Source organism: Lissotriton helveticus, chromosome 2_1 (genome assembly GCF_964261635.1).
Source record: "Lissotriton helveticus chromosome 2_1, aLisHel1.1, whole genome shotgun sequence".
Classification (NCBI taxonomy): Eukaryota; Metazoa; Chordata; class Amphibia; order Caudata; family Salamandridae; genus Lissotriton; species Lissotriton helveticus.
This window is the reverse complement of record NC_136059.1, coordinates 1,299,909,227-1,299,981,315: the sequence shown is the minus strand read 5'-3', so window position 1 is coordinate 1,299,981,315 and position 72,089 is coordinate 1,299,909,227.

Genomic DNA, 72,089 nt, shown 5'->3' with positions numbered 1-72,089 from the left:
TATTTTTCCCACTGAGAGATACATTATTTTTTCTCGATCCAAAATATTTACCTTTTCTTTTTTGGCACTTGTACTCTGCTGAGAGTTGTAGAGTCAACTAGAGCCAACCGGTGGCTGCTAGGAGTACCGACGGACAGAGCGGTGCCCCATAGTCCTGAGCTGTTTGCCAGGTGAGGTGATGCACGTTCTCCTTGAAATTAAGGAGGACCACCAGAAGTGAACAGGTGATATTTACCAATATTGTTCACAAATGTTCTTATTATATTTTTTTCACTTTTTAGCAGTAGCATTAAAGTTAATGGGTCCTGAAGAAGCGGTAGGCAACATATTGGGCTTGTAAATGTCCGCAGAAACATGTCGACCAGTAAACCCAGTCAGAAGTTATTTGTTTGAACCATCTGACTTTTTTGCACTCTTCGGTTTTTAGTCTTGGAAGTGCATGACTCCAGAATAAAGTTGTCAATGCGTACACTCTCCAATTTTATTAGGAGAACATTATCTTTTCATTTATCACTCATGCACTGCTTTCCAGTTACTAACAGACAAGCATCCACCAATCATCTTGGATAAATCCTAAGAACAAGTCATCTCAGATATCCTATGAGATGCCTTAAACTTGGACTGCTTACTATGTGAAGTAAACCAAATTATGAATTGGGCGGTACAGGAAGAGTAACTGATGGACACTTTTCACATTAGGTAAAATGTCCGGTTTTGGCTTCTAGTGATAAGCACACATATAGCCTTCTGAACACACACATAGCCTTCTCCCTGTTCAAGACCCACAGTTACTTTTTGTTTTTCATAACCTGTTAGGGGGAGTGTAACTGTTGAGGTCGGTAAATATTCCCTCGGACCCTCAATCTATCCTTTCTGTTTGTTGTAACTGCTGGTATCATACCAAAGTATGCAAAAAAGTAATGGATGGAATGCTTGAATTAATCTCAGGCACTGATAATTACTCAGACCACATCCCAGTCTATTGGTATTTTGTACACTATGCTTCAAAAGAAACAGATTATCTCAAACTGCCAGGCCCTCCGAGAACCGGAACACTAGCAGCCCAGGATCAGTTTTGCCCTAATTAGGGCTAAGGCATTGCTTTTTTCCAGTGAAACAGTGTGTACAGGATTGTTGTATTCAAAGATGAGGAACAGTTGCGCTTTTTCCACTCGCAGGGGAGAGGGAGGTCCAGCATAACCAGGAGTCCCTGTTAATGTATCAAAGAAGTAGTGTTATGCTGTTCCTCTAATGATAGAGTTGTAGAGCCAACTAGAGACTGGGTCGAGCTACCCCCACACAGGGTCTACAGTTGGAAATCCATTTGTTGGATTTTAATGCCCTCACACACCCTCTCAGGTGTCATGCTTCATCATATGGGGTGCTCCTTGTTGGGTCGGCGGTGCATTACCCAACGGGCTCACCTAAAAAGGGGCACTTTGTCGAAGATCTTTTATCCAACAGCCTTATGGTGAAGTGTGGGTGTGAGGCCAGAAGTGTGTGGATGTGCAGAAGTGAGCTAAAAATAGGACTGGGAGTACCTGGTGTGGATACTTTATTCGGGGGATCTCCTGCCCTAATTAAAAACAGTGAACATGCCACTCATCCGAGTGTAATGTCTCGTGTTAGAGTGTCCGTTGTTAAGAAATATATGTCAACTTGTTTTTCGCGTATCGTAAATGTACGGGCGATTCTTCAGTACCGGGAAAACAGAAAAGAAAACTATCTACACTTACAATCTTTTGGTAACTCAGTTTAACAAAAGAAGGAGAGGTTTCTACTTGTAAATCTACCTGTGATAACCTGTATATGCCTATAATGGGAAAAAGAAGGCAACATTTCAGACATATAAGGTAACAAACAGTTGTAGACACAGCCTTTGTGATGACTTGAAATTCAGTTCTATATTATTTGTGGTGAACGCCATTGCGCTGGAGGACAATAAAATTCATGAATACAAGTGGTGAACCCCCACAGTGAGCTATGGTGACTTATCGCCCCTGAGGGAATTCAGTGAAACAGTAGAAAAGTGGGACTGGACTCACTTAATTCTGTAAAGTATCCAGGCGTGAACTGATGTATGGCGTTACAACGCATACTTTTACAACACATACCTTTACAACACATTTTTTACAACGCAACATCCATTACAACGCATTCCATTACAACGCATGCCATTACAACGGATTTTTAAAAACTACCTTTACAACTCATTCCAGTACAACTCATACTACCTTTACAACGCATGCCATTACAACGCATAACATTACATTGCATGTATGGTAAGTATTGGATAGTGTAGGGGTAAAAACTACTATTCTAACTCCAGGGGTGTGCAACAGTAGGGTAAGTGTTGGATAGTGTAGGGGTAAAAAATTACTATTCTAACTCCAGGGGGGTGCAACAGTAGGGTAAGTGTTGGATAGTGTAGGGGTAAAAATTAATATTCTAACTCCAGGGGGTGCAACAGTAGGGTAAGTGTTGGATAGTGTAAGGGTAGTATGCGTTGTAATGTTATGCATTGTAATGGTATGCGTTGTAATGACATGCGTTGTAGTGGTAAGTGTTGTAGTGTCATGCGTTGTAATGGTTGCATTGTAATGGCATGCGATGTAATGGATGTTGCGTTGTAAAAGTTTCGTTGTAATGGTAGTGCATTGTAAAAGTTGCGTTGTAAAGGTTGTTTCCCGGCGTCAACAGTACCCGGTGGTCAACACATAAGGCTTTGCTCCTATGTGTGCTGGACTGTACACAGAGGAATGAAACAATCAAAAGAGGGTGGTTCTTTTAAACTGAAGATTTGGTGAGGTAAACTGCAATAAATAACAGTTGGGTGGAAATAAAATGGCGTCAGGTGCAGCTTAGAGCAACACAGCAAACACGAGTTGCATCCTATGCTTGGTGCCAATGCCTTATATTTAGGTAAAGGTCGCATTGTTGAAAGCAGACTTAAACTCAAAAGGTTAGTTGTTATCAAGTCAAGGGGATGGATGGTTGTTAACATCTCTCGTGGCCTCCCCATGTCTATCTTGCTCTCAATTACGTAGTTGCTAGGTAAAGAGCATGCCCCCAGTTCTCTGTAGTGTGTTTGTAATGGCCCTATAAGCGGTGCTCAGTATAATGTGAACAGCCTAGGTAGGAGCTTCCTCAGCTAGCTGCAAAGGGAACCCAGGGCAAGGGGTCGCGGTGGTTACTGAAACACATGTAATGAAGTTCAGGGTGCCGCGGTAGTTACTAGAACAGATGTAATAGAGTTCTGGGTGCCGTGGTAGTCAGTAGACCACTGCCGGCAGAACCGAGGTTGTCCGGTCTTTTTACACAAAAGCCCCTCTTGAGCAAGTGTGCAGAGAGCATGGAAAGGGGCGACCGCTCGGTCCCCCCGAACGTATGGATGGGTGACCCGAACCTCCCGGGAAGCCATTTTGGGCGGGGTGGGCGTAGCCCGGCTGGTATGCCCAAAGCGGCGTAGCCGGGGCGCGCCTTCCCCCGCCCGAAAGGGGTTGTCCTAGACACCTCGACGGAAGACCACGCCTAGTAGGCGTATCGGGGACGGGTACACGCCCTCCCGGAGAAGGATAAAGGAGCGGGAACTCAGAAGATCGTCCTCTTGTTCCTCGGATCGGAAGGCTGCACCCACTCGTTGCTCGTGAGCCCTCGACGGAACAAGCAGCAATTTTGAACGTGGTAATCCTGTTTTTTATCTTTCAGCTTCGACACAGTTTTCAGGACCTCGTGGATCGACCAAAGGCGGAGGACTCGAAACCATGCCTAGCAAGCAAGCAGGAAAGGGTTCCGAGATGGAGAAGGTGTTACGCCTGTTGTCGAACCGGATGGCTTGTATGGACCGAAAGCTCGGTCAAGTCCAATCGCTCGGTAGAGGTTTGGCGGAGGTGAAGAAGCAATTGGCCGCATTGAATGACCCAGGTCAGCCGAAAAAGGTAATAGGCCCGGCCTTGCCGGGAGTTGCCCCCAGGGTTGGCAGGAAGAGGGTCAAAGAGAGGGCGGTTTCGGGGGAGGTCACGGTCCCAGAGGTACCTCCCATCACCCCCCTTATACCGGCTGAGAACCCAGAGTTAGGCCAGCCGATCCCAAGAGTGATCACCCCGGCCGAGGACGATGAGATGCCCCCAGAATTGGCCGCACAGTTGACGGCATGGCTCAAGACAAAGGTGGGGGGCACAGTGACCCTGGGAGATCCGGCCGAAGATGCCAGGGTACTAATAAAGCAGTTACGGCAATCGAGAGATGCCGCAAGGGCGAGTGTTCCTCTTGTTCCCCCACAGGTGGCGCCTGGAGTACCAGCAGCTGGTCAAGAGAAGACGGCGGCAACAACAGCCGATCCGGGTAAGCTTGCATTGCCGATGGTGGGGGAGGGCTCGATACCCTCAAGGCGGGAAAAGGTTGCACAACACATTCCCATGGCCACGAAAGAGTTAATATGGGGAGACAAGTATGTCAACATGTTTTCATTGTTAACGGACCATCGTGAGATGGAGTATGCTAAAACGCAGAAAGATTTGAGGCACCCTGGTGTCTGGCGCGCCAAGATGGCCGAGTTCAGGGTGGACGAGACAGTGACGAACTGGGTTAAGGCCTTCTCTATATTTACCGCAGTTATGGGGGAACGTAAACCTGAGGTTATGACCGAGTTGGTTTGCTATCAGAATCGCATTATGGATTTTTATTCAATGTATGAGGGGGAAGAATGGAAAGGCTATGACATGAAGTTCCATAAAGCAAAGGAATATGATGCTTCTTTGTCTTGGGATTGTTTGGACTCGGTGTCATGGCACAAGCAACTTCTGCCGGGGGCGATAGGTACGTCCTCGCCAGGCGGGAGCGGGTCCGGAGTGGTCCGCCAAAAGCCTGGGGTGCCCTTTCGAGCAGGGACAGGCGGGGGTTATCAGCCTAGAGTTGGCGGGAATGGCGGAAAAGGGGGGGTCTGTTGGGGCTTCAATCGAGGCAACTGTAACAGACCGCAGGGGACATGCAAGTTTAAGCATGTGTGTGCCGGCTGTGGGAATTCCTCACACCCGGAAAGTGCATGTAGATCAAAAAATGGCGGGACGGGAGGAAAAGGTGGGTCTAAGCAGGAGTGAAGTGGACCTTTGTGACCGATTGCCTACACCCGTTGATCTCATGGTTATGATTCCGTGGTTAAACAAATACCCTGATCATGTATCCGCTGGGGTGTTGAGGAAGGGATTCTTACATGGCTTCCACATCCCGGCGGGGGACTTTCGGGGGAACTCCTTTTGTAGAAACCAGTTATCGGTACGACACAACCCAGGCGTGGCAGAAAAGAAAATAGCAAAAGAGGTCAGTGTGGGGCGAGTGGCTGGCCCCTTTTCTTGCCCGCCGGTGGCCGAGTTCATCTGTTCCCCGTTAGGGGTTGTCCCGAAGAAAGATCCGGGGGAGTTTAGGCTCATACATAACCTTTCTGCTCCTAGGGGTTCCTCGGTGAATGATGCCATTGACCCAGAAGTTTGTTCAGTACGATACGCATCGTTCGACGATGCCGTGGCCATGTTGAACCACCTAGGCCCTGGGACGCTGATGGCGAAATGTGATATCGAATCAGCATTCCGGTTGCTGCCGGTGCACCCGCAGGATCAGCGCCTGCTAGGTTTTGCATTTCAGGGAAGTTATTACATGGATAAATGCATGCCCATGGGTTGCTCCATTTCATGTGCATATTTTGAGATGTTTAGCTGTTTTTTGGAATGGGCATTTACCGAGGCTACAGGACATAGACATGTTATGCATTATCTGGATGACTTTCTGTTTTTGGGGGCAGCCGGGGATACGAACTGCGCACAGGCACTGTATGATTTCTGCATCCTCATGAATGAATTTGGTGTCCCATTGGCACCAGGTAAGACGGTTGGACCATCTACTTCACTGGAGTTTCTGGGAATTGAGCTCGATTCTGTGGAGTGGTGTTTCCGATTACCAGTTGAAAAAGTGATCAAGTTCCGGGCTTCCTTGATGCAATGCCTGGGTGGGGAGAAAGTGACCCTGCACCAGTTACAACAAACAGTGGGTCAGCTTAATTTTGCCTTGAGGGTGATTCCTATGGCCCGCCCGTTTTCGCGCTCTATCGCGCAAGCTATGGGAGGTCTCAAAGAGGGTCACCACCGTACGAGACTGTCTGGAGAGGTTCACCAGGATATGCGTATTTGGTTGGCATTTCTGGCGGACTTCAACGGTCGAGTCGTCTGGAACTCCCCGCCAGAGTCTTCTGAGGAATTAGGTCTATGGACCGACTCGGCAGGGAGCGTGGGTTTTGGCGCCATCTTAGGTGATCGATGGTCGGCACAACCATGGCCAACATGGTGGCACTCCAATGGTCTCACAGGTAACATTGGGTTCTTGGAGTTATTCCCCATCTGGGTTGCTCTGATGACATGGGCTGACGACTTTAGGGAACGCTCAGTGGTTTTTTGGTCTGACAATATGACTGTGGTCGAGTGCATTAATCAACAGGCAGCACGCTGCAAAATGATCTTGAGATTGTTGAAAGAGATTGTGCTACTTTGCATGAGACTGAATGTACTGTTCAGGGCGAAACATGTGCCAGGTGTACTGAATCATGCGGCTGATGCACTCTCTCGTTCACAAATACAGGCATTCAGGGGTTATCTGCCCACAGCAGACCCAGAGGCAGCACCATTCCCAGAAGCAATGTGGCTAATCGGTGCCTCGGATTACAAGACCTCGTGGCAGCGAGTCTAGCCCCCAGGACAAGGAAAGCATACGAAGGAGTGTTTCGTTCCTATTGCACATATTTAGGTCCCACAGGGAGTCAGAATTGGGGTCAGGAGGAATCCTTCCTGGGGTACCTGGTAGCACTACACAGGGAGGGCCGATCAGTGGCAACGGCCGGTAGGCATAGGGCGGCCATTTCCTTCATGGCCCAGGTACACGGCATAAAAGACCCTACAGGTTCTTTTTTGGTGAAGAAAGCCCTCCGCGGCTGGCAGCGCCTTGAGGGTTGCAAGAAAGATACGAGGCACCCGATTGGCTTAGACAGACTGTCTCTGCTTTTAGCAAAGCTGGATGAGACGTGTTCCTCCCATTACGAAGCAGTTCTGTTCCGGGCAGCGTTCACATTGGCATTCCATGGGGCCATGAGGGTGAGCAAACTTGTCGCAAAGAACAAGAGAGATATGGAGGGAGGTTTGTGCAGGGATCACATCTAGATAAGGGGTGATTCGATGGTAATCATGATAGCCAGGTCCAAGACTGACCAGGGGGCTATGGGAGATAGTGTTGTCGTGCAGCGCAGCCGTGGGTCCCCCGTCTGCCCATTGAAGTGTGTGGAAGACTATTTGGCGCTAAGAGCGGCCGCTTGGGGGGGGGGCTTGCTCCGACACAAGGATGGCACCCCACTGACGAGATTTCAGTTTCAGAGGGTGCTAGCACTGGTAATCGCTGACGCGGGCATGGACCCGTGCGATTTTGGGACCCACTCCTTTAGGATAGGGGCTGCTACTGAGGCTACAGCCAGGGGTCAGAGTGCTGAGGAAGTGAAACAATTGGGCCGTTGGTCCTCGAATTGCTTCAAGAGGTATGTGCGCTTGCACATGTTGTAAGTGATCAATTGACATGCACTCACGTTTTCTGTCTTTTGTTTACTTTGCAGTTTCGCGAGCCTGCCACGCAGGGCGGAATTGGAGGTCGACCCAGCATCAAGTAACAAACAGTTGTAGACACAGCCTTTGTGATGACTTGAAATTCAGTTCTATATTATTTGTGGTGAACGCCATTGCGCTGGAGGACAATAAAATTCATAAATACAAGTGGTGAACCCCCACAGTGAGCTATGGTGACTTATCGCCCCTGAGGGAATTCAGTGAAACAGTAGAAAAGTGGGACTGGACTCACTTAATTCTGTAAAGTATCCAGGCGTGAACTGATGTATGGCGTTACAACGCATACTTTTACAACGCATACCTTTACAACACATTTTTTACAACGCAACATCCATTACAACGCATTCCATTACAACGCATGCCATTACAACGGATTTTTAAAAACGACCTTTACAACTCATTCCAGTACAACTCATACTACCTTTACAACGCATACCATTACAACGCATAACATTACATTGCATGTATGGTAAGTATTGGATAGTGTAGGGGTAAAAATTACTATTCTGACTCCAGGGGTGTGCAACAGTAGGGTAAGTGTTGGATAGTGTAGGGGTAAAAAACTACTATTCTAACTCCAGGGGGGTGCAACAGTAGGGTAAGTGTTGGATAGTGTAGGGGTAAAAATTAATATTCTAACTCCAGGGGGTGCAACAGTAGGGTAAGTGTTGGATAGTGTAAGGGTAGTATGCGTTGTAATGTTATGCATTGTAATGGTATGCGTTGTAATGACATGCGTTGTAGTGGTAAGTGTTGTAGTGTCATGCGTTGTAATGGTTGCATTGTAATGGCATGCGATGTAATGGATGTTGCGTTGTAAAAGTTTCGTTGTAATGGTAGTGCATTGTAAAAGTTGCGTTGTAAAGGTTGTTTCCCGGCGTCAACAGTACCCGGTGGTCAACACATAAGGCTTTGCTCCTATGTGTGCTGGACTGTACACAGAGGAATGAAACAATCAAAAGAGGGTGGTTCTTTTAAACGGAAGATTTGGTGAGGTAAACTGCAATAAATAACAGTTGGGTGGAAATAAAATGGCGTCAGGTGCAGCTTAGAGCAACACAGCAAACACGAGTTGCATCCTATGCTTGGTGCCAATGCCTTATATTTAGGTAAAGGTCGCATTGTTGAAAGCAGACTTAAACTCAAAAGGTTAGTTGTTATCAAGTCAAGGGGATGGATGGTTGTTAACATCTCTCGTGGCCTCCCCATGTCTATCTTGCTCTCAATTACGTAGTTGCTAGGTAAAGAGCATGCCCCCAGTTCTCTGTAGTGTGTTTGTAATGGCCCTATAAGCGGTGCTCAGTATAATGTGAACAGCCTAGGTAGGAGCTTCCTCAGCTAGCTGCAAAGGGAACCCAGGACAAGGGGTCGCGGTGGTTACTGAAACACATGTAATGAAGTTCAGGGTGCCGCGGTAGTTACTAGAACAGATGTAATAGAGTTCTGGGTGCCGTGGTAGTCAGTAGACCACTGCCGGCAGAACCGAGGTTGTCCGGTCTTTTTACACAAAAGCTCCTCTTGAGCAAGTGTGCAGAGAGCATACATCTCGAGGGAATCAGGGAGCCGCGGTAGTCAGTAGTTCGCTGGCGGTGGGGCCCCGGTAGTCAGTAGACCGCTAGCGGCAAGGACAAGGTTGTACAGTCTAAAACAGGGGCTCTAGAGCGAGTCAGTAGATCTAGCTGATAAGGGGAGATGGCGGTAGACGCCTCAAAAATATGAGCATCTTAGCCTGGTACTCATGTTTAGCTGCCTTGCGCTGCTCCTCATGACCTACCCACTTCACTGGGTTCGGGAGGCAGAGAGTAACAAGGCGGCCATGGACTTAACCACACGGACATGTCAAGTGATAAGGGGAGGAGTCGATAGTAAAGGCCAGCTATCATACCGCAGCTGTCGGCCATCTTGGAACGATGTTTACATGTAATATTTAATGTGGTTTTTCGAATTGTAAGATGTTAACGGTGTGTCCATATCAAGTCTTGGAGCAGCTAATTTGTCATAAGGGGGTTGTCGATTTAATTAATTTAATTTCAACACCACTTGTGTGTTCAGCATGAGGTCAGAACATGGAGTGCTAATAGACTGGGAGCTAAGATAGGGTAATATAGCCACATGTAACCGTGTCTGTGGGAATGTTGTGTCAGAGTAGAACTGCCTGTAATCAGTGCGGGGTCACTGAAAAAGGTATCATGGTTACCCAAATGTAGCAGTACAGTCATGAGGTGGGGACCTAAAGTGAAATCAGAGACACAAGACCTCCCAGACAGTAATGGCTTTAATCACGGTATGAAGGGACTCAGGCGTTCAAACCTCTACCCAAGTGGAGTGCAGGAAAATTTCAATGGTTACGGCTGGTTAATTCTGTCGTCACACTATTATCAAGGGAAGTGGTTCTTATATTATTGTGGCTCCTTCTTGCTAATACATTTAGCTGCAATGTCTGTGTGAGGTGGCTCCTCGCTAACAGTGTATGATAAAAGTGATACCCTCTATTATCCCATTCAGGTTTCCTTGAGAATTTATGGTGTGTTGCCACATGGTTGATAGTTATGGCTTGTATTGACTATCTAAGAAGATATGGTATCCCATGTGGGTGTCGGTTTCAGGTTTTGGTTGAGCTCCATGTTATTTCCTCGTTGAGGTCAGTACTATCTGAGGATAAGCGATGTATCCATCTTTGTGCCTTAGTGAAGAGGTTTTGTTTAGATGTTCTTGGGTTTGCTTCTAGAACTACCCACTTCATGTAATCAGGAGAGTGGTTCTTTTCAAGGTTGTGGGCACACATTTTGGTGTTACTTTTTTGGCAGTGAAAGTTGCTGCGATGCTCCGAGATTCACAGTTTTATTGGGCGGGTTGTCATCCCCACATAGTAGAGATCACAGGGGCATGTCAAGATATAAACAAAATTAGCTGTATTGCAGTTAGTGTGCCCTCTCATCTCCCAGACAAAGGTGTTATTCAATGTTATGGTTTTGTGTACTGAGATAAAGGCGCACGCACTACACATGGGTAGTGCCATTTGACCGTTGGCAGTTGCCACAGTGTAGTCTGTTGATTTGTAGATTTTTTCCTTGGTCTGGTTTGAACAAGCATATCTTTGATGTTTTTCGAGCGTTTAAAAGCAAACTGTGGTTGCTCAAAGCTCATAGTCCCCGTGTTGCGGATGTTCCAATGTTTCTTCAGTACTTTTGTCAATTTGTTGGAGGTTGGTGTGAAGGTGGTTACACAGGTCAATAATTCAGTATGGGTTTGCCCTCCTGCTTTGATTTCCAGGAGGCTTTCTCTATGGTTATTGCGTGCTCATTTTCTAGAGAGTGCGATATTCTTTTGGGGGTAGTCTCTAGTAGTTAGGTTTTGTGCGAGTGTTGCTGACTCAATTTTATACTCCTCAATAGTGCTGCAGTTTCTCCTCACTCTTAAAAACTGTCCAAATGGCAAGTTTTCTTTAAGCGCTTTGGGGTGACTTTACCACTGCATCGGATGCAGCAGATAGTAAAAATGATATGCAAGGTAGGCGTTCCCCCTCAAAAAGTCACGCAAAACTAACACAACCATATTTACAACGAAACAGGAAAATTACGGTACTTTGGCAAAAGAAGAGCTCCAAAAGTGCCAAAAATGTAGTGCTACAGTAAACCAGGCATAAAAATGATGCATTTCCACTGATATAAAAGCAGAATATACACATATCACTCTGGTAAGCTCAACAACAACATGGACCTACTCCTACTGCAGCTCGGATCACGAAGAAGACCACTACCACCACTACCATCATTACCACTAGCGTCACTATGGAGGCAGCGCAGGAGAAGGGAGAGGACATACCTCCAGAGGATTACCCTCATTGACCTCAGGAAGGAGGATGTCATTGCCCATTACAGCCAACATCGCAACGGTGCACAAACATCCCTTCGCAGGCCAAGCTACTGGCTGTAATACAAGTGCTGGCATCTGGAACTTTCCAACCCACCACAGCCAGAGTGGCAGGAGTATCTCAGACATCCTTCTCAGCATTCCTCCCCTCCGCCCTGGATGTCATCATAAGACTCACACCCCAGTACCTCATGTTCCCCAACACAATGCAGAAACAATAGGAAAACAATCACTGCTTTTTATACCATTGCAGGATTTCCACATGTTTGGGGGGCAAAGGACTGCGCACATGTGCAACTTGTGTCTCCAATGGCTACATCACACCTGTACTGCTACAGGAAGCACACTCATTCCATGAACATGCAGGCAATCATGGACCATCTGGGCCTCTGCATCAATGTCCTTGCAAAGTACCTGGGGACTCCCCATGATTCCCTCATCTTCCGTCATTCCACCATCAACTTCCAGAATAGGACATATGGGAATGGCGTACTGGTTGGTAAGTACTTCTGAAGCACATGACAGATCACATGACAGTCAATAATGTTGGATAATGTTGTCATTTTAGTGTTGGGCTGAATGAGACAGAGCATACATAGTAGGTGGGGGCCTACACACGTGTGACATATAACATTGCACATGCACAACACAACCCTACAAGTAACACATGTTGAGGATGCTATGCCACTGTGGGTCCCATGACCAAGTGAACCGCTCTGCTGGAGCATCACTGTTTATGATGTTCTGGTAGAGCATGTCTTCAAGTCTTTGAGACAATGCAACGTCAGCCTGCATGCCCTTGCATGGCCTAATAGATATGAAATAATGCAAATCAGAACAAAGTGCATCACTGCCTGACCCTACGTTAAAGATGTGTTCCATGGGCCCTGCTGGGGCTTTTCCCATGCAGCACAACCTAAGATCTCACACATTTCCAGGATCAGTGACCCTGGGAATATTAAAAAATAGCATGCCTCCCAAAGGGAGGTGAAATGAGGATAAATAATTACAGTTCCCATTGTCAATTCCAATTTGTATGTGTCCTCCATTCTGCAGGAGATACAGAATGAGGAAATGGCATAGATTGCTTGCTTTTGGTGCAAGAATGTGCCCCTGAAAGCATTAAGTTATCTGAGAACACAACACTGACATGTGCACCATGGTGCAAGGAGTGGATGTTGGTGCTGATCACCAATATGAGATGGTAAGTGTGTGGATGAACCATGGATATGCTGTATGTTAGGAATATGGCACATTCCATCCCTTCCCTTTGGATGAAGGTCTGCACAGCTAGGTGACATCCAGTACTGCTCTATGGCATCAACTTCTAAATGAGACCCTATTTGTGCATTCAATTGTTTGAAAGAGCTTCACTTATGCTACACTATTTGAAATGCTGTGTTCAAACACCATGTTGAAGTAAGGGATGCCCTTTCTTTTGTAAGTGTGTCCACAGGTAACTCCCAAGGTCATGAGGCATGTGATGTATCCCAAACCTATGAAACAGAGAAATGTAGTCATATTTTAATCTCACAAGATCATCTACTATGCTAAATTACATTAGTCACCATATACACACATCCCATCCTACGTGCACACTGTTTAGCAGCACACAAACCACTCTGCACTCCAAGGCTCCAGGCTGTGCAGGAAGATACAGCCTCATGTACAAAGTACATCTCACATGATAAACAACACACTCATCTTGGGAACAATGTGCCTGTCTTTGAGTGATGCTCTACATCTTCTGCCAGTGCAGGCAACAAACCCTGGACACAGAATCATGTGGAAAATATGTCCTACATTGTTCCAAACCAGGGTGGCAATGTAGTGTGGTTAGTGTACCAATTACACTGTACAGAGCAATACTACCACATAACTCAAACTCCTTGTGTACTGTCAACATACTGTACACAGTGCACTGTCATGTGTACACTACCATGTGTCACATTGATATTCCCTCACTACCCTCCACATGGCAGTAGAAATTGGACAACATTGACTCCAACTTTCTAAGTGTGAATGATATTAGACCAGATGACGCAGTACATATTAGCAAGGTCGAATTAAAAAGGAGATTTCTAAGCGCGAGGGAAGCCCTAAGAGATGAGGCCACAAGTTCTAAGAAGACTGTTATATCCTAACTTAAGGGCCCCATTGTTAAGGGCTTACAACCATACCTCGTATTTGTAAGGAATGTACAACACAGATTCTACCTAACCGGACTGAGGTTGAGCACACTACACTATCTATTTGCCTTCCCTAAAAGGGGCAAGTGGTGCTCTAAACTTCCGAATTGTCAGTGTGACGGTAGGTCCAAACAAAGTACCCTTCACTTTTTACTTTTTTGCAAATTTTATATGGATATTAGGAAAATGTAGCTCCGTCCAATTTTTAAGGTTAATAGCCTGTTTGCCTATAAAACTGCTTTTAATTATTTAAGGAATTTGGAAAAAATAACAGTCTGTAATGGAGTGATTTGTTATATACAGTTGACAATTAAACAAAGGATTGATTTAGCTTACTTAGAAAAACTGAATTATGAATTAATGTAAGCAAATCTGTATTATGAACCTGTATACTTTTTAGAATCATGTTAAAATTGTGTTTTTAGTACTGTGTTTGGATAAAATTTAGATCTTGATTATAAATGAATTATTCTATTTTATAGTATGCTTTGATGGACATTTTGAATGATGCAAATAAAGCTTGATTTGATTTGACTCCAGCTTTCACTCCCGGATATGTGCAACTGAAGTACGCTACATCACCTGCCCCAGCTATAGGTTGTAGAGTTAGACATGTATCATTTCATAAATGGCAATAGTAGTGACTAATAGCCACAATAGATGTATGTTAGAGATGTGTCTCCTCAATGGCTAATTGACTCGTCTTACTTGTGAAAAACCATGCCCTTTAAGGCATTGGCACTAACAAGTATGAGAAATAAATTATAAGTGAATCACAGAGAACAGTATGTGTTGTACAGTGTCAGTCATATTCAATTTCTACTTGTGTGTATGCCACACAATGTCATAGCACATCTCTTACAGTAGGGAAAGTGTATTCACTCAGGACACATAACAGAATGTACATGAATGTGGGGCCATCCTCTGTCATGACTCTTAACTAATTTCACCCCTCCTATCTTTACAGTTAACCATAGATATGCTCTGCAGCCATGGGGGATGACTCCTCATAAACACCCTCAGATGGAACCCCAGCGGAGGTACAATCAACTCCTAAGGAGGACCCGGTCCATGGTAGAGCAGACCTTTGGTGTACTCCTTTCCCGTCTTCAGGAGTCTGGATATGTCTGGGGTCCAACTACTCTACTCCCCACCAATGGTATGCAAAATTGTACTTGTTGTTAGGACACTATTTGTGTGCTGACAAATGTACTATGGGCTGATGTCAATGAGGCACAGGAACTGCTGGATGATGATGATTAAGAAGATGAGGAGCCACATCAAACTGTTCCATCAGTAGCAGCTACAGGGCTGATGGACCATATAGTTAAATACAATTTCAGAGATGCATGAGTGAATTTTCTGTTGTCACAAAATAATGACTACATGAAACTGAGTTCAAATATATGGAAATAAATATGTGCACACTACCAGTGTGTAAGCATTTTGAATTCACATTAAACTTCAAAACATTCACATCACACCTGCTAGCAATTGCCACACAGAAAATGTATGTAGCTATGTCTAACAAACAGCATTGAACAACATCTGATATATCCAAAATAGTGTGCATGGCAATAACCTGTAGCAAATAGTCTTCCATTGTCAACCACAATGAACATGCAAACACAACAGTGATGGACAGAATGTGGATCAATGTCACACATTCACCCCAGTCCAAAGATCTGGGCCCAAATCCATCATTTTTCCACTCCACACCACCCTGGGTTAGACAATGGCGATATGCAAATCAGCGCTGACCCTGTGCCCCATGGGAACAGTCCAGTCCGAACTACAAAAGCCATGTCCTTCCCAGAACGGAATCAAGCATCCGAGGACCGGCCCGGTTTCGAGGTAACACCTCTCATCAGCCCGGCTAGCTTGACTCCAGTGGTGTGGAGTGCCTGGGACTCACGTCTGAGCATCCCCACTACACTTAGAGCGGTAATTGCAAACACAACAGTGATGGACAGAATGTGGATCAATGTCACACATTCACCCCAGTCCAAAGATCTGGGCCCAAATCCATCGTTTTTCCACTCCACACCACCCTGGGTTAGACAATGGCGATATGCAAATCAGCGCTGACCCTGTGCCCCATGGGAACAGTCCAGTCCGAACTACAAAAGCCATGTCCTTCCCAGAACGGAATCAAGCATCCGAGGACCGGCCCGGTTTCGAGGTAACACCTCTCATCAGCCCGGCTAGCTTGACTCCAGTGGTGTGGAGTGCCTGGGACTCACGTCTGAGCATCCCCAGTACACTTAGAGCGGTAATTGCAAACACAACAGTGATGGACAGAATGTGGATCAATGAACATGGCATGCTTAAGTCTAGTGTGCTATGACTGTGTGTGTGTGTCTCCTACAGCTAGCCATTTGTACAGCCTCAGACTTGTGGATGATAGTAGAGTTAACTTATAGTATGATGACTGTAATGAGATCCAAATAGTATGTGCATGGTCACACTGCCCCCAACCTACAGTCTACATATGATACATCAGAATCTGCTAGTGTATTGCACTCTGACACAATCAATGTATTAACTCCTATCAGTACAATCTCAGTGTGAATGTGACATCACCAAGATTCAGCATATATAACAATTGACCATCGGAAATCACATAAGCAAGGTCAATCTAGCCAAGGTGCCATGTACTGATGCATCTCAAGATATAGTATTCAAATGTGGCTTGAAAATCACAGGTGAACTTCATACCTGAATGCACAGCCATCGCCAAACTTCAAGTGACCACACAACCTAGGATCATATTGTGATTGGGACCAATGACAAACATATTTATGATTGTACTACACCTGACTATTTGTGGCTAGACAAGCTGGCCTCATGATCCACAAATCATGGGCTGTGCTTGCTGGTTAAGGCAATGTACATTTGCAATGGCAATGGGCCACACATATCCTTCCAGACACAAGGCCATACAGAGGCTGTTTGATTAAAACAACATGATATGGTGGGTTCTCTTAACACTTCTGTCATGTATTCCTATAGGTTCTGAATCGATCCCCCTATTCCTGACCCTATTCTGGTTAAACTAACTATCAAGTTAACTAACAGTCAGCCCATGAGGCAAGAAAAGCCCCCATGATGCAGATACCGTTATCTGACGCAGTCACACTACGGCACAGGAACGTGTTATCTGATTAGGTCATAACGCTTGAGATCTAATTAGACAAGCGACATTCCTCCAGCCCCTGATAAGGCATACGACGTTCTCATAACAAATCAAACCTATGACAACCTGGAAAATCCGTGCGGCCATTGTTTTGATTTCACAGAGAACTTCAGTAAAAGAATGTGCTAACGAGCAAGTCGTATGACATCTTTATTGACGTATCTATGTCCATCCTTACGTCAATCTCGGCACCTTTAAGGTATAAATATTGCCGATCTTGCCCTATGCAAACACACGCGTGGTGACGAGACGGAGCAGCCATACTTGCCGAAGCCGAGAGCAGAAGCAGACCCCGCTGGCAGCAGCCCCGCCTTCCTGACGCGCTGAGAGACGCGCTGCTATCTCAAGCCGAGAGACCCAGCACCGGCGCTTCTGGGCAGCCCTCGCAGGCAGCCTGGAATATCGAGAGCAGAGAAAGAGATACCATTCCTCATTCATCCTAAATTCCAGGTACAGAACTGAATAACCCCTCACAGAGAATTCTTTAGTTATTCACTTGGCAAAAACAAACTTAACTTAAACTGTAACTTTCTATTCCCGCCCACGCATTAGACTTAGGTCAGGTACACGGGGTAGGCGTATTTAGAAACACCAGTTGAGTACGTTTAGTCAAATGTATATGTGTATGTAAATATATTTTAATCATTTTAAACATCATGTGGCTCAGAAACCATATCAATGTTTTTACAGTATTATTTTATACTATTGCTTTTAATGTATGCACTTTACTTAACTATAAGTATTGCAATAATATCGATCCATTTCTCTTGTACGAGAAAAGAGACTGATCAATAAATAACACCTTTTTATTGAACACGCCCGTCTCTTCCTTTTCTCTACAATCTGATGAGACTAAGAATGCACGTACTGACTGAGTAAAATAATTGCCTTGTGCTCACACGACTCTTGAGATTGACTCTTGATTAGGGGAGAGCAAAGTTGTCATGTTCTATGGTTGTCAGAAACTAAATCCCTTCTTGTCTAATCAGGGGAGTTAATTCTTTCCTGAACATTCGAGAAAGTTTCTAGCGAACTCTGAGCTACGCTGGCAAACCCAAAACTTAAGTCTAGTATCGACAGTAGTAGACCTAGTTAACGTCTGGCCTAGGCCTTTACTGCTGTAGGTACTATTCCAATGCGCAGAGCCTATTGGGAAAATAGGAGCTACACTACATGGCGCCCAACGCGTTTGGAAAGGGCGATAAAACTAACGTAAGACATTTAGAGTAACTCAGTCGTGCTTTCTCACTCAGACCCCTTTTCCCAAATTCTCCAAAGACGTCTGGAGTGGGTGAAAGGTAATATCCTCCAAAACCTCGCAGGAGGGAACTCCTATGTATGGTTCTTGGTACAGTCAACGTTGAAGGATACACTGTTCCAAAATATTGTGCATCTAATCTCTGTTCCATAAGAAACCTGATCTGCAAACAAACAAAATAACCATCCTGACAGTAAAATGTCAGAAAGTGATGAAGAAAGAGAGGCAGTTAGATTAGCAGCTGAAATAGCAGCAGCAGATACTGCACTAAAGGATGCAGATGCGGATATAATACTCATTCCGGTCAGCAAAAGGAAATCTATAACCTTAAAACTTATAGAAAATGGACTGACACCTAGAGGTGGCACAGTCATATTCGTAATTGAGGCACACGAATATCGGCAGACAGAGGTATACTATTCATGGATACACTTTCCAGCAGCAAATGCTGTAACAAAGTACTTCCACTATTACAAAATAGAGGTTCCACCCGACATTTACACTCCTTTCGAGGAGGTGGAAGTACCACTCAAATTCCAAGAGCATTTGCTCTTATTTGATGGCGCCCTAATACATAATAATCACATCACCAGGCTCGGTCCTTTAGGTAGACCAGGAGCAACGTGGCCGGTCTTAGCCGGATACACACCACACCCAGACATCGAAGGAATGTCTACACGTGAGCTGTTAATACAGCTAAAACAATTACTAAAAATTCATAGACAATTAGTTCAGTATGTAATGCGGACTTCAACAATTCAGCCAGCGATTAAACTACCACAGCTGACCCCTCACCAGGGGAACACAAATAAAATCACACCACAGAACATCCAATCCTGCCTAGGTAAAGTTCCGGCTAAACGGGAACAAATACCATTCTGGTTGGCACAGAAAATCACCCAAATAGAGGCGGTGTTTCCTGACACCACCCCGATAGAAAAACACAGGATTCTGACTATATGTCTCCCAATGGGAATCGCACCACACATAGAGGACTGTGACACTTGGGGTACAGTCTTTGCTTCAATCTACACAAAAACGCACGGTGTTCCATCCATTTCGGTAATACCAGATGTGCTAAAACAAATTCAAGATGAATACGGTCCAGAACCTGCTTTAACTCTTGGTATGAAATTACTGAAAGACTTCAAGCAGGTCTCGGCTATATTACTAGCCAATATAAAAGGTGAAGCAGCAAACGTGGCGATCCGCCAGAGGTTAAAAGAGACAGATATAGCAGACCAACCAGCTGAAATTGCCAGAATCATAGAAAAATCCTATGAAGAACTAGGTAGAGACAGTTTAGGTGGAATACCAGTAAAACCGCAACTGACTGAAAGTCCAGAAAAAATATTTTTTAATAATAATTCACCAAAAAAGAACTGGGATGGAAACAAACAATCCAATCCAAAAGAAAAGAAATTCCAGTCCCGAGGAAGGTCTCCTAGGCGAAGGGAGAAATCTCCGAACCAGAGACACAGGTCACCCCAGAGTGACCCCTCTGGGAAAAGATATAACCTTAGAAATAGGGATAATATTAAAAAACCTGATAGATATCAAGACATTGATACACGTCCCTCTCAATCTTTTCAGAATTCCTCGCAGAAATCGGAAAGAAGAGGACGATCAGAACAAAGAGAAGAGCACGCCAAGTCCAAAGACAAGGAACCTGCTCAGCTAAAAAAGAAATTACAATTTCCAAAAAAGAAGGTAGCCAGTATCAAGGTAGTTAACAATGCCGAGAATACTGAGGACACAACTGAAAAACGGAGAGTGGGCTCAGACAATGCTAGACAGCGCAGCAGAAGTGAGCATAGCTCGCAAAGTCCTTATGAATCATCTGGAGACAGTGGACACGAATGAATACCTTCAAGTGGAAACTGCAGACACCAGAGTTAGCAAGCCCCACAAGATATACGAGATAACATTACGTATAGAGGGAGATAAGACTAGGAAAATAAGGGGACTATTTTGGGATAACCTCTCCAAGGGTTATGATATCCTTCTAGCTGAAAAAGACTGGCCACCAGAGTTTGTCAGGGAGTGCCCTCATGGCGAAGAAGTAATTATGCCTGCCTTCTCGAATCATATCCCAATTCATAAAAAATATACACTTGCTAGAAAGTGGGCAGTGGCCTTAGCACCTGCTTTATATAAAAATCATGTAGGATGGGATGAGGACTCCCCTCCTCACAAAATCCAGTTAAAATCACAACCTACTGCACAAAGGCAGTACCCAATTAAGCAAGAAGCTAAAAAACAGGTAAATGAAATACTAGATCAGCTAGAATACCAGGGGGTGATTGAAACTTGCACCTCACAAATGAACAACCCTTTGTTTCCGGTCTCCAAACCAGACAATTCATATCGTCTAGTTTTGGATTACCGACACCTTAACACATGTTGCAAAACTTTTGCAGTGCAAAACTCACACAGTGCTGCACTAATGAATAACATAGTGCGCAAAAAATACAAAACAACCTTGGACATCTCCAATGGATTATTTTGTCAAAACATAGCACCAGAGAGCAGATATTTAACTGCATTCTCAGTAAATGGCACTCAAAAGCAATTCTGTCGATTAGCCCAGGGGTACAAGAATAGCCCGGGAGTATTCTCAGCGAGAGTAACAGAATTACTACAACTATATGATGATGAAGCATTATCTTATGTCGATGACATTTACTTAACAGATGATGACTTGGATACTCACTTGAAAAGAGTGAACACCATAATACTTGGGTTCGCTGCAGAGGGTTACAAATTCAACTTTAAAAAAACCTGAATTGCCCATCTGACAGTCCTGTTCTTAGGATATGAGTTATCAAGTGAAGGTAAAAGCCTGGCAGACAATTTCCTAGAGAAATGTGCCGTAATCCAAGCTCCTAAAACACTAAAAAACCTACAGTCAATTCTAGGCTTCCTAAATTTCGGAAGAACATACATTGCAAATTACGCAGAAAGGGTCAAACCCCTTTATGATCTAATTAAACCAGACTTTACAAAATCCAATTGGACTCAAACACACACAGAAATTTTGAGATCCTTACAAACAGACATGCTAATTAAAACAAAATTAGAAACACGTGATAACACACGCAATCTTGTGATTCGAGTCATCCCAGGGAGATGCGGATTCACATACCTGACCTCTAATGAGGGAGAAAAGGTACCAATTGCATTCAAATCACACTTGTATACAGAAGCTGAACAGAAATTCAGTAATACAGAAAAAATCATTCATGCAGTTCAAACCGCAATAGCTAGAGAAAAAGACATAGCTGACGGTAGACATATCACAGTCAGAACAGCAGAATCAGCCTTTGAGGCACTAACAACACCTTGTAATTTACCAACAACACCATTGAATCCAGAATGGATACAATGGGTAAATTCAATCACAACGGACAAAGTATACTACTACTTTGATCCAGAACTAGAAGAATTAAAAAATCTAAAATATGAAAAGACGTATCCTCTGCCAATCGACATTCTGCCTCTACGACATTACGCCTGTGTAATCTATGCAGACGGACATGCTCAACCCTCCGTTTGGGGAGAACAAGCATACAACCCCACATGTGAGATTACAAAAGAAGTGTGGCGGGGAGGTAAACTAAGACCTCTATTAACAAAATCACACTCAGTAGAAACTAATTCAGAACTACAAACTGAAATAATAGCTTTGAAAATGGCGCTAGATAATGCGGATCGCGAATTCCCGACACTTATAGTGTCAGATTCATATTACTGCGTCAAAGCATATAACAAGGATTTGCAGACATGGATTCAGAACGGTTACAAAGATGACACAGATGCACCAATAAAGCAGAAACTGCTCTGGGAACAAGTAGCTCTTTTGAAAAAAGAACTACCAAAGACTCACGTGACACTCTCACTGAGTCATCAGCGTCATGGCGTTCACGTTGTAGGGAATTCATTGGCTGAAGCAGCCGCAGCGGCAGCCACTAAACCGGCTCCCGTAGATCGAAAAAAGCGTACATTAAAATACATTGACGGTGAAACAATGCTGGCGGTGAAAACGTCATCAAAAGGCGACTGCTCAGCGTTACCGATCAACTATCCACTCAATTATACATACATAATCGATGCGAACTCCGTCCCTTTTGCTCGAATCCCTGGAGTGGGGGATAGAGTGATTCCAAACATGGACAGGAGAAGCTTGTTAATCACAGACGCACACATGGGCGAGGGTCTCAGACACCTCAAACTGAAAGATTCTCTGGAAGAATTACAATCACGGTACTGGTGGCCAGGCATGAGCCTGCATTACACCATGTTTGTAAAAAACTGCCCAAACTGCAACAGAGACCGCAGTGGGGAGAGAAACAGTTTAATACCTCGTCGTATCAAGGCAGATAATATCACCAGTAAAAAGCAGGGCTTGCGATTAACATATACAGGCTAGTTTCCACTTATAATGTAGATCACCAGCACTTGGCTGACGTCCGGACTGTTATACAAAGATTTGCGAGTCTAAATGGCATATACGCTAAGAGCATGCTACGTTCGACCATTGTTTTCACTCAAGCCCTCCGGCCGGGGGGGAAACATGGCCTAATGAGCACAGCCCAGCGGGAATCTTCTCACTTCCTTCCTGAGGGTACTGGATGGTGTAAAGAAAAAACCAAGGCAGAAAGCAATCTATAATGGAAAGGATATTAGGTTCGGGAGCTGGGTGGGTCAAACATCTAATAAGTGTCCAACGTAGTCTAAATAACTTGCCAAGAAATTCTCTGAAGGGATTCAGTCCGTACGAATTATTATTTGGAACTAGAATGATAATCTCTGACCTTGATAGTCAGACTTCAGTGGTTAAAGAAAAAAGCTTTGATGTCAAAGACCGTTTGGCTATTTTACAGGACTTAAACAAAACAAGAAAAGACCTGAGCAACATACAGTTGAAACAACAGCCAACAACCACTGAAGAATCACCACCTGTCCCAGCAAGACCTGTCTGGATTCCAAAAGTCGGGGATCTAGTCAGGGAGAAGATCGCGGTAAAGAAGGAATTTGGGCCTTCTTACAGAAAAGCAGTTCCTGTCTTGTCTGTCAACGGGACAAGATCAGTTGTACTACCGCCACTTGCTGGTAAAAAGGAGAACCGAGTTGTATCCATCGACCTGGTAAAACCACAACATGTGGCCGATAACAAACAGTAGGCCAAGTGGACTCCCAATAAGTAGCAGAACACCAAGGTTTGCTACCAGTACAGAGGTCCTAACAAAGAGGCTCATCACATTCGAAACGCCTACAGAAGAACAACAAGGACTATGCAACAAAGCAATAGAACTCAGACCTCTGACAACCCAAATAAAAACATTTAGCAGAGACACACCAATCTACAATGAAGTACCAAGTGACAATGCAAGAAACAAAAAGCCTGAAGCAATTGGAACAATTGACAGAACTGCATCCGGGTACTTCATCAACTTCGATGATTCCTCTGAAGGCTTCAGTGAATCAAAGACACAGCCATCATCAAAATCCTTTAAAGACAAAGCTAAGGAACTTTTGAAACAACTGAAAGAAACATATCTGATTTCTCCATGGATTGAATTTTGGGTGGGTTTTGGTGCATTTATCCTCATACTTTGGCTCATCATGGTATTTACTTTGGGACGCTTCATTGAGGGAAAATATGCTAAAATGGACACAGCAAGTCAGAACATCAACTTGGTCCTCAAACCACACACATCTTCACACGTCGAGAAAAGAGAACTTTCTTCAGCCAACTTCACAGCCAATCCGATACCTGGTGGGGTAGCCTGGGACAACACTGACTATGAAATTTATGGTCCGGTCGAGATCCTGAAATACCCACACCAAATCAAGATCTCCTTGAGTGACTTTGCAAAACCAAACTCATTTGCTGATGATTGGGACTTCGAAAGCATTAACAACATGATGTCTGATCTAGTAATGTCTGCTAAATTTACAAAACATGATTATTTGCAAGGTTCTACAAATTATGATAGTATGTATTGCTATAACCACTATGGTAATCATTTTTTGCATAAATCTGCACAACCTAGAAATGTTTTAAATTATAATCAATGGGAACATTGTGCAACACCTCCAAAAGGGAGCTCAAGAACCGTTTATGACAAATATTCATATTTTTCAGGTTTTAACACAAGTAATGCTGAAACATTTTATTTTAAAATGTCAAACAAGACAGGGATGAAAACCATGATAACCAACACAAAATTGATATATTCAGATTCATTCTTCGAAAAAATGAATACCTTTGGATTTGATTATTGGGACAAAAATGTTGATTTGAAAAGTGTTTGGGGTACAAAAGATTGGCAAGTACAAGGTTTAGAAGCTTTGTTTAGAGCCTGCATGATCCCAGAACAAATGATATTTTTAAATGACACTGTTCAACAAACCACCTGTCTTGGCTTAGCCAAAATCAAAGATTTAAATAAACCGTCTATTCCAAAGCCAATAATGTTTAGCAATAACTCTGATACAGATGAAGAGATAGACGTAAACCATATATTAAACCAAAACAGAACACATCCTGATTGGAAACAATGGTTGATCTGGCCCACAGATACAAATAACTGTCAAGATAGATTCCTGAATAAAACACAGGGTTTCAAAATGACCAGGCCAGACCCTAGATATCCCCAAAGACATCACCCAGGGATAATAACAACCTACAGTGTGGGCAAATTATGGCTTCAATGGCTACAAACTTCCACACTGCCTGAAATTAAGCAACACCTAACTTTACTTACTGATGGTGCTGACTTGCGTGATTTCATAATGGGACCACGCAAACAGCGTCAAAAGCGTTTCATAGCAGCCTCTGTATATGCAGCATACAATGAGGCCTGGAAGGTTACTCAAATTGAAACAGCAGAGAGAATACGGGAAATTGACCGTATTAATTTGGAAAAATCACTTTCTGTAGTGGACAATGGGTTAATGACTCTGTCCTCCAGAATTTTTTCTTTGGACAGCATTGTGTCGTCAGCAATCGATATATTATCGCAAGACTTACTGTTATTACAACATGGTCAGTCACAATTGCGTTCTATTGTACAGCTTGGCTGGACGTTGCAAAATCTGCGTTCAGGCAATGTGCCTTGGCGTTTAATCAACACAACGTCACTATTCCAAATCTTTAACCTTACTGATAGACAAATCGGTATGGCGCAAAAGGGTGCTGATTATACAATCTTGAGCATTGAAAAACTAGAAAGATTACCAATGACAATGTCAGAACGACCTGTCAGTGAATGGATAATCCACGGAATCATAAATATTCCAATCTCAACCTTCAGGTTTCAATACTGCCAAAAATATATACAGGCTCGCATGTACGAGAAATTGGGAAAGGGGTACCTTATAACAACTTGGAACCTGCCCTATTCACATGCATGTGTCACTAATAAAGGACAGAAAGTGTTTCTTAGTGGCAACAATTGTGCTATGTCACTAAGCGGCACGCTTCTGTGTAACGGAATTAGTTTGCATGGAGCCTGTGAAGGGAATTCATACAACCTTTCATGTCACCAGCAAGGCGCACCTGCAACTGAAATAGAACCATTCTTTCAAAGACTCTATAATGGGAGTTACATTCTTATTGTAGACCGCAGATGTTGTAGTCTTATGCCCGGGACTCCTTATCTAGTCACTACGACGGCGAAGGTCAAGTGCTGTGGACGTTCTTTATTCCCCAGCTCCTTTCCAGACAGGGAGGCAAGGGCATGGCCCAATTTGAAAATTACTTCTATTCGAATAGATACTTTAAGCAGAATGAAAACAGTGCTTCTTCAGACGCCTACAAGGCTCACGTCATCAAAAGAAACGTATGATCTACAAGTCGCAAGGACGACTGCAGAGATACATACATTATTATCAACTAATTCCCCCGTACATTTCGCGGAAATCCTGAGCGAAATCTTAAATATTTCTGATACCACTGGGGTCTCAAAGGTATTTAAGACAGTATTTTCGATGGCATTAACACCATTCAAAGCCATACTGGGTATTTTTCCAGATTTCGTCCATTCGATTTTTGGCGGACTTCCCCTGATCCTGGGACTAATTGCAGGAATCCTATTCTTAGTCCTTATTTTTCGTTATGGCAACCCATGTCACAGATCAAACTCTCGCGACAATGGAAGATACGATCCTAGCCATTGGATACCGGGACCGGATATCAAAAATCCTGGGACTATCCCGGCTTAGAGACCTGAACATGACTTGGTTTCTATCATTTCGACCAATGTGGCAAAGATGTGTTTTACCTGTATTGAGATGTCTGCTATGCGGAGAAGAATGCGTGTTAGACACCTGTCTGACGCTACAATTGGATGCGCCAGTGGATGCAGATACATTGTTGGTTCCTACCAAGGTTCACGCTTTGTGCTGCCCTCATAGGCTACCAATCCTGATGACGGCATTCCTGGAATCTTCACCACTACGATTGAAGAGTAGTGAAGTTCAAGATGAGAGCAGCATTGAACAGGTACGACCTTCTGTCAGCAATGCGAATCAGAATGTCAATGCAGACAATCATGCGCACGAATGCATGGTTACCCCTATTTCCGACTTAGTGGAACTTTCCCATGAAGCTGTTGACAGTTTTTTCGAAAGCCTTAATGATATGATGTTCTCTCCGGAACAGAAATAGAGACTTTTGAGCAAGCTCGCACACGGCGTTCCCTGAATTCGGCCTTCAACTTTAAAAATAAAGTCACATGAACAATTCTTCCCACCAGTTCGCGGACAACAATTTTTTGGCAGCCCCAAATTATTTTTCACAAATTTTTCGGGACACTTATCTTCTGCTTAAAGTAAGAAACTATTCCTAGAGAACTAAGATTTCTATTTTTAGCTACTTTATAAACTTTAGTTGCCCGCTGGGATGTTCACAAATATTTTATTATGTGATGAAATGGTCTCGAACTTTCTTTCTGTATAGCCATATTAAGAGCCATTTCATGTGTATTTCTCATATACCAAATAAGCAATAATGTCTACAAATGCGTGTTTACTTTAGCTTTTAATTCATAGCTTAAGTGCATACAATATATCTGGCTGCAATTTTTCAGTATATTTGAAAATTTCAAAATGCATTTATGTATTTTGGGGTGGTAAGGTATACACTATACTCTATAGTATGTTGTACTATGTTATACTATGCATAGATTAGTAAATATGACCATAGTTAGCGTGGAGTGGGTGTCATGTATTCCTATAGGTTCTGAATCGATCCCCCTATTCCTGACCCTATTCTGGTTAAACTAACTATCAAGTTAACTAACAGTCAGCCCATGAGGCAAGAAAAGCCCCCATGATGCAGATACCGTTATCTGACGCAGTCACACTACGGCACAGGAACGTGTTATCTGATTAGGTCATAACGCTTGAGATCTAATTAGACAAGCGACATTCCTCCAGCCCCTGATAAGGCATACGACGTTCTCATAACAAATCAAACCTATGACAACCTGGAAAATCCGTGCGGCCATTGTTTTGATTTCACAGAGAACTTCAGTAAAAGAATGTGCTAACGAGCAAGTCGTATGACATCTTTTTTGACGTATCTATGTCCATCCTTACGTCAATCTCGGCACCTTTAAGGTATAAATATTGCCGATCTTGCCCTATGCAAACACACGCGTGGTGACGAGACGGAGCAGCCATACTTGCCGAAGCCGAGAGCAGAAGCTGACCCCGCTGGCAGCAGCCCCGCCTTCCTGACGCGCTGAGAGACGCGCTGCTATCTCAAGCCGAGAGACCCAGCACCGGCGCTTCTGGGCAGCCCTCGCAGGCAGCCTGGAATATCGAGAGCAGAGAAAGAGATACCATTCCTCATTCATCCTAAATTCCAGGTACAGAACTGAATAACCCCTCACAGAGAATTCTTTAGTTATTCACTTGGCAAAAACAAACTTAACTTAAACTGTAACTTTCTATTCCCGCCCACGCATTAGACTTAGGTCAGGTACACGGGGTAGGCGTATTTAGAAACACCAGTTGAGTACGTTTGGTCAAATGTATATGTGTATGTAAATATATTTTAATCATTTTAAACATCATATGGCTCAGAAACCATATCAATGTTTTTACAGTATTATTTTATACTATTGCTTTTAATGTATGCACTTTACTTAACTATAAGTATTGCAATAATATCGATCCATTTCTCTTGTACGAGAAAAGAGACTGATCAATAAATAACACCTTTTTATTGAACACGCCCGTCTCTTCCTTTTCTCTACAATCTGATGAGACTAAGAATGCACGTACTGACTGAGTAAAATAATTGCCTTGTGCTCACATGACTCTTGAGATTGACTCTTGATTAAGGGAGAACAAAGTTGTCATGTTCTATGGTTGTCAGAAACTAAATCCCTTCTTGTCTAATCAGGGGAGTTAATTCTTTCCTGAACATTCGAGAAAGTTTCTAGCGAACTCTGAGCTACGCTGGCAAACCCAAAACTTAAGTCTAGTATCGACAGTAGTAGACCTAGTTAACGTCTGGCCTAGGCCTTTACTGCTGTAGGTACTATTCCAATGCGCAGAGCCTATTGGGAAAATAGGAGCTACACTACACTTCCATGAACATAAACCATTCATGGAATAGTGCTACATGGCCAATGTGAGCATAAACATGCAGGACCATGGAAATAGATGAGCCAAGGTTACAACAATTTATACATCCCAGTTCCGGCTCTACTAGGGATGTCTGATAAGGTTTGGACTGTGCCATGTCTATGTGAGTCTTATCAACTGCCTCAGTACCAAACTACATGAGTGTTGCATGTGAACACCCACTGCTACACACAAGTAACACCACCTTGATGCAGAGTGTAGTTATGGTGTGATTTATGCAGCCTTACTGTCAGCAATATGTAGGAGGTTATGCCAAGGCCTGCATGGTGATCTATCATATTATGATCAGCATGAGTGAGAATCATGTCGGCCACAAATAATGAAACTTTTACTTTCTTGTAGGGTATGACCCTTTAATATGAATAGCCTATAATCAACCCATCCATGCATCCCCTTCCAGGCGGGTGCAACCAATCGCAGAACGTGCCTTCAAGGGAAACTGTAGCCCTCCCAAGTTTCCTGACAGCCAGCTGCCTGCACTGTGGTACACGTTGCAGATTGGCAGAAGGCTGTGCTGTTTTAGATGTGGGTGCAGTCACTCTGTGGCAGTGCAAGTTTGCCTCATCCCTGAGGGAAGCTAAAGCAATATAATTGGGTGTTAATACTTATTTAGCACATGGGGCACTTCTTGTAAGGTGTGCCCTTGGACTAACAGAGGGATTGTGCCCTATGCTTAGCATGATCCCTGAAATGCATGAACTCACATCTATGTACCCTGTCAACACACACATTTAAAACATGCAAAAACAATAAACAGATTACCTCAACTATTCACACCCAACAGCAATTCCTGTAAATGTTTACATGCATTGCACATCACACTACACCGAGAAACATGCATTTGCCCTATTGCGTAAAATATAAAGATGCATGAGTCTAATGCATGAATTTTGCAGCCATCACTTAAGCTGAAAGTGACATTTCCCAGCCGACATGTCTAAATGACTGCATGGTGCCTTGTCAGGCTTTGTGTAAAATCCACATATTGATTGGAAGCATCGAACAAATTGACGCATCTGCTGAAAACTAGACGCATCCAGCTAGGTGGTGATGTCATAGGTCAGCCATTCTGCAATCCAGGAACTGTGAAGTTACTTTAATTTTCACTTTTATTCACAGTCTATCTGTCTTTGCTTCTGAGTGGTTGTGTAATGGCTGTGCTGGATAGTGTATAGGTGTCACTTGAGCTTTATTGTTGTCATCCTCATCATTTGCTTTACTTTGATAACTAGTATCATAAAAGCGTCAAACAACATTTAAAAAAATTATATAAACAGACTGACAAACGGTACAAAGATAGTCCACAGGAAGAACTCAACCAAAACATAGGGGTGTACTCTTGCATCACAGAAGATAAAACAGTTGACAGACTGTACAATAAAAAGTTTAAAAAATAGATACATTTTAGAATTAAAAAGTACCATTGTGAGAGTCCGTCCCAATTTGAAGTCTCAAAGAAAAAACAGGGTGAGGAGCTGCTGGGCTCTTGGACACCAGCAGGGTATTTTCGGAGAACAGGAGGGTTGGTACCTTGTCACCCGCCAGGGCTGGGGACGTCAGGTGGATCTTCTTGTAAAAAGCTGACCACCCCTTTCTTCATATAAAGCATGGGTGCCATAACACAGCCCTTGCGGACTCCCCTATTGATGGGAATCTGTTTAGTCAGCTGGCCTTGTGTCCCCCATCTCACCTGTGCGTAATTGCCCTTGTGGATCCGGGTCAGCAAATTGAGGATAAATGGAGGGGTGCCCATGTCACCAAGTATCTGCCACAACTTATTACTGGGTACCAGGTCAAAGGTCGTCTTTAAATCGATAAATGCAAGATAAAGGCTACCCTTGCCAAGCATCACAACTTTCAAATAAATAATAAGCAGCCTGAATACCTGGTTGACCGATCCAGTACTGGCCCTAAAGCCCGCCTGATATTGGGATAGTTACTAAAGATATGGGTCCATAGAACAGGAATATTGGTAACCAAATCAACATAAGCTAAATAGCCAGCATGTTCTTTGTCCAGCCGGACAGAGTTTATTTAAACAATATAAGTGGTAACAAAAATTAAAATAATATCAAGGTGGCACAGCCTGTGACCCACACAGAACAAGACAAAACAGCAATTTCAGGCAAAAGAGGAAGCGGTCTGTTTTCTAGTAGTCAGTAGACAGACTTGATTTTATGTAAGTACCATTGTGCAATACATTCGGAATATTTGAAGCCATATGGTTCAGTGGTGTCGACGTTTCGATCCCTTAACTTAGATATATGGGATCATCTTCAGGACAGTGATTATAAAGCATGTCTTGAATACATTAAGTTTCCTTTCACACACATATTAAAACATAAAACATGGAAAATTATCAGCAAGAATTGATATGGAGGAAGGTGGGAAAAAATGGAAAAAATAATAATGTTAAACATTTTACTAGGCACGGCCCAAACAAGCTAATTAATCAGTGACTTTAAGTGACTTTAAAGTGAGCAGGTCTATCACTTGGGTGAATTCCGCAACATAGGTGTTTTATTACTGACTTCAAGTGATATTTAAACATATTGAATTAAGGATCAGGCTTCTAACAAGAGAATTCCAGCATGGGTGGTGAAGGGCCATTAAGGGGAAGCAAAACTGATAAGAGTTGGAGACAAAAGATGCAGTCTGGGATAGAAGGGCTGATTCGTAACAGTTGGTAAGTGCAGTGACGGCGACACACGAAAATAAAGGGGACGCAAAGCAGCCTAGATCTACACGGTTAATTGTATGGCAGGTCAGGGTGCAGGGGAAGTTATGAACCGTATCCAACATGGTGCTGATAATATCAGTGTAATTCTTTAGTGTCCCTGAAGAATTAGGCGGCGCAGTGTAGTGAAACATGCTGAGGAGGGCAATAGTTTATCAGGGGGCTGCACATTCAATTAGCGGGTGCAGAGTGGGTAAGGATCAGACAAATTCAGTCGGTCCCTGGACGGGGATTGATATCCTAAAACGGAAAGTGCAATTTTAGGGAGCATGGCGGCAGTTGCGGCAAGGATTTAATGTTGAGAGAACAAGTGTCCTGCTGATCCAGTGGTATCGGGTATGAGGATTACGGGAAGATATGGAATTTAAGACCGCCGTCGCTGATGGTGAATTATGGTAAGGTCTGAAAAAGGAAGGTTACACTAAGTATCCAGGTCAGAGGAGAGAGCTTGTAATAGCGGGGAAGGGAGGCACACACTTACCGAGTAAATACGCGAGGCACATGCCGGTCGAAGTTATCCTGCGGTGATCGCTAGGGGAATGAAGCGAGGTGGAGGATATAAGGGGGAGAGTGCATTTAAGGGTAGTTAAAATAGAAGATGCGCAGTGAATGTCGGATACAGTTCATAACTTCCCCTGCACCCTGACTTGCCGTACAATCAACCGTGTAGATCTAGGCTGCTTTGCGTCCCCTTTATTTTCGTTTGTCGCCATCACTGCACTTACTCACTGTTACAAATCATTCCTTCTATCCCAGACTGCAGCTTTTGTCTCCAATTCTTATCAGTTTTGCTTTGCCTTAATTGCCCTTCGCCACTCATGCTGGAATTTCGTGGCTAGAAGCTTGATCCTTAATTCAACATGTTTAAATATCACTTGAAGTCACTAATACCTATGTTGCGGAATTCACCCAAGTGATAGACCTGCTCACTTTAAAGTCACTTAAAGTCACTGATTAATTAGCTAGTTTGGTCCGTGCTTAGTAAAATGTTTAACATTATTATTTTTCCCTTTTTTCGCACCTTCCTCCATATCAATTCTTTCTGATAATTTTCCATGTTTTAATAAGTGTATGAAAGGAAACTTAATGTATTTAAGACAGGCATGCTTTATATTCACTGTCCCGAAGATGATCCCATATATCTAAGTTAAGGGATTGAAACTTCGACACCACTGTACTATATGTCTTCAAATATTCTGAATGTATTGCACAATGGTACTGACATAAAATCAAGTCTGTCTACTGATTACTAGAAAACAGACCGCTTCCCCTTTTGCCTGAAATTGCTGTTTTGTCTTGTACTGAATGGATCACAGGCCGTGCCCCCTTGTTATTATTTTCCTTTTTGTTACCACTCATATTGTTTAAATAAACTCTGGCTGGCTGGACAAAGAACATACTGGCTATTTAGCTTATGTTGTTTTGGTTACCAATATTCATGTTCTAGGGACCCCTGTCTTTAGTAACAATTAAGCGCCCAAGGCCCCTAGTGTTTTACATTTTGGTTTCCGTTGTCTCTTAAAAAAAAAATGATATTGGGATAGGACATTTTCCTCCTCTGCCCTGGACTGGATCCACTGTAATAGGACTCTGGCACCCTTTTTATATATTGGGACCACTTTTTCCCATTTCAAAGATTCTGGTACTGGGCCTCCATTGGCAATTGCATTGATAAGTTTCCGAAAATACCGTGACGAATTTGCAATGTCTGCAAAGATTAAATCTTCGGGCGGCCCGTCTGGTCCGGCAGCTTTGGTAGGGACATGGGGTCAGATGTAGGTAGGCAAATTCCGGTCAGTAACGGCCGATTTCGGACGTTACCGACCGGTATTTGGAGTTTGAGATGTAGGGGGCCTTAAAAATTACCGATTTGGTAAATTTACCGATTCGGTAAATTACCGAATGGGTAAATTTACAGAATCTATCATTTGAGATGTAGGTGTAAACAGTGCTACAGGTCCTTAAGGATTCGTTATGTACCACCAACTATTAGTTGGTGGTAAATAATGAATACCTGTGTATATGCAAATCTAGCATGTATACCTGTGCCATGTGGCACACATACATGCCCTTAGGGCATGTATGTGTGTCACATGGCACACAAGCACTAATCAGGGGTGCAACAGGGTGTCAAAATGACACCCTGCCACCCTTGACTATTCGGTAATTTGGTAATTACAGAATATTAACGATTCTATAATTTTTACTGAATATTTACCTACATAGCATTTACCGATTTGTAAATACCGAATTGGTAAAATTCTGTATTTACAAATCGGTAAATACCATTTACCTACATCTAGCCCTATCTTCCTTAGTGCGACTTCAACTTCAACCAAGAGAAAGGCTTGCTAACACTGCCAGCGCCAAGGAAATCTAAGGTAACGCATAGCACCTCCAGAGTAACAGCCTCTGGAGCTGAATAGAGCTTCCCGAAATGGTCATACCAGTACTGGCTTGAGATGTGATTAGGAAGTAAACCTAAATCCTTCTTATTGCCCAGGCTGACTAAGGACCAGAATAGATTGGTGTCCTTGGCTAAACTAGTATCCTTCAGATCCTGCCAGTGTGATTCATCCCACTTCATCTTTGCTTGATGCAAAGCTACTCTTTAATATTTTCGAGCTATCTTGATCAGAGGACAGTTCTTGTTTCTAATTGCCCTAGCTAAGAGCTGCCTTTTGTGCCTGCAATCTTTCGTGTACCACAAATGTTGCCTTTTGGAAGGTTCACTTAGCCTACTACTCTTAATGTGTGCTTGAAAATATGTACTCATTTGTGCCATTGTGTGTGAATGAATAATAGGAACATCAACCACCCCCCCTTGATCTGAGGCTGCGGCCTGGAGCTCTAGCCTGTTCAGGGTCAAAACCTGCTGAATACCCACTATTTTTGATTCTTGTAAAGAAACCTTGCACCATTTTAAGAATCTTTAACAGTTTGAGGAAACAATTTCTATAGTAGAAGTTAGTGTACAGATGCTCTCATGATGACAAGAAACAGCCCGTGGGGTCTTCATAATGGCACAAAAGGGGTTGTGATCACTATCTGTGGTGGTACCCACAGACATATCTATCATGTTACATCAAATAAGTTGTAATCAATGCGTGATGAGCAACCAAATCTATTGTAGGTGTTTGCCCCTGAGTATCTGATTAGGTTCTGCCTTTGGCTGCCCTCAGGCCAAACTCTATAGTGAGAGCATTGATTTGTATTACTAGCTGAGACCATCTTTTAACGGGAGATACATTCAGTGGCGGGACAGCCTATTTTTCATCGTCATCTCAACCCCCAGCGTGTCCTCTTTACTCAGGGGCTCAAAAGTGCAGTTTAAGTCTCCTGCAACCATGACTCTTGAATGCGGCAAGCAACTGGCTAGGGTTTCTTCTAAGATTGTGACACTGGGAGATGGTTTGCCCTTCTTGGTCCCCCTTATATAGACATTGAACAAGTCAAGAGTATCCCCCCCCCCCCCGGGTCCTTTGATGGAGAGCCTCAGGATGTCATGACACAAACTTGATTGTAAAATTGTTCGGCAGCCCAATGCAATATTCACCCAGATGATCAGACCCAACGAAGGGCACCCTCTCTCCATAGTTATAGCTGCCGAGCAGAAGCAGGTATAGCCTGATTTATATAGTGGTACTAAACTCCATGTTTTCTGTAAAATTCAGATTTCAAAGCCCTTGATCAGTTCGTTCCAGTGAGGTATTTGCAACTTACTGCTTAGCCCTGCCAAATTCCAAGATATTAATTTCAACTGATGGTGTAAGGCTGAGGCAAGGGCGTTATTACTACTTGGAGTGTGTTGGCTAAGCGGGGCTGGGATATAAGGCAGTATCGATGGATCTATGGGAGAGGAGGGTTCTGCCTCCACGGTTCCCTAGGTGACATTAGGTGGACTACTTAGACTCTTTCCCCCCGGGCTGGCTGCCAATGGCACAAGGTCGTTGCAAGGGGCCAGAATGTTATTTGAGCCATATTTGTTATTTGGGGGGATAAGATATAATTCCTGGTGTGGTTGGGATTCACACAATAGTCAACTAATGGCTTCCAGAGAGGTCCTTCCCCCTGACATGTGGCCTACACCCAGTGGTTGTGGGGAACCACCTAAATTGTATAGATGAGGTGTCTGTGGGACAAGTACGATACTCCAATGTGAGGAGATTTTCAGCCAAATCAGCCTTAGTCATGGTGAGCTTGATGCAGTCCAGGGATTGAGCGGTGGACGTACATCTCCGGACCCTGGTGATGTTATCTCGTATTACTGAACAGCAGCCCCAGACATGGCGGATCCAGTGAATGTCTTTGTTAGTTAAAGAATATTTATTTTCAGGGGCGCTCATTAGACCAAGCTTAGGAACATTGACCATAAAAAATGTTTGCAAGTGGGGCAGGAGGGGAGTAGCTAGAGGGTTCTATTGCTGCTGAGCTTTCTCAGGGCGGCGCTAAGCAGGTGGTGGAAAGAAAAGTCTAGCGTGGTTTGTAGCGACCTGGGAGCCAGCTGGATCATCATGATCTTAATGGGTTGGGAACTTAAAATTGTCAGGGTATTTGGTTTTAGGTTTGATGGGATGTGCTTCTGGTTTGGCAAGAGGGTTAAAGAAGGCTCACTGCCTAATCTGCCATTTTCCATGATGATCGGCACCTGGGCCATATGTGGTTGAGGGCAAAGTTGGGGCAGGCGATTTGTACACTGCTGACAAGGTAAGTCCTTTTGGAGTAGTGATTTAACCAGGGTGGTAAGTGCTTCAATCATGTGCCTCAAAGTGCGTATCTCTGACCTAAGCATAGTGACGAGCTGTGATGTGACCTGTGGAGAAGGAATTTGCTCTACATTAATCCCAGCGTTGGGCATGCAAGATAACTCCGGCATATCATCCCTATAGTTATCAGGCAGGTCCGCCAATGGTAAAAACCTATTTACACAGGAAATAGAAGGACCGGGCTGGTGGTTATTAATGCGGATAGATAGTTTTGAAGAATGGGAATCTCTCGTCTGTATTGCGAATTGGGTCCAATTGTGTATGTTTACCAGGTTGAGGGACCCCCTTTCGGGGGTGCATGTAGAACATTGCTGGAATGGTGGTTGGATGGGGGCTGGTAGCTTTCCAGAGGGGGGGGGTGGTCTTTGGTGTGGGGCACTATTGGTTCAGCTTCTAGGATGCCTTTGCATTCACTAATAAGGGTGTCTATTCTGTCCAACACACAGTTGCTACCTGCGTGTTTGTGCAATTTCCTTGCCTTTTCCCCCTTGCCAGCCCCGCCATTGGCGCCATTTCCTCCCCTGTTCCCTCCATAGTTTTCCTTTTTCCCATCTTTTATCCTGTGTAGGGTGTTTATGATTAATTGCTGGCAGTGGCCTAAAAAATAGCTAATACACAGGATACAATCAAGTATCAAGACCAATTTACAAATTACAATAGTTGGCTAAAGATAAGGCACCCAGTCAGGGAGTTACAGTCCATACAGTTTGTAATGTCTTATCTCTCCCAAGGGCCTCCACATATATTGCAAATAGATCACAGAGTACCTCAATGAGCAGGTGACAGACAGCAACTCAATCCAAGAGCCAAATGAAAGAGTGCTGGCCCTGCCATGCATCTTCCTGTCAATGACGGGCCCGCCCTTGGCCCGGGAATTGCCTCTGCGCGTCCCACGCTACGGGGATTGCAGGCACTTTTTGAAGCACATGAGTGTTGGTGCGCTCCTCCCTCCTGGGAGAGCGAGAGATCCTGGGGCTTGAAGTCCCCCAACTGGCGATGCAGGCAGGTGGTGACAGGCAGTGGCTGCGTCCAGCGCTGCTGGGATTGCAGGCGCTTTTTGAAGCACATGAGTGTTGGCGCACTCCTCCTTCCTGGGAGAGCGAGGGATCCTGGGGATTTAAGTGGTGGCAGGTGGTGGCTGCGTTCATTGTAGTGTCTTCTGTTCCTGTGGTGTCTCTGATGTCCTGTTGGTGCTTTCTAGTTGTGTATTGTAGTGTATTGTCCTATGTGTAGTCGGGTGTTTCTCTTTTGGAGTATTATTGTTTTAAGGGTAGTTGTGGCTTTAGGGGGCTTGTATTGTTTGGGATTGAATTGTGTTTGGGTTTGGGAAATGTCCGGGAAGCACAGGGCACGCCATATGGATGCTCAGGAGTTTGGGAGCTTCCTCTGACTGGTCATTCTATCTACCAAACATGGTAACCGGCTGTCAACGCATCATCCAGGGATACCTCACGGCATAATGGAAGCAACGGTGGGAGGGTGGGAGAAGGTAAACTCCCAAATAGTAGAGGACTTATGACATTGACAGGATGGTCAACAACTAAAGGATCACTGGGCAAATGTGATTTCCCGTGAGGCTGACCTTCTGGAATTCATTGGTATCCAGGATGGTGGACATGTTGGGAAGTACACATGATTTTGTGTTTTTCCATGTGTCTCATGCACCCATTTATGATTTGTGGTAATATAATCTATGGCTCACATAAAATGTTGCAGAAAAGAGACATGCCCGCATGCAAATGAGGGAAATGCCATGGCAATTGCACTGGCACTCTCTGTGCACCAGTGCTATCTGTGTTGCAGAGCAGATCAAACAAGTGTTAGTGCCCCTTTAGGTGATAACTCATCTGATTGCAAGCCATGTAGTGCAGGCCAACTCTAGAGGTGCTTCTTGCACCACAAGCATTTGTCAGGTACTTTTGTGACTGCCAATACAGAACATACTTTACACATTTAATGGTGTCACCAAAAGTCTGTGGGAGTGCAATTCACAAGTAATGGTGCTGCACAGTTAAACAAGGATTTACACTGAGTAAAAAATGCAGATTGTGTCAGAAGTCATTAAGGAAGAGGCATGCATTGGAATTATTCTTGCCCATCTTACCAAATTGGGGGCTTATTTACAAGCCCCAAGCACTGCTGATGCTTCACTTTTTATATGTCAAAATGTGATGTATCAGTGGCACAAGGGACTTGCAAATAAGCTGCTTGGTTTCTTTAGCAGACACAGGCACAATAGACCCATAGTGCAAAAGTGTGTTCATTGTTGGCATGATTGGTATTGAACTGGAAGGGATAATTCTCAGCACAAAGAAATGCAATGGTGGAGAATTATTCTTTTGTATGTGTATAGTGGGATGTAGCACACTTACAATACTGAATAAGACATAGAGATGTGCCAATGATCCTCTTTGCTATACCTCCCCTGACTAGTCAAGCATTAATGGGGACTGCCATGGCATACACAGTTTAGCTAGTCTGTAAATGTGTCACAACATATTTCAGTGGTTTGGAACAGCAATTCCATTGTAAAAGGTATGGAGCCATGATTTCGAATATGGCTACGATATGCTTTGCACTGGCTTGCCTGACTCCATACCTCTGAATGCATAGCAAGTCCCGAATGGTGGCTTTGCATGGCCTCAAAGAGGAGACTTTGAGGCCGGAGTCACTGGAGCTGTTCGTACATATGACACTCCAGGTGTGCATGCCTCTTGCAAAAGAGGCCCAATGTATGTCCCTGGAGAGACACATTTGAATATAATTCATACGTGTTGGTGTTTATTTGACCAATGACATCTTTGGGAATGAGTGGGACATGTCTGAACCATATCTGGTACTCAGCAGCACTCAAAGGTACAGAACTCAATTAACATTAAGGAACAAGGATGCATATTATGTGATGAATGTTGTATACTCAATTCCTGGATTAAAAATGAGGAGGTCATGGGTATTGCTATGCCTTTCTGAGTACGGTATGCTTGTTATGTAGGTGCAGAGATGAATGCAAGACAGCTACCATTGTGAAATATAGTTCTTCTGAGCTCTATGAACTGGTTACGCAAATTGGCCACCAGGTGCATGTTTTGGTTTATCATATGTGTGTACACTTTGGTCTGCCTTACCGATCTGTATCATTCAGGCATGTCAACTGTGCCATTAGATCAACTGCAACCTGAAGGTTACATAGCTAATTGCTATGCATATGTACTGTGCTTCAGGTTTCTACAATCTATTTGTTTGCCTTGAACTTATTTGTTTTACATGTTATGTCTTGTAGGTGGACCTGCCACAGACACAGTTAGAGAGGTGGATAGTTTCAAGGACTCAAATGTTACCAGTAAGTGCCTTTGTGAATGCTAATTGTGTAGTGCAAGGGGTGTGTGATGTTAGATGCTGTGTGACTTGGCAGAGTCAACGTGCATCGCTATCACAAAGAAACATATGTAAAAGGTATGATAAGTGAATGTTAATTTTAGCATGTGCATTATTCTCGGACTAATGGCAAGAATATGTTGCCCTTCTGGAATGGACCACATGATGGGTGGCTTGACAGAGGAGCCATGATCACACTGGCAGACTAGGCAAAACAGCTGAACATGATTGTAGATGAGAAAACCTCTAAATGCATGTCAGTTGCACATGCTATGACATTGGGGACATTTAATAAGCCATCGCATAGTCCACCCCGAACTTACAACTGCTCAGATAGGAGAAGTATCATATGTCCCTGTGTTAAGTGAGTTACTTACTCAGCCTCCATTGTTAGGTCTAATATCTTGCATGTGTTCAGTATAGGTAGCAATGTGTCCTGATATGTGGCCCTGCCTTATCAGGTACACTATGTTGAGAGACAATGCATGCACTTTACAAACATTGCACATCTTCCTGTGGCTAATGCCAATAGAATGAAGGCCATTGTATGATGCAGAACACACACTATTGTTCAGTAAAGATGACATGTATATCATGACATGGGTACAAAACTTACTATGTACTAATATAGTCATACCTAGACATTTACTCTGCCTTTGTACTTTGGTTTCAGTAAATCAGAGATGATTTATAATAGGCAGGTGTATACTCAATTTAAGTTTCAAGATCATTTTAGGCTGTACGGGGTCCAACATTTGATGTTTTGGAATTATTGGTGTATAATGATGATTGTACTTTTTCCTAGTCACCCTTTGTCTGACAGTTTTCCTATTGGCTAAAACAGACAGAATGACCCCTGAACAGAAGACTGGTTTATCGCCAATTTTCTGCCTTTGTTGCATCTAATGATCTGCTCGACTACTTCAAATCTGGTTTCTGCACAGGCTATAGTATGGATACCAATATTTTGGAAGTTTCTGAGATGGTCTGAGAGGATATGGATGGCGGTGTATCTGCCATGGTGGTGATGCTGGACCTATCAGCAGCATTTGACACAGTAGCACAATCTACCTTGTTGGACAGATTATGCCATTTTGGTTTTCAGAGCACTGTGCAGTCATGGATTTGATCTCAACTCAATTAATTCAATGGGTCTTCTTTCGTCATTTCTCATCTTCACCTTAGCCTTTGGTTTGTGGGGTGCTACAGGGCTATGCTCTCGGTCCGATTCTATTCAACCTTTGCTAGGCCCCTTAGGCCACCCTTCTAGAGATTGGTGGAGTGAAGGTGGTTTCATATGCAGATGATACACAACTTACATTTTCATTTAGAGATCATTCTGTAGCTTCCTTTTTCAATTTCAAAGGCCATTGCCAAATGGATGGACATCAATTCTCTGAAGTTGAATGCAGACAAAAAGGAGGTGCCTTACTTTAGTCAGATGACACCCCCTCCATCTAGTCTCTGGTGGCCTACTGAATTGAATTCACCACCTATAGCAGCCACTTCAGCTAGAAACTGAGGTATCACGTATTACTCTGACCTCTCCTTCCCTACCCATATTCGTCAGATCTCATTGTCCTGCTTTGTGAAGTTAAGATCAGTCAGGAAACTACTGCACCTTCTGCCAGCAGAGACCTAAAAGATCGTAGTCCATGTGCTTGTGACATTGTGCTTGGATTTTGCCAACCACTTATATCTGGGACTTCTGGTCTTCCTGACTCATAGACTTCAAATAATACAAAATGCAGAGCCCACTTCATTGGCTTCCGGTTCTTAACATGGTTGAGTTTAACACCCTGACTTTGGCATTTAGAGCCATTAGGGGCTTAGGTCCAAGATAACTTAGATAATAGGATTAGTCAGTACCAGCAGGTGAGAGCCTTGAGATCTAATCACCTGCGACTTCTGCGCACCTGGCGGTTTGCCAAGAATTGCCAAGGTGCCAGTCTTCCTCAGTACTGACAGCCAAGCTTTGGAACACCTTGCCTATCCATCTTTGTATGGCCGATGCCGAACACTGTTTCAGCAAGGACTTAAAAACCTAGCTTTTTGATCAAGTGTAGCCATGAGTGGCCAATTCTGTTCATCAGTCTTGCTTTTGTACCCCGGGATGCCTTGGTTGAGGCAGCCGTGCACTGTACAAATGTCTTTGATTGATTGATTCAAGAGGCAGCATGAAAGTAGACAGGATCATTACCTCCATCTCAGACAAATAGCAAAATATCACAAAGCTATGAGGAAGCAATATGCAGACAAGAGTGCTTCTGGTAAATGGCGTCTCTTCCCTCAAGGACCATCAAAATTGGACCAGCCAAGCAAAGGCAAGGATGTTGGGACACACAAAAGCACCTCCAGGGGACCAATACAATGCGCTTTCAGCAGCAAGTCGACACAACGGGCAGCCCCCAAGTAGACCACAGGACACTCTTGCTTCTTTGAGCAGGACATGCAGAAGGACCTTTCTCACTCAAATTTGAGAGTCTAGGTGCTGGCGCATAAAATGGACCAGGTTATTAGCCTCATAAAGGATATAAAGCAGGCAGTGGCAAGACAGTAGACCCCACTGAGCCACAGGGAGCCTGTTTGCCCTTCCCTCTGTACATTCAATCTTTTTTGTTATTAATGTTTTCATAGCTTATTTTAAGTTAGTTAGTGATATATTAGGGGTAGTAGTTTTAGGGTTTTGGTATGGGTGGTTACTATTGTAGTGGGTAGGGGTGCTTTGTGCTTTTTGGGTGGAGTTAATGTGTTATTTATGTGCTAGAAAATACATTAAAAAAATATATCATTGTTTAACATTATAAGTGTAGTCAGTTGATGTTTAGTCATACTTTACGTTCTTGTTGTATGTGGGCGTGCATGAAGGGGAGGTTGATGTTTATCATGTCATGCTATATGCGTAGAGTTAAGCTAGGTTAACTTAAGTTAGATTTAGACAGTATGTAGAATAAGTTAGCATAGGTTATGCTAGATTAGTTAGTTAGTGTAGGCTAGGTTGCTTTAGTCATATAATGTTTTCAGTTGACATTAAATGTCATTGTTTGCTACATACAGCTCTACATCATGATTTACTGTGTGGGAGTTGGCATGTCTGCATTAGGTAATGTTATGTATATGCCAGCAGTGTTTGGCAACATGTGTGAGAAGGTGGTTTATCTATGGACCAGGGAGCTGTCAGGCTAGCCATGGCTTTACATAATCTACTTACAGACATTGTTGAGCAGTGTATGTGACAATCATGATGTGAATGGATATACTGTGCAACACATGCATTCACATACAATTTCTCTGTGTGGATATGTAATGCAACATACATTGGAGGGATGTTGTGGACAAAATATACTCCCAAATTGAAGGTTATTTGACTCACACAGATGCCTGCCCAGTACACACTCACATTTGCATCATTTGCTTGTCTGCCCAATGTTGTTTTCTTTCTAGTATCCATGGGTAGACCTAGCACCTGTGATGTGACTTTATTCACCATTAACGTAGACTGCATAATACCTGTTGTAATTCATGCTTGCACCATTGAGTAACCACTTGATAGTCAACACACACATAGGGTTAACCAAATATGTTTCATTCTCAGGGGGATATGTACAAGTGAAGTGGTGGAGTGAGCCGTTAGCCGTTATGGCTTAACACCTCACGCCGCCATTTCTGAAACGCAGGGCTGCACCATATTTACAAGGAAATGGTGCGGCCTTGCATTTCCCCCAATGCAGGCACCCTTGCACCATAGTGCAAGAATGTCTGCATGCAGGGAAGGATGGTTTATGTGTCGGAGGGTGTCCCTTTCTGCACATAAACAATCCTAAAATGCCATTTTGTCACTTTCATGTGTGCTGCTTCATGCAGCACACATGACAGTCATAAAATGGCATTTTTGTTTACAGATTGTTTTTAACAGTAAGGGGGCCTTCCTATAACCAATCCATGTCATTTTGCTTTTTCCATGTGTGCTGCAAAAGGCAGCACACATGAAAATAACAAAAACGAGGATAAATAATGTATTTCTCCTCATTTCGCCAACTTAAGAGCAGGTTTTCCCTGGTCTTAATGTTGGTGCTGCCTTCTATGTACACTGACCTTGTACATAGTGGGCATCATCAAAATCAATGGGTGTTGAGGTGGAATGCCTACCTCAACACTCACTGCCCTCCCCTATCACGCTAACTATGGCGTGAAAGGGGGCCTTATTTACAAGGCCGCGTTAAGCCATGGTAAGTGGCTTAACGCTGCCTTATAAATAAGGCTAAGCCCCTATCGCCACCACAACGTCAGAAATGTGACGTTGTGGTGGTGATAGGTGCTTGTAAATATGCACCTCAATGTCTAGCATTGTCCTTGACTCCAAACAACACATGCCCCTTTGGCATGTAGTTGGTGTCTATGCCGCACAGAATGCACAATGTCCAACTTGGTCCAACATCCAACAGATAGACAGCATACCGGTAGTTCTAAGTGCATTCAATTTCATGTGCTGTTACTTATGCTGCTCACAGAGACAGTTCATATGACAACAACCTCTAAAGATATTTTGAGCCAGTGGGTGTTCCTACAGAGTCCATGGGGGGGACATGTCATGGAACATGTGGAGGAGAGAAATGCTTCCATGAGGAGGATGACCACATTGGCGTTAGGGAGGATAAGCCACATTGACAGTCTACAAATGGTTGATGTCAACAGGGGAAAGCAAATCAAGGACACTGCCAGCTGATTTTCACTGTCATGTTCATAAGTACAGGACAAAGGAGAAACTGGGTATGTGACAGATAAATGCTACCGGACACTTTTGTAACAGAAAGAGGTGCAATCCACACCTTCCTCCTCTGATATATGCAATGGCTCCCATGAGGGAACCGAGGGAGGCACATACAAATCAGGAGCTGTGAATCCGGTGGCTGCAGCAGCATTTATCTCTGCCCACACATGAGGTAGCATTACAGCAAGGAGGACCTTCTGGTTTTGCAACAGATCAGCAAAGTTGGAGTGGTAGTCAGCCATGGTAGCAATATGGGAGTCCTGCTTCCTCTCCATGGACTCAAAGACTGTTGTGATTGCCCCCAGCTGGTTTACGACCCCCTGATGCCAGTTTGGCAGGTGATTTGCTCATGACTCTGCCTCATGACACCAGCGATGTCAGCCTGGTATTGCTTGAGACCATGGAGCAGAGATTAGGTGCCTCCTATGGCAGCAGTGTTGTCCCTATTGGGACTGAGGCACCCACATGCTCCCTCTAGGATGGCTGCAACAGACTCATTCCTGCCCACACCTGGTCTACCATCTCCCGCTGGACTCCTACTTGTGGGTCCTCAGTGTCCAGGGTTCTGGGTGGGTTGGCAGGTGGTGTCTTTTGATTGGTATGTGTATCATGGGGAGAACCCATGACACTGTTGACCATACCTGTGTCTGGAGATGGTGTCCAGGATTTCTCAGAGTGTGTCCTGGTTGAGAGTTTTCAGGTTCTCATCCACTTAATCGCTGAAGTTCGGGACAGCTTTCAGGTCAGGAGGTGAAGGCTCATCCTCTGCAATGAAATGGAAGAAGGCTATTGGTGACCCTTGTTAGATGGTTTATTAACAGAAAACAATGGTTCCCTTGGGATATTAAGTCCATATATTGATAATATTACTACAGGTCAGCATGGCTGCGACGTCTGTGCAGAAAGACTAGAATCAGAGTTCCTCAGTATATCAGCCCACACACGCTAAAGTGTACCACTGTTCATCAGTAGCCTTGTTCTATCCTTGATTACCAGCCTTCACCCTCACTTGGGTACCCAGCTGGGTCCCTTGTTAGTATTCTTTTTCTTGGTTACTACCATCCACTGTTGGCACACACTCTTCACGCGGCTGCGTAACCTACCAATCAGATGTCCCTATATTCTAAGGTCCTGATAAGACCCTAGACTGCACAAAGGGTCATAACGTCGTCGACAAAAAGAGAGAGCATATCATGGTATATAGTTGCTGGATACTATGTAACAGATTTACCAATGGTCAACCTTTACAAAACATTTTGGAAACCTTGCTAAGAACTATCACAACTACCTCACTAATTTCCTAGGATCCTGTTTTTCACCTGGGACACCACGCACACTTCCTTTTTTCATTGTAAATAATTTTCTTTGTGTAAGAATATAAAATAAGATTGTACCAAACTAAGGTGTATGTAGTTCCTTCTTTCTCTGACATCATTCTAACCCTTCCATTGCGATTGTTCATCATATTGTCAATATATAGACTTAATATCCAACAGGAACCACTGTTTTCTGTTAATAATTTACCTACCCTGGTTCCTTAGTAAGTAGGGTCCCCTTGTTCCTTTTTCTCGACCTTGTTAGATGATGACATGAGTAATCCAGTTGACAATCAAGGTTCCATATTTATGACATTAGGTTCCTCATTGATGCACAGGACACCTGTTACGCATGGATGTTGACTGCAAATTGCACTGTATTTCCCTTTCACATTGTTGGATCTCAGCATTGTTCTCAGGACCACTGTGTGCCCTCTCTGAGGGGATGGGCCCTGTCATAATAGTTAGATTACAATCACAGAAAATTGCCCAATTTCATCATGACCATAATTGGTTTTCTGCACAGTGTCACACATCATTTTAATCAGACTCATGAACGCCTCTTTGGCTGTTCCCAATTTGGTCCTAGCAGCTGGCTTACTCCCACATTGTGATGGAACTCAGATCATACATTGACTCTCACGTGCTTATGACACCTACATTATAATTGACATTGTCCGATGGACTGACATAGCAGGCTGTTATTGAGTGATATGGGTCAGGCAGAACCCCAGATTATAGGGTGCTGGAAATGGTGACATCTACCTAAGTGTTTTCTAAAACAACTGTGCCCATCCACCTCAGTCTCTGACCTTCCCGGACTTGTGTCCTTTGTAGTGGCTAAGTAGTTCTCCCTTTCCCTTGAGAGTTCACTGTTTGACATCCTCCGCCTTATACATGTAGCACAATGAGACAATGCTGGTACATATTCCCTCCTGGCACTTACTACATTTTCACCAAGGTCCACATCTCATTCAGAATGTAGTGCCACATTGGGTTGTTGTCTGTCATCCCTAACCAGCTGCAACACAGTGTGACCCAGTCAAGCACAGCAGAGCATATGTATTGATGAGGGTACACATGTCCTTTCTCAGCTCCTTGTTATGCAATTTCTCCCCATTCAGAGTGGCAGTTCGACGTGCAGAGTAAGCACCTACTATGAACTGCACTAGAAGGAGCCCACGAGGGCCACACACCATCATTTGTTTTAACACACATGATCTTCTGGTGCATATCAGATGCATTCATCCACACACCCAGTCACATTTAGTAGTTGAGAGGAGTTCAGGTTATCCTCACCATGGCAGCTGAAACCTGTGTCCTCTTACCCTGCATGGCAGCTGCGTCCAATGTAGTTTAATCTAGGCTACTATAGTATGACCCTATATGTAGATGCTTTCCACGGCCCACAAATCCCCCCCCCCCCCACAAGTGGGTCATTTCTCCTCTAACATACCCATTCCTTGGCATGGATTTGCAGGCTAGATAAATGTGCATGGGCCCAGCTGAGACAGAGGGACATGTTTACAAGAAAATGGTGAAGCGCCGTGGTGAAAGCAATTTTGCTGCATCATTAGTAAAGTGCAGGGGTGCATCGTATTTACAACAATAGGACACATCTCTGTGCTGGCACACAATAGGCTACCTAGCGCCAAATGCAAGCACCCTTGCACCATGTCACAGAAAACAGCGTTAGTTTTTATGAGACTGGCTACCTCCTTACTCCATGGTTCACAGTATTGTGAGTACAATGTATCAATGACGTTGGAATCAGTCATACTGTGGTGTTAATTTTTTTAGGCACATCGCAGCAGCAATGCAAATCCTTTTTATTCATTAAGGTATTTCTTAAAGGTGATTCACCTGTTCTGCTCAAGGGCATTTTATTATAAGAAGAGCCCTGGGATTCCTTTTTATGTCATGGGTTGCATGCACAGAATCACTGACAGAATATCGACTTACAGAATATCGACCTACAGAAACATCGACACTGCAATATCGAAGGCAAGTATATCGACATCCTATCTACAACAAGGTAAGTACAAAAATATCAAAAATAAAATATCGATGTTAAAAATGTCGTAATTAAAAATATCGTTTTTTTCTGTTAAAAAAAATGTGTACAATAAAGTAAATTATACTAATAAATAAAATAAACATAGTTTAAAATATTTAATAATGTTTACAATTAATAACTAATACACATATAATAATAAAACATTAATTAAACATATACATAAAATATATAATATATACTTACTTAATAATAACTTCTAATGATATTTTAATTACTTATAAATTATTTATAAATACTATAAATTACAAATACATCTACACACATAAAATAATAACATACATAAAAAGTAAATACTTATTTTAATAAATAAAAATAAATAAATATACTTTCAAAATATGTAAAATTAATTAAATACTACATTATCTAAAATAATACAAAAAATATTAAATAGATATATAAAACTACTATTTAAAGTCTAAAAAAACTACAGTAATGAAAACATTGGATAGAGTAGAGTGTAAAATTACTATTCCCACTTCAGAAAATGCAACAGTAGGGAAAGCGTTGAATAGCGTAGGGGTAAAAATTACTATTCCAGCTCCAGAGAGTGAAACTGTAGGGAAAGCGTTGGATAGTGAAGGAGTAGAAATTACTATTCCCACTCCAGAGAGTGCAACAGTAGGGAAAGCGTTGGATAGCGGGAAGGTAAAAATTACTATTCCCACTCCAGAGAGTGCAACAGTAGGGAAAGCGTTGGATAGCGTAGGGTTAAAAATTACTATTCCAACTCCAGAGAGTGAAACAGTGGGGAAAGCGTTGGATAGCGTAGGGGTAAAAATTACTATTCCCACTCCATAGAGTGCAACAGTAGGGAAAGTGTTGGATAGCATAGGGGTAAAAAATACTATTCCCACTCCAAAGAGTGCAACAGTAGGGAAAGCGTTGGATAGCGGGAAAGTAAAAACTACTATTCCCACTCCAGAGAGTGCAACAGTAGGGAAAGCGTTGGATAGCGTAGGGGTAAAAATTACTATTCCAACTCCAGAGAGTGAAATAGTGGGGAAAGCGTTGGATAGCGTAGGGGTAAAAATTACTATTCCCACTCCAGAGAGTGCAACAGTAGGGAAAGCGTTGAATAGTACAGGGGTAAAAAATACTATTCCCACTCCAAAGAGTGCAACAGTAGGGAAAGCGTTGGATAGCATAGGGGTAAAAATTACAAGTCTAACTCCAGAGAGTGAAACAGTAGGGAAAGCGTTGGATAGAGTAGGGGTAAAAATTACTATTCCCACTCCAGTGAGTGCAGCAGTAGGGAAAGCACTGGATAGCGGATGGGTAAAAAATTACTATTCCAACTCTAGAGAGTGAAACAGTAAGGAAAACGTTGGATAGCGTGGGGGTTAAAATTACTATTTCCACTCCAGAGAGTGCAGTGTTGGATAGCATAGAGATTAAATATGACATACTTATAAATAATGTTTGTATTTAAAATAATTAATAATTTAAATTTGAAATAACTCAACGTCATTTACCCAATAATTATTATTAAAAACATATTTACAATTGAATAATTTATTAACAATAAATTAACAATAAATTAACAATAAATACCAATAAATATTAATTAATTAATATTAGTTACCAAATAATTCATATTGAACAATTAAATATTTTTCAAAACAAAAACATCTTTATTATTAAAAATGTATTAACAATTAAAAAACTTTAAATAAAAATATTGTTTATACCAAACAATGCTTTTTATAAATCATTAATTAAAATTATTAAAAAAGTAATTCCCAATTAATAAAATACTTACCAATCAAAACATTAATTACCAATTAAAAAATGAATTACCAATAAAAAAATCAATTGCTTATTATAAACATTGATTACCAGTCACAAATATTAATTATCAATTAAAACATTTAATTACCAATTAAAAAAAATAATTGCCTATAATAAACATTAATTACCAATTAAAAATATTAATTAGCAAATAAAAAATTCATTACCAATTACAAACATTAATTACCAATTTAAAAAATAAATTAGCAATTAAAATAATTCATTGCCAATTAATAATTAATTAAAGATGAATTAATTATCAATACCAATAAATTAAAATATATCATTACTTAATTACAATTAAAATACTTCCCACCCAATTCCCCTATAAACCCACTACCCGCTACAAAACTTAATTAAAAAGTTAATTAAAATTAATTTGTAACTCCTAAAAAAAAATAATTAATTTAATGTATTTAAATTACTTCCCACCCTATTCCCCTATAAACCCACAACCCGCTCCAGTACTAAAATATAAAATTGACTTAAAAATATAATTATTAATATATAAAAATAGTACACATATAATTTAAAACAAATAAAATACTTAACAAAAAACACAACACATACATATTAAATACATAATAAAATACATAACAGTAATACATATATCGATATTAGTAACATAGAAATTAGTATCATCGATATATTTGATATCGATATTACTGACTTCGATATTACTTACATCGATATACAAAAATTCAATATTACTTACCTTAGGGTCGATATTCTGTCCAACGATATTCTTGAGCTCGATATTCTTTACCTTCGATATTTCAGACTCGATATTTCTGTAGGTCGAAATTACAAACTCGATATTTAGACTGTGTACCGCATGCACACTATCCGGATCCGGTAGAGATGGGTAGGAGAAAGAGCACTGGCCGAGGCTCTGAGCACCATTAAACCCCTATTGGTTCTCTCCCTTGATGCCACACCTACCGGGTACTGTTGACACCTGTACTCCTTGACCTATAGGCAAGAGCGGTTACGCCCAGGTAGTACAACAGTTACAAATTGATGGTTACAGGTTGATACTTTAAGGTCTTCCCCTTTGTGATAGATGTCAATTAGATAAGGTCCTGAAGAATCGCAGCACAACCGCAGAAGCGAGAAACATGTTGACCTCACGTAACGCTGTGTAGTCCTAGATCGTGATACAGAACCTAATTTCTGGCGATCGTAGGCCACCCACTGGTTTTACTTATAGTAGGGGAACCACCAGAATAAATTGCTCTCCGGTATCCCTTGCTATATTTTAACACACCCACCCACACTATCCACCTCTTACCTGGCCCCTCACTTGCACTTCACCCACAGGCTGTTGGAAAAAAGATCTCCGATAAAGAGCCCCTCCTAGAGGTGAGCCCGTTGGACATTGCACCGCCTGCCCAACGAGGAGCAACGGCCGATGATGAAGCATGACACTCGCAAGAGTGTGTGAGGCCATTCATTCCAACTAATGGGATGCCCAGGGGAGCACTCCACTGAGCACTACCCCCTCATCAATTTTCCTCCCCTCTTGACCGTAGTAGTATTATTATTATTACTCTTCGTCGAGGAACAACTGAGTCCCTTTCTTGTTAAACACTGAAGGCAAGATCATCACTTGGACTACCAGTGTGCACAATTCTTGCAGTCAGGCAACCCGTGTCAAAATTGTGTGGTGAATATCACTATCTCATTCTTACATGATGGGGGTTGATGGGCCGCTGTTGGTGGCAGAGTAAGGGATACCACTAACTGGTTGCCAGTAGTCCTGTCTCAAACACTGTGTAGTGAATGGCAACAAGTAATGGGTTTCAGGACTTTGGGAGAGGGAGGCTTTCCTCAGTCGATGAATAAATTGGGCTTTACTGTATTGAATAAATATTTATCTTCCTCACTCAATTGTTTATTATATTAACCACAGCCAGTAGCGTTCCAAGCCTCGAGTTGATTCCTGGAAAACCAAATGAAAATCTTAGACAATTGCAACAGGGGGCGGTGCAGGTAAGCGCGATGGGGCAGGCGGGGTATATCTACAGACGACAGAATAGGGGGCAACTTAAATAAATAAATAACTCCTATTCCATCGTCTGTCGACAGCCCCCCCCCACTCCGCTGCAGTATCCCTCCCTGTCCCGCCACCCCACTGCGCTTGCTTACCTGCACCCGCCGCGGCTGGACAATTGTACTATCAAATAGTGTCATCATCGTTCTTTTTCCCATTTCCTTACTGCCTCCTACGTCATCTCATCTTGCTCTAGAAGGTCATATCTATGTGTTTCAAAACGATTTCCATATATCAAGTGTTCCTGATAGTCTCAGTTGTAAACTGACCTCCCTCAATTGTGAAGATAATTGCAAAAACAGTTTATGTCATTTTTTGAATGGCTCGTTTCCTATAAAGAAACACTCTACTCTGTTGTTTCAAGTTTTCAACCTAAACGATTTAATTTGTATTCCGCTTGTTGTCGCTGCAGGAAAATCAAAAGAAAAACAATACAGAGTGCGAGTAAAGGTTTCTCATCACATTTAAAATATTATGACGATCCATCTCATGGGGCAAAAGAGGCAGCCATTCCAAAGCTGAACAAGAGATTCTGTTTTGTGTTTTATTTCTTTTCAGGTTACTAGTAATTTGTTTAGCAAAAAAAGGTCTGTTTTAATGGCTGTCCCCTATCCCATCTCTTTTAGCCTCTGCCTTGTGTTAGTGCATTCTGTACCCATATTGCATTTTGAATGTGGTAAAAGGCAATAATGTTTTAGAGATCTTAGCAATAATATTCCTTCATGTCTGATCTGATTCCTCTTCAACTTTCTCACGTTGCTCATGCTGGACCTTAGGTTGTTGTGTGTAGCAGAAGGTGCTACCCAGAAGAACATTGCGACATTATTTTACTTTTTTCCAATTTTGTTTTGTCTTTTAGAATACATTGCAGTGCTCGTGGGAACTTGCTTCTCCTCTGTAACTTTCATTTCATGTGTCATATCTATTTTTAAGAATTCTGGGGCATATTATCAAGGGGCTTTATCTCCGCTTTTTTGGCTTTAAAAGCCAAGAAAGCGGAGATAAAATTATCTCCCTATTACCAAGCTGTCGCTAACACCAGTTAGCGACAGCTAATAGGAGATAGTGACCATCTTGGGCCTTGCTTTGCATGTCAGTGATATTTATCACTAATGACATGCAAAGTGGGCGTGCCAAGATGTTAGCGACTGAAAACAGTCGCTAACATCGCTATCTCCTATTACCAACTTTTGGAGATATTCGCGCTAAGCGTGAATATCTCCAAAAGCTAACACTTGCCCAGGAGCAGTTCTTAGCCATGTTATCCAATGGGAGGTGGATAACATGGCTAAGAGCATTTGCTCGATAATGCATGAATATCGCTGACTTTTCAGCGATATTCATGCATTGCGGCCGTTTTTTATCGCATTTGCGATAAACCTTGCTAATAGCAAGGTTTATCTGCGATAAAAATCGCCGATGTGCGGCGATAATTTTTGTCTCTAAACAAGTTAGAGACAAAAATTATCTCTATTGGTTGGTAATATGCCCCTCTGCTCTTACAAAACAGCATTCGTGATAAGTTACCTTTATAAGTTTAAGAGTTGCATGTTCTGGTAGCATCCTCTTAAGCATACTGCCGCTTGTGATTTATTTGGTGCAGCTCTTAGTTAGGCTCCTCAAGCATTACATTGAATAGAATTTTGATTAAAACTTAATTTAAATTAGTTGTATCTGTATTATTACGTATTTTCTTTGAAATTAAAATATGTAAATGCTATTTCTTTATATATTTCATACCATTTAAATATATTGAGTGTTATAATTAACCCGTTTACCGCAGCGCGAATTCCGCCTCAGTGCCAGTGATTTAATGAGTGGGCGCTTTTCAGATACAATACTAATATTCATCTGCTATAACTAGAAAATGAATTTTCTTAGAATTCCCCCTTACTTTGTATAGGGAGATCTTCACATCATGGTAGAGATCTCTGCAACCAGGTGAAAAGTTAATAATAGTGGCTTTACGCTTATAAATTAAGTTTTAGGAGTATCCACTCATAAATTTGATGGGATGGAAACATATAAGTCTACATCTAAGGGTCTGATTACGATGCCGTAGGAAACGGCTCCGACCCTTGGTAGTAGCGGTTCCTACAGCATCATAATCTGTTCGGATTTATTTCTGACTGACCCATTTGGATGGAGTCGCTCGGAAAGGAATCTGACCCAGATTTCCGAATGGCTTCTAATGGGCTGCCATTCGGAAAGCCTCCTGTAATCACAAGGCCGTCTCTTTCCGCATGAGGGATTACAATTTCAGATTTCAACAGTCTTTCTCTACCGGCCTTTCAGAAGGCTGTCAGAAGTTGACTTTGGGGGGCCCGCTGTTAATCCCTGCACCCGCGGCAGGCACTTTCAGGTGCCTGCCAAGGAATGAACTGCACCGCTTCTCTTTGCAATGAAAGCATGCATTCCGGTGAGAATACATACTCCCTTTGTAAAGAATAGGAGTGCGACTGAACAGTGTTCGGTCCCATCCTAATTGCTGGGTTGCGACCGCCAACAGGAGGTCGGCCGGACCCAGTACAGAATGTATGTCGGACGGACTCAGGTTCGTTCGACATCGAAACCGGGGTCTAAGTGTAAATGCATACATGGCAATAGTGAAATCCATCTAGGAGAACATTTATAACTGAGTCCAGGTATTTGACTGCCTCATGCATAGATTTACAAATGTAAAAATACCTTTTTGAATAGAATCCTTAATATTTCTGTTTGAAATTGGGTTTCTGGATGGCAGAGGTATGCACCCTGTCCAAGCAGGAACCACAATCCTAGTTAGGGTAAGTCAGATACACATCATAAATTTACCTGTGCTCACCCTCTGGTAGCTTGGTACAGAGCAGTAAGTCTTAACTTAAGAAGCAATGTGTAAAGTATTTGTGCAACACTTCAAACACTAACACAGAGAGAATACGACAACCGCCCCAACAGTTTAGAAAAATAGATCATGATTTATAAATAAAACAAATCCAAAACGATAGGTAGAAGTCGAGATATGATTTTTTAAAGATTGTACGTAAAAATAGTGCTTAAAAGCTGTAAAGCGACTATGGGGTTTAGCTGGTCGCGCTGCACGAGGGCAATGTCAAGAGTTCAGGCCAACCACTATGGAGCACAAGCCATATAGAGATGCCACACATGGTCTGCCGAACAAAGTACCTTGATCCTGGTTACAACAGTTAGATGCGGAGTGCAGCAGAGCGATGCATCTGTGTCTATCCCTGCAGTTGAGGTGATGCAATGATGGCGATGTGCCCATGCATATGAGGTGGTGAAGCCATGATACATTGGTCTCAGAGCCAATGCACTAGGTTTTTCCATGCAGTCGAGGGTATATCTCGATAGTCTCACACTACAGCAGCGGTGATGCTGTGGTTCTGATTCATCAGTTCTTTAGGTGATGGGCTCGTTCTGAGTGCGTTGCATCAGCACTGCGTAGATTCTGCTTCATGCAGCAGAGGAAGTGTTGGTTCCACTGGAGCAATCACCTGGATCTACTTCCAATGGACCAGGCACAGAGGCAGAAGGAGAGACTTTGATATCCCTGAGTCTCAAACCAGGAGGCAAACCAGCATGCCCATGGAGATAATTCTGGGTTTAAGCAGTAGTCCAGTTCTTCCTCAGCAGGGGCAGAGGGAAGCAGGCAGCAATGCACCACGGCAGAAAAGCAATTTTTCCATAGTAGCAGAATAGCAGATTGACAAACCTTAACCTTATAATAGCAGAGCAGTCCTTCTTTATGCCAGAGTTTCTTTACAAGTCCAGAAGTGTCTGATTTGGTGGCTTTCAGTGACTCAGTAATTATACCCAGTTTTGCCTTTGAAGTAGAGGTGACTTCAAAGAAGGTCTTTGAAGTACACAGAGGTCCTCCCTCTGGGCTCTGACTCTAAACTACAGGGGGATTCTGAGCCCTTTGTGTGGCGACAGGACACTGCCTATTCAGTTGTGTCAGATCCTCTCTCCCATCCTGCCCAGAATGACCCATCAGAATGTGTGTAGCTGTCTAGGGAGACTGCACCAATCCAGCTTTCACCCACCCCAGCTGTGTATCCAGAGACATATATCAGGCACCAAATGGCTAAAGAAAGAAAATTACAACTTATTAAAAGTGGCATTATCAAAATGACAATTTAAAATCCAACTTCATCATGAGTTTTTTTTTAAATAGTGCTTCCTGAGACCCAAGAATTGGGGGTTCAATCTCTCTCACTTTACACTTATAAAATGTAATAATGTATTCCCAATGTTATCCTGTAGGAGAGATAGGCCTAGCAGTTGTGAAAAACTAATTTCGGAGTTATTCACTGCCAGGACAGGTTAAACTTAAAAATACATGTCCCACTTTTCAAATACACAGAACCTTTCCCCTGGACTGTCCAGAGCCTAACTTAGGGTGACTTACCTTATATTAAAAGGGAAGGTTTATGCCTGACAAGAGGTATAACTAGTCAGGTTGACATGATAGTTTACAACTACACACACAGGCACTGCAGTGGCATGCCTGAGACATGGTTAAAGGGCTACTTGTGTGGGGGGGCACAACAAGTGCTGCAGACCCACTAGTAGCATTTAACTTACAGGCCCTGGGCACAGGTAGGGCACTGTTCTAGGGACATGCAGATAAATTAAATATATCAATTGCAGATAAGCCAAGGAAACAATGTTTAGAGCATCAAGGACATGCACTCGGACATTGGTTAGCAGTGATAAAGTTCTCAGAGTCCTAAAGCCAACAAAACCAAGGTCAGCAAAAGGGAGGAGGAAGGAGGAGGAAGGCAACATGTTTGAGGCGACTCTGCAAAAAGGACTATTTCCAACAGTTTCCTAATAGAAACCATTTTTTTCATAACAATGGGCCCTATTCACAAAGGCAAGTGTACCTCTCCTCAAGTGTAGATGTAAACATACATCTAGATATAAATCTGTTTGTGGATAGAACTGACCACTTTGAGGTACTGATTTACACCTAGATCTTGACAATTCACCACCCCTCAGATGTAGGGGCTGAAAATCATACAACTGAGTATAAATGTGTAAAGATATTATTAGTAACTTTCCACCTGTTTGTAGAAATATGTCACCCGATATTCCTATGACTGGAGTTTGAATAGTAAATCTGCCCCAAATTATACACACTGTCCCAATGTTTTGAGCTTCCAGTTAGTCTAGTAAACATGCCCAAGCAAATATTTACAGTTTCACCAATGCGGCTCACCTTGTGACTGGAGGAATGATAGTAATTCTAAGCCTAATTAAATGTACTTCACCAAAAGGTCTTGGAACTTGAGTTAGTAGTGCAAATCTGACCTCACCATCCACAACATGTGTACTTTCACCAATGTTAGTAAGATTAGAGTTAGAATAATAAATCTTACTCCCTTCTTCCATTTAAACGCAAATTCCCCAAATGTTGTTTGTACTGGAGATGCATTAGAAATTCTGCTTCCTTCAAAAATATTTTCACCTTCCCCAGTGTTAGTAGAACTGAATATAAAAGAGTAAATGTACCCCCTCCTCCCTATGTATAAGTGCTTTTCTGAATGTTTGTCGAAGTAAAGATAGAATAGCAAATATGACCCCTGCACAAGTATAACATTTCTCTAAAGTTTTTGTACTGATGGTAAAACAGTGGTGCAGAGTAGAAATATTGCCGCAAAAATATAGTGGGGAAGAAATATCGACAGCAAAAATATAGTTGACAAGAATATCGACTGACAGGTAAGCAATATCGAATAAATAAATATTTTTGTACTAAATATTGTTTATAAAAATATAGTTTACAAATATATTGATTAAATAATAATTGTATGTATTTTAGTGTTTTTAATGAGAAGTGTTTGTCATTTTATTATATGTTTTAGAGTTTTAATAGTTATTAATTTATTTTAAGTTTAATTCTGCATTTTTAGTTCCGTAGCGGGTTGTGGGTTTATAGGGAAATAGGGTGGGAAGTAATTTAATTTCCTAAATGTTATTGAATAATGAATGTGTTAATTGATTAATTAATAATAGTGTAATAATTATTTATTTAATTTCAATTATTCAATTAATAAATAATTAGGTTAATTGTTTAAGTAATTTTAGGTGTGTTGTGGTGTTTATATGTGTAAATTGTGTGATGGGTGGTAAGTAATTAATTTGTTTTATTGATTAATTATTAAATACTTTTAAATTAATTACCATTTATTAATTAGTAATTAGTCATTGTAATTGTGTAATTAATTTTAGGTATGTGTTTTGGTGTTTATATGTGTAAATGGTGTGAAAGGTGGTAAGTAAATAATTCTTTATTGATTAATTAATAAATAATAAATTAATTTCCATTAATTAATTTGTAATTATGTAGGTGTGTGCTTTCCCTACTGTTGCACTCACTGGAGTGGGAATAGTAATTTTTACCCCTTCGCTATCCAGCTCTTTCCCTACTATTACACTCACTGGGGTAGGAATAGTAATTTGTACCCATATGCTATCCAACGCTTTCCCTACTGTTGCACTCACTGGAATGGGAATAGTAATTGTTACCCCTCCGCTATCCAACACTTTCCCTACTGTTGCACTCACTGGAGTCGTAAAAGTAATATTTACCCCTCTGCTATCCCGCGATTTCCCTGCTCTTGCACTCACTGGAGTGGGAATAGTAATGTTTACCCCTCCTCTATCCAACGCTTTCCTTACTGCTGCACTCATTGGAGTGGGAATAGTAATTTTTACCCCTATGCTATCCAGCGCTTTCCCTACTGTTGCACTCACTGGAGTGGGAATAGTAAATTTTACCCCTCCGCTATCCAGTTATTTCCCTACTGTTGCATTCATTGGAGTGGGAATGGTAATTTTTACCCCCACGCTATCCAGCGCTTTCCCTACTGTTGCACTCACTGGAGTGGGAATAGTAATTTTTACCCCTTCACTATGCAACGTTTTAACTACTACTGTTTTTATTTTGTTATTAAATGTATGTATTATTTTTTTTAAATAGTTTAATGTGTTAATTAATTATAGAATATTTTATTTTAAATTATTTTTATGATTTGTTTATTTTATTTTTATATAATTTAAAAAGTGCATAAATTAAATAAAGATAATAGTTAATAAGATGTATTTAAGTAAATGTATGTATATGTACACTAATTTTGTGTTTATATTTATAAAAATTAATTGTATTTGCTATAATTAGTTAAAATATATATTAAATGTAATTTATTTTGTTAATAATACTATTATTTAATTTATTTATTTTAAGTTATGTTATGTTTTAAAGTCAATATTCTTTACATCTATATTTTTGAGTCGATATTACTGTACTTACCTGTTTAAGTATAGGGATTCGATATTTCTCTCATCTATATTTTTGTAATCGATATTTAAACATGGAACCAAATCAGTAAATCAGACCCACCTTGCCCAGATATATGCACTTTTGCAAATTTGATTTGTACTAGAGTTCTAATAGTCATTCCACCCCCATTAACTCAATAAAAAATACATGGTCCTTCACATTCTTTAGGAGAAGATGAGTTAGAATAGTAAGTCGAACCTCCAATTATATATGCAATATCCCTAAAATTCATTGGCTGCCCCAATTATGTGCAGTTTCCTCGATGTTTGAAGAGCAACGACTAGAATAGTAACCCTGAGCACAATACAAATGTTCAAATAGAAAAATTAGAAAAGTAAACTTGGTTGCTCTAATTATATGTACTTTACCAATTGTGTGGGACTGGAGCTAGAATTGTAAATCTGAACTTCTGCTCTTATGTATGCGTTTCCTCAATGTTAATAGGACTGGAGTTAGAATAGCAAATCTGACCCATCATACCCCCAAACATATACACTTTCTCTGTTCATGGGGCTGAGTTCAAATAGTAAATGTGACACCTCTTCCATATAAATACACTTCTCCAACTGTTTGTATAATTGGAATTAGAATGGCAAATCTGAACCCTCCTCCTCCTCACTACCTAAATATACACACTTTCCCCAATGTTTGTAGGGCTGGGGTTTTGAACATTAATTTGCGCCCCCACCACCCTAATTATCTGCACTTTCCCCAATGTTTTTGCAACAGGAGTTAGAATAGAAAATCAAACCCCAATAAATTATGCACTTTCCCCAATGTATGTTGGTCGGCAGTTAGACTGGTAAATCTTACCTCCAAATTAGCTGCACTTTCCCTATCTCTATTTGGACTGGACACAGAGTAGCAAATCACACCTCTCGTTATATATTTTTACAATATTGTCATGACTGCAAGAACATTTGTATCTTTTTTATTATTTTATTTTGGTTATTGACTTTTATGATAACTCTGTAGATTATTAAAGAATATAAAACAGTTGTAATATGTATTTACATTTTACTAATAATTCTAATGCCATTACCGTGACCGTCCTGACTCGTGCAGATCCGGTCGCTCCCCTCTGTCCTCCTGGGTATCGTAGCGCTACTCCTACGCTGCTTGTGCTCTGTGCTTGCTTCCTGCTATAACATCATTGCGCCGCATTGTGTCTGAATCGTGCTCTGACCTTAGCGCTGCTTCGCTGCTTTGATTACTCATTGCACTGTGCTCAATTTCATAGCGCCGCTTTATACTTTTAAAGTGCTGTGTTCATAGCGCTTCTTTGTGACCCCTCACAGCGTCCACCACTCAGCCATTTCATTTGTAAATTAATTGTTTTAGCTCCACTGCTCGCCCCAACCTCTCCCTGCGTAAAGTTGTTGTTATTGTTGCAGCCATTTGCTTGTTGTGACGTCCAAGCCCGTCCCTCCAATCACGCTCCCGCCTCCCAGCTGAGCCTGCCTCCCACTGATAGATTAGGTCGACCCTTCCCCCTCCGAGAGCTGTGACCGTCCTGACTCGTGCAGATCCGGTTGCTCCCCTCTGTCCTCCTGGGTATCGTAGCGCTACTCCTACGCTGCTTGTGCTCTGTGCTTGCTTCCTGCTATAACATCATTGCGCCGCATTGTGTCTGAATCGTGCTCTGACCTTAGCGCTGCTTCGCTGCTTTGATTACTCATTGCACTGTGCTCAATTTCATAGCGCCGCTTTATACTTTTAAAGTGCTGTGTTCATAGCGCTTCTTTGTGACCCCTCACAGCGTCCACCACTCAGCCATTTCATTTGTAAATTAATTGTTTTAGCTCCACTGCTCACCCCAACCTCTCCCTGCGTAAAGTTGTTGTTATTGTTGCAGCCATTTGCTTGTTGTGACGTCCAAGCCCGTCCCTCCAATTACGCTCCCGCCTCCCAGCTGAGCCTGCCTCGCCCCTCCCCTTCCAATATCCACTTATGACAGAAGCACTTGCGTGCAGCGTTTACGCGCAGCAGCGTTCGCGCCCCAGTCGCGCCGAAGGTGCGCCAAAGGTAAGCCCGTCTACGCCCGTCCGCGCCTGGACCGCGACCAGCGCCCGTCCCCCTGCTCCTTGCCGTTCCCAACCCTCTAGAGTGACATACGATGCCGCTACTCTCCTCGCCCTCAACCCCGGACGCACCCCACTATGCTGCTAAGCTACCCCAGGACGCACCCACGGCCCATTCGCCTGCCTCTCCTGCAAGTTCAACTGCTTCAGGACCCTCACCAAACCCACTTCCTCCACACACAGCTCCGAACCCAACCGCCTGAAATGCATCCTACTGAACACCCGCTCGGTCCACAGACACGCAACAGAACTCTGGGACCTAATCGACACGGCGTCACCTGACATCGCCTTCCTTACTGAAACATGGATGAACGCATCCTCTGCCCCCGACATCGCCATAGCCATACCGGACACTTACAAGATCATTCGAAAAGACCACACCAATCAAACTGGAGGAGGCATCGCCATCGTCCATAGAAACACCATCAAAATCACAACCAGCTCTGACGACAATCTTACAACCGCCGAACATCTCCACTTTCAGATCCACACCGACCCCAGGACCACCATTAGAGGCACCCTCATTTACAGGCCCCCAGGCACCCGATCTCAATTCAGCGACGACATCACAGACTTCGTCAGCCCGCACGCCCTCGCCTCCGAGAACTACATTCTTCTAGGAGACCTCAACTACCACCTTGAAAACATACTCGACAACAACACCACCAACCTTCTGGACAACCTGTCCAATCTCGGACTCAAACAACTTGTTGACACCCCCACTCACACAGCCGGACACACGCTCGACCCTATCTTCACCTCCAGCAAGCACATCTCCTTCGATCACACTACAGCTCTCCACTGGACGGATCACAGCTGTGTTCACTTCAGCTACAAAACCACCCTGACCCACAACCGTCCACAACCCATTCCCCGGAGAAAATGGAACAAAATCACCACCGACCAACTCCTCACATCACTCAACCAAAACCCTCCCACCCTAACAATGGACCCAGACCAAGCGGCCACCAACCTCAGGCAATGGATTACCCACAGTGCGGACGAACTAGCACCCCTGAAAAAACACCAGTTGAAATCATCCAGCAAAAAGGCTCCCTGGTTCAATGATGACCTTAAAAAATCCAAGAAGACATGCCGCACCCTGGAGAAGAATTGGAGAAAAGAACCAACCTCAGACAACATGGCCTCCCTCAAGACAGCCACCCGCAAACACCACCAACTGATTCGATCCGCCAAGAAATCAGCATTCAAGGACCATCTCGACAACAATTCTCATAACAGCAAGGAACTCTTCAATATCGTCGAAGAATTCACCAACCCTTCCGCAGCATCCAACAACATCACTAACTCCCAAGACCTCTGCGATGCGCTATCCTCCTTCTTCTACAACAAAATTGCCGACATCCACAACAGCTTCAAGAATACTCCCAGTGACCAACTCTCCCCACCCCCTTCAGATCCCACCCCTCCAACTAACAACCTCAGCTCCTGGAACCCAATCACCATTGAAGACACCATTCGCCTCATGAACTCAATCCACTCTGGCTCGCCTTCTGACCCCTGTCCCCACTACATCTTCAACAAAGCTGACTCCATCATCGCTCCCCAACTCCGCAATGTCATCAACTGCTCTTTCAACTCTGCCACCTTTCCAGAAATCTGGAAACACGCCGAACTCAGCGCCCTTCTGAAAAAACCCACAGCAGACCCCTCAGAACTGAAAAACTACCGACCCATATCCCTCCTCCCTTTCCCGGCCAAAGTCATCGAGAAACCCGTCAGCAGCCAACTCGCCGCCTTCCTTGAATCCAATAACTCCCTGGATCCCTCACAGAACGGCTTTCGAGCCAAACACAGCACCGAAACCGCCCTCATTGCGGCGACCGACGACATCCGAGCACTCCTGGACAACGGAGAAACAGTGGCCCTCATTCTACTCGACCTCTCTGCCGCCTTCGACACTGTCTGTCACAGCAACCTCATACAACGCCTCAACAACATCGGCATACAAGGAAAAGCCTTGGACTGGATCATCTCATTCCTAGCTGGGAGAACCCAGAGAGTCTGACTCCCCCCATTCTACTCAGAGCCCACCGAAGTCATCTGCGGCGTACCTCAAGGTTCCTCACTCAGTCCCACCCTCTTCAACGTCTACATGAGTCCTCTCGCCTCCATCGCACGTCAACACAACCTCAACATCATCTCCTACGCCGACGACACCCAGCTAATCCTTTCCCTCACCAAAGACCCCAACACCGCCAAAACCAATCTTCACGAAGGTATGAAAGAAGTAGCCGAATGGATGAAACAGAGCCGCCTAAAACTCAACTCAGACAAAACAGAGGTGCTCATCCTAGGATCCTCCCCCTCAGCTTGGGACGACTCCTGGTGGCCTTCCGCTTTGGGATCAGCACCCACACCCACAGACCATGCACGTAACCTTGGCTTCATTCTAGACTCCTCTCTCTCAATGTCCAGACAAGTCAACGCCGTATCGTCCTCCTGCTTCAACGTCCTTCGCATTCTCAAAAAGATCTTCCGCTGGATCCCCCTCGAGACAAGAAAGACTGTCACCCATGCACAGATCACAAGTCGACTGGACTATGGCAACACACTTTACGCCGGAACTACAACAAAATTGCAGAAAAAGCTCCAGCGCATCCAAAACGCATCAGCGAGACTCATATTAGACATCCCTCGACAAGATCACATCACCGGACACCTAAAAAACCTCCACTGGCTTCCCGTCAACAAAAGAATTACTTTCCGCCTTCTTACCCACGCACACAAGGCCCTTTATAATCTAGGACCCGAATGCCTCAACACCCGACTGTCCTTCTACAATCCCACCCGCCAACTAAGATCATCCAATCAAGCCCTCGCCGCAGTCCCGCGCATCCGAAAAACCACCATGGGTGGCAGATCCTTCTCCTTCCTGGCTGCCAAGACCTGGAACTCACTCCCCACCCACCTCCGCCTTACTCAGAACCACATCTCCTTCAGAAAAGAACTGAAAACCTGGCTATTCGACAAACAGTGAACCCCTCCCTCTAGCGCCTTGAGACCCTCTGGGTGAGTAGTGCGCTATATAAATGCTCGAACTTGAACTTGAACTATTAAAATACTCTATTACTTTAGCCAATATTTTATTAGAATATATTGATATTTTGGCAGTGTATATTTTGTCATTGATATTTTGGTGCATATATATTTTTACAGTAGGTATTTTGGACTAGAATCAGCTTGAAGTTTAACTTGAAAGAGTTGCCCCTCTAAATCCTTTGGTTCTTCATTTGAGATGAAAACTAAGAATGCCACGAGGACAGAGGCCCACAGTTGGAGACATAATCCACGCTGTTCAATGATAACTGGGATAGAAGTCCAGGAAAACAACTTGACTTCACAATTTTTTTCCGGTTGACAGGCAATCAATATACAAGTACTTTTTTTATATATATATTTTTTGGGATCAGTTATTGTTTTTTTTGTTCCCAATGTTAATCAATATTGTGATATTCTAAATGTCTTTTCAGAAGTAACCAGTTTTCTATGGTAAACTAAATGTGCCATGTCAACGTAAGCAAAGTAATCTACATACATAAAGTGAAAAAAGTGTCTCTCTCCTAATACTGGTGAAAAAAAGAGAGGGCTGTTGAGAGTGGTTCCAGCAAAGATGTAGCAGAAAACGGAAATGTAATGGCGCTAGGAAACAGTCTTGCTCAAAGTTATTATCCTCGACAGTATGCTTTAAATAAATGTTTCAGATAGCTGTGGATGTATGTGGTTGTGTCTGTGTTTCAGTGTGCGGGGTACACACTAAAAAGATATTTTGTGGTAATGTGAAATAAATACCTGACCTGTGATGCTCTGTTAGAATGTAATCTTTCTAAATGATGTGCAATGCACATGACTATTTCGCACAATTAAAAATAATCCTCCTTTAGATTAAAAGTGCATATTTCCAGTGTGGGTAAAATATGGATGTGACATTTAACCTCCGTGTGGTGGTGCTGGAAGCAAAAAGTTCATGAGTCTAAGTTCTAGTACTGTAAAAGGAAGAGCATTGCAAAATGCATTATAAAGCTATGTGTTGACATCTGTATCAAACTGCGTTTTTCGTATGACCTCTTGTTGATTGTCCATTTAGGGCAGACACGAAAGACAAGGAAGCCAAATGAAGCATGGCAAACATGCAAATATAAAATTCTGCAAGAATCATTTGCTGAAATGTCTTTAATCTAAAAACATACGTGTCTAAAGACGTTGCAAGTAAATGTGATTCATTTTCAAAACGGACCATCTTTTGAGGAAATACATTAAAATCCATACAGCTTTCCATGACAATCCGAGGTCAAGGGTGTCCAAATATCTGCCCACTTTTGTGATACAAACCCAGAGAAAATGTTTGTAAATCTGGGCCCGAGGAATGTATGACATTACAATGCATACATTTACAACGCATGCACTTACAACGCAGTTTTTACATCACAACATCCACTACAACATATTCCATTACATCGCATGACACTACATTACATATTAAAAAAACTACCTTTACAACGCATTCCATTACATCACATACTACCTTTACAATGCATACCATTACAACGCATTCCATTGCATTTGTGGTAAGTATTGGATATTATACAGGCAAAAGTTACTATTCTAACTCCAGGGGGTGCAACAGTAGGGTAAGTGTTGGATAGTGTAGGGGTTAAAATTACTATTCGAACTCCAGGGAGGTACAACAGTAGGATAAGTGTTGGATAGTGTAGGTGTTAAAATTACTATTCTAACTCCAGGGAGGTACAACAGTAGGCTAAGGGTTGGATAGTGTAGGGGTTAAAATTACTATTCTAACTCCAGGGAGGTACAACAGTAGGGTAAGTGTTGGATAGTGTAGGGGTACTATGTGTTGTAATCGTATGTGTTGTACTGGTATGCGTTGTGATGCCTGCATTGTAGTGACATGTGATGTAGTGTTATGCGTTGTAATGGTATGCGTTGTAATGCCTGCTTTGTAGTGAGAAGCATTGTAAGGGATGTTGCGATATAATGACTGCGTTGTAAGTGTAATGCGATGTAATGACTGCGTTGTAAAAGTTGTTTCCCGGGCCCGAGTGTCTTAAAGTGATCCTGGGAATATGGGCAGCTGTGAGGATGCTAGGGTGGGACGAGGTAACTGTGACAGAACAAAGATTGACATGTTTAGGAGAATAGTGTTCTATGATATATGTTGAGTATAAATCCTTTGTGCTGGAGTCATTGAGATACATTTGATGTTAAATTCGGTGGCGGTTTAAGGGGACCGCACACAAATGAGTAGCAATGATTTGAACAATACCATATGATGGCAAATCTGCAAACTACTGGAAGTGAGGCAGGCATACATTTCAGGTTTTCGCGGTTCTTCCTTAATAATCGTGGCTGCTGGACATTAAAACCCAATATTATTTGGCAATACCGACTTTTACAAAACAGGTGGATAGAACGTTTGCGCTATTTCAGAACAAAAGTCCCTGGCTGCTATTCAGGATTTGGTGAAATGGTAGAATACCGATAAATTGTTGGTTCCCCAGCCGCACCAGCGTCACAATCCCCCCAACTCATTTAGTGGTGAGGGAACCATGGAGCCGTAATTCGTTCTGCTATCCACAGGGCGGCTGTCTTTTGTGCATTGTGATGTCTGCACCAGGAAGGAAGGAGCTCCCAGGGATATTTTCGGAGCCCCGCACTGCCATGGACATCTTAAACTTTCGTATAACTATAGTGGCATTGTCTCATAATGGGTGAGCTACTATTTTCTAATGAATACATTGATTATGTGGTAATACATTTATTAAGTTACTGCATGTCACAGAGTGATATTGTAGCAGTGTACATCCATTTAGGATTTGACCCCACATTATACATAATGACACTAATAGGGATCGGTTCCCTTTCTTTTTTATACTATTTACAGAGAAAAAAAATGACGTAAAGTTTCTTTAACTCGTACTCTGATTTTAGTGTGAAACTACAGAGTGCATCAAAAGCACATACTCCAGGTGGCCTGAATAAAATCCCTTATGTGTACAGATTTAGGGGCTTATTTCTGAGCCCCTTGCGCCTCCGGAGAGTCACTTTTTGTGACAGGTGGCGCAAATTTCAAATTCATATCTATGATGTAACGCAAAGCCACTATGCGTGGCTTTGGATGGCCCCATAGGTATGAAGTAAGGCAAGGCGGCTCAAATTGCTGCCTTGCCTTACTTAGCGCTCTTAAGTCGTTCCATGGGCGTTATGGTGGGGTTTCCCTTGTAACCCAGTTATCTGTGCTGTCCCCAATGTTTTTGCAACAGGAGTTAGAATAGAAAATCCAACCCCCATAAATTATGCACTTTCCCCAATGTATGTTGGTCTGAAGTTAGAATAGTAAATCTCACCTCCATATTAGCTGCACTTTCCCTATCTCTATTGGGACTGGATGCAGAGTAGCAAATCTCACCTCTACATTAAATTATTAATTGTAACACCCATGGATTTTGACGCTGCACACATTTACAAGATGATATAAAATTGGGGAAGTGACAAATCCTTATGCCTCTTATTTCTACGTGTGCTCCTTCCTGCACAAAAACAATCCTGCGACAACACAGGTACCCTTGCATTATATTGAAAGGGTGCCTGCTTTTCCACTAGGCTGCCGAAATAGCGCCAGCAAATGGGGAAAGGACAGGGATGCTCCTTATTACATAAATATGGTGCATTACTATCTCTTTCACTTTGTCATAGGGAGCACACAGCAAGGTGACTTTCTAAGCTGTCCTCTGCCAAATCCCTGTATATGAGGACCTTAATATCTGAATTAACTTATGCAGCAGTTTAAAGCAATGAATTTGCAAGATTCTGACTAATTTCAGAGGAACTGTCTTCTATGTGTTTGCTGCAGTCATTTTTCAATTTTTCAAAATAAAACTAAATTACACTAAAAAAGTCAGACTGGAACCAATGAAGAGACAATCCTGTATGCCAATCTATTTGTTTCTTGCGCCTAGCATGTATCTTGACAGGGTTTCTACTCTTCGATGATACAAAATGTTAACACCAGTATTAAGATAGAATGCATGAAGGTGAATGAATGTGATCTAATGAGATAGGGCTACCTCCTTGATCGCCCTATTGACCTTATGCAGCAAGCACTAGGCAGTGCGGTTAGAGAAAAAAACAAATGCAAGGCAGGGATCCAGGTTGTTAACCCCTTCGCTGCTAGGCCTTTTCCCCTCCGGTGCTAAGCCTTTTTTTGGCGATTTGGGGTAGTGCATGCTTAGGCCCCTGTAACTTTTTCACCACATAAGTTATCCACGCCAAATTTGCGTCCTTTTCTTCCAACATCATGGGAATTCTAAAGGTGCCCAGGGTTTGTGGATTCCCTTGGAGGGGTCCCAGAAATTAAGCAAAATACAGTGAAATTTTAGTTTTGTTCAGAAAAATGGGAAAAATGGGCTGCAAATGAAAGCCTCTGGGTTTTTCCCTGCAAATGTTATCAAAAAAGGGTTTGTTCGGCTGAAATCTCCATTTTCTCAGCTTTTAGGGAATGACAGTCTTTTGTCAGAGAACCAACATTTTTTACACAGTTTTGGCATTTTTCTGGGACATAGCCTATTTTTGCTATTTTTTGAGCTTTCAACCTCCTTCCAGTTAATGATAGAAATGAGTTTGAAAGCAATAATGGATCCTGGGGAGCTATACATTTTCGCAAAGTAGACAAAAATCTGAATTCAGAAAGGGGTAATTTGACTAAATACATGAAGGTTTCATTATAGAAACTAAAAGTTAAATTTTGGAATAATTGAACATTTGTTGAAAAAAACAGCCTTTTGTCTCAACATTTTCTCACCTATAACTTCTTGTAATTTTGACACCTCATGGAAAGCAATATACCGTTACATCGGTTAGACCTTCCTGGTTGTGGGGATATATAGGACTTGTAGTTTCACCAAGAACCCGACGAACCCCGATCCAAAAACTGAGCAGCAACTTGCAATGGTATTTTATTATTTACTGGGTATAGAGCATTTATTCTTGGAAAATGTATACATGGAAAAATCTGTATGAAAGACACCTATGTATTTCCGAATTGGGTACAAATTATAGAGTTTAAAAACAGTATATATTTGCACATTTTCAAAATTGGGAATACTCATACTAGCATGAGAATTATTGGTCATTTTTCAAAAAGATTTTTTTTTACACAATGTCTTTCATTGGGAAGGGAGAAATGCATGAGAACTCAATAGGTAATAACAGTTGATTTACAAATCTGAATTACCCTAAGTCTCCCGATAGAAACGGTACCTCACTTGTGTGGGTCGGCCTCTTGCCTGCAACAGGAAACGGCGCAAAATGCAACGTGGTCACACCTCAATTTTGCAGTTAAAAATGGACCCTTTTATGGCAAAGTGCCTAGCTGTAGTTTTTGCACCCTAGCTCTGCCGACACCTAGGGAAACCTAGCAAACCTATACATTTTAGAAAAGTAGACACCCTGGGAAATTCAGGATGGGGTGACTCGACTGCCTGCCACCAGGTTCTGTTACCCAGAATCCCTTGCAAAGCTAAGAAATGGACATAAAAAAAACATTTTTCTCACATTTCTGTGGTGGAAAGTTCTGGAATCTGCGTGGATCAACAAATGTCCAACCACCCAGCGTTCCCCCAGGTCTCCCGAAAAAAATGGTACCTCACTTGCCTGGGTCTGTCTAGTGCCTGCGACAGGAAACAGCGCAAAACACAACATGGCCGCACCGCAATTTCGCAGTGAAATCGTGCCCTTTTTTGGCAAAGAGCCTACCTTTTGTTTTTGAACCCTAGCTCTGCCGGCACCTAGGGAAATGTAGCAAACCTATACATTTTTGAAAAGTAGACACCCAGGGGAATTCAGGTGGGGTGACTCGACTGCCTACCACTAGGTTCTGTTACCCAGAATCCCTTGCAAATCTAGGAAATTGACAAAATAACGCATTTTCCTGACATTTCTGTGGTGGAAAGTTCTGGAATCTGCGTGGATCAACACATTTCCACCCACCCAGCGTTCCCTCAGGTCTCCCGAAAAAAATGGTACCTCGCTTGCCTGGGTCTGCCTAGTGCCTGCGACAGGAAACAGCGCAAAACATAACATGTTTGCACCTCAATTTCGCAGTGAAATCGTGCCCTTTTTTGGCAAAGAGCCTACATTTTGTTTTTGACCCCTAGCTCTGCCGGCACCTAGGGAAACTTAGCAAACCTATACATTTTTGAAAGCTAGACACCCAGGGGAATTCAGGATGGAGTGACTCGACTGCCTACCACCAGGTTCTGTTACCCAGAATCCCATGCAAAGCTAAGAAATTGTAAAAGAAAACGCATTTTCCTCACATTTCTGTGGTGGAAAGTTCTGGAATCTGCGTGGATCAACAAATTTCCACCCACCCAGCGTTCCCCCGAGTCTCCCGAAAAAAATGGTACCTCACTTGCCTGGGTCTGCCTAGTGCCTGCGACAGGAAAGAGCGCAAAACGCAACGTGGTGGCACCTTAATTTCGCAGTGAAATCGTGCCCTTTTTTGACAACGAGCCTACCTTTTGTTTTTGAACCCTAGCTCTGCCGGTACCTAGTGAAACCTAGCAAACCTATACATTTTTGAAAACTAGACACCCAGGGGAATTCAGGATGTGGTGACTCGACTGCCTACCACCAGGTTCTGTTACCCAGAATCCCTTGAAAAGCTAAACAATTGACAAAAAAACGCATTTCCCTCCCATTTCTGTGGTGAAAAGTTCTGGAATCTGCTTGTATCAACAAATTTCTACCCACCCAGCGTTCCCCTGGGTCTCCCAAAAAAAATGGTACCTCACGTGCCTGGGTCTGCCTAGTGTCTGCGACAGGAAACAGCGCAAAACGCAACGTGGTTGCACTCCAATTTCTCAGTGAAATCGTGACCTTTTTTGGCAAAGAGCCTACCTTTTGTTTTTGAACCCTAGCTCTGCGGGCACCTAGGGAAACCTAGCAAACCTATAAATTTTTGAAAACTAGACAACCAGGGGAATTCAGGATGGGGTGACTTGACTGCCTACCACCAGATTCTGTTACCCAGAATCCCTTGCAAAACTAAAATATTGACCAAAAAAATGCATTTTCCTCACATTTCTGTGGTGGAAAGTTCTGGAATCTGCGTGGATCAACAAATTTCCACCCAACCAGCGTTCCCCCGGGTCTCTCGAAAAAAATGGTACCTCACTTGCCTGGGTCTGCTAAGTGCCTGCGACAGGGAACAGCGCAAAACGCAACGTGGTCGCACCGCAATTTCGCAGTGAAATCGTCCCCTTTTTTGGCAAAGATCCTACCTTTTCTTTTTGAACCCTAGCTCTGCCGGCACCTAGGGAAACCTAGCAAACCTATACATTTTTGAAAAGTAGACATCCAGGGGAATTCAGGTGGGGTGACTCGACTGCCTACCACCAGGTTCTGTTACCCAGAATCCCTTGCAAAGCTAAGAAATTGAAAAAGAAACACATTTTCCTCACATTTCTGTGGTGGAAAGTTCTGGAATCTGCGTGGATCAACACATTTCCACCCACCCAGCGTTCCCCCAGGTCTCCTGAAAAAAATGATACCTCACTTGCCTGGGTCTGCCTAGTGCCTGCGACAGGAAACAGCGCAAAACATAACATGTTTGCACCTCAATTTCGCAGTGAAATCATGCCCTTTTTTGGCAAAGAGCCTACCTTTTGTTTTTGACCCCTAGCTCTGCCGGCACCTAGGGAAACCTAGCAAACCTATACATTTTTGAAAACTAGACACCATGGGGAATTCAGTAAGGGGTGTCTCAACTGCCTACCACCAGGTTCTGTTACCCAGAATCCCATGCAAAGCTAAGAAATTGTAAAAAAAAACGCATTTTCCTCACATTTCTGAGGTGGAAAGTTCTGGAAGCTGCGTGGATCAACAAATTTCCACCCACCCAGCGTT